Source organism: Lathamus discolor, chromosome 4 (assembly GCF_037157495.1).
Source record: "Lathamus discolor isolate bLatDis1 chromosome 4, bLatDis1.hap1, whole genome shotgun sequence".
Classification (NCBI taxonomy): Eukaryota; Metazoa; Chordata; class Aves; order Psittaciformes; family Psittacidae; genus Lathamus; species Lathamus discolor.
In genome coordinates, this window is record NC_088887.1 from 53,672,830 (window position 1) to 53,744,918 (window position 72,089).

A 72,089-nucleotide genomic window follows, 5' to 3' on the forward strand; every position below is an offset into this window, starting at 1 on the left:
AATGGACAGAAGGCAGGAATAAGAAACTACTGTTGATTAATATTTTTGCATTTGAAACACTTATTTAAATATGAAATACACTTATAATAAAAAAGGAGGGATTACTACCAAAAGCAATCAGATCGTGCAATAATATCATCACATACACTTAAGTTACAATTCATCATATTCTGATTAGTAATTTTCCTAAATACTAATAAATTACAACTTCAGAATTCTTAATCTAACAGCATGAAGCCTTACAGCTTCTGGAAGGTGGCATTTAATTTGCCATCATCAAAAGATTATAACATTTCTCTAATTCTCAGGTAGAGAGATTTTCATGCAATTAACTTCAGTGTCTTCATCCACCCCTAGAATTACCAAGCAAAACTCTTTACAAAAAGGGTAAACTGATGCATCCAATCATTAATAACAAATTTGTATTTTTTTATTAACATAAACCCCAATCATTCGATGGAAAAAGACAGACTTTTTCAAGGTGATTTGGACCTGTTAATAATCTTAATTTGATACCAAAGAAGAAAAGTTGTGAAAGTGAAGCTCAACAAAACACATGAATCCTGTTGCTTCAATGATGCATCCATATATTTGTAAAGAAGAGTAAATAATCTAGCTGCTAGGTTCCATTCCTTTTCACATACAGCTTAGCAAAGAAGAAGGCAAGATGCAGGATAGAATGGCAGATTTTGAAAATTAAATGAGAAAACTTTTCCAGAGTTGGCATGGAAGGTATAGCTTGAGGGAAAAAAATTATCCAGGTGGATTTTTTATATATTACATTGCTGAATCTGTCTATAATCTTCATGGTCTCAGAGGCTGCTAAACCCAGCAAAAAAATTAGAGACTCAAAAACCCAAGGTCAATGAGAAAAGTTGTTACATTTGACACCAAAGACTCAGACTGTGCCTTTGACTGTCTGACAATGAGATCAAAAAGGAGCACCTGTCCAACAAAAAACAGTTATTTAGCTGCTTGACAGCAAGATATATCAGGACAATATTTAATCCAGTTTTAGTATAGTGTATATATATTCAAAACAATACCTCCCTTAATTTACTCTTCTTAAATCATATTAGATAAGCTAAACTTGTGTTTTCTTTGCTTTGATAAAATACTCACTTTGCATTGTTTATTTGGTGGATTGCATTGTTTGGTTTGATCTGCAATGCTCTGTCAAGTCACTTCTGGTGATTTAATAATAATATTTAATAGTATTTTATTGTTATAGGCATGATGTGGATGGATTTTTAGCAAAGAATGGCCATGTTCCCAAGTCAGCAAGTGCCTACGTGGAGCTCAATGTGAACCGAGGATGAAGGAGGACATGGGTAAGGAAGCTAAAGTAACGGTGCATGCAAGATAATTAGAAACTGGAATGTGCTAAGATACAAAATAGTGAACTGTTGGCAAGTTTTAAAGGTTAGGTTCCCATGCTCTTATTTGACCAATTGTATACTAGTTGCTGTGTGGTACAAGAATATGCATCCAATCATAATACACAAAGTTATTGTAATCAGATGCAGACTATAGTATAAAAAAATAGGTGCTTTGTAATAAATGACTTTTGTCTGATCACACTGATCTTTGACTGAGTCCATTTCTGTGGCAGCACACAGACAAATTGTCAGGAAAAAGCGCACAGGCTTTATAAAAGATTTTTTTTTTTAATCTCTTTTAGTAGCTATAGCCTCAATGCTGGTAAAAATCACACATTAACTACAGTCAGAAACTGATAACAGATAACGGTAGACAAAACTAATTAATAAGCAAATAGCACAGTATTTATTCTCTAATAGAGATCTTTACAATAAATGCTTTAATATCTTAGGTAAACACACCAAACATTCTGTAGTCAATAAACAGGTACAGAAACTACCAGTGAACTCTCACGGGTACTCTTTTACATAGGGTTGTTACATGAAAGTCCAATATCACATCAAGTGACATGAATGCACCTTAGCAATGCAACCAATAAAATGCCAATACTTTTCTTTTCTGAACTCAATCATATTTTTCAATGAGACAAGAATTCCAGAGCAGAAGAGACCGTAATATTCAGATTTTGATCTCCATAATCCCATTCAAAGAAGTTATTTATTCTGATTTGTTCTTCCAAGAAATTCACCCTTAATCCACGCAAGAGCTCTCATTTTCTCTGTCAGAACACCTTGTACTCTGTAAATCATTTTTTAAGAATCTTAAAGATTCAAATTTCATCGCATACCAGTGCTTTTTAAAACACTAGCTTTTGTCTGTGGTTCAGAAGCACCACCTAAGTGTTGCTAGATTTCTTCCTCAAATATCTACACCACACTGATTAGCACGATTCATGTAGCACATCTTCCTACTGATCACAAACTGAATCTAGACATCTACTCACATAGGCAGGTAACTGTGCTGTGGATGTCTAGATTTGTGAGACAAATTCCTCCCTTGATGTCTGGCTTTGCATCAAATTTAATTAAATTAAAAAAGAAATATCTTTCATTGGAATTTGTCACTTGTTCAATATTGAAATCTTCTGCACATCTTTGATGTTGACAAAATCCCTGATATGTTTGAGAAATTCTTACCACCTCTGCCTGGTTCCTCAAATGGCAGGCCATTGAGAAGCTCAAGCTTCCAGTACATCCCTTCAAAAGTTCTCAGAAAGGGAGGATGTTAATAGCTTTCAAATTTCCCTTTCTTAGCTTCACATCCAGCACAGCTACAGCTGCTATTTGGGTTACTGGTTCTGAGGCAGTCAATAGTTCCTTGGAACCAGGAAGGCACTGGGAATTAACTTTAACTGGAAGCTTTGAAATATCTTGACTTTGTTCTGGATCAGAATAAATTTGTATTACAAAGATTGAATTTTTAGTCCTCTTAAAATGCAATTGCTAATCACATCAAAGCTCTATTTAAAATGCAATTTGTTCAGATGAGCTTACTTTAGAACATAATCAAATATGCTTGTATAACTAATCTACCCTCTTCTTTATATACTTCTCCAATATTTATATAAAATTTACCAGCAAATGTTTTATTATTTTTTTCAAAAGTATTGATAAAAATATTGACCCAGTTAGTCTGCAATATAAACATGAATCTGTGCAGAATCACAATAGATGTTCTCAAAACACAGTAATTTCTAAATGAAAGCTCTTGACCTATCATTAAACAAGCTTTATTTATTTTTAATGCATTTATTCTAGGCTACATTGATTTTGTGTAGCAATGTTCTTGTTACCAGAATTTTCAGGCTGGACTCAGTATGATGACTTACAGAATTAATTGTTTTATGGCAATGCCACTAACTGCACTATGGCAAGAACTGCAGAACTTAAGTTATACGTACAAAATTCAAGTTTGTTCTTGACTCATAACTGTGATGCTGCTGGCTGTGAAGGCTCTGCCTGTGTGTCCTTCTTTAAGCTATTAATTCCCCAGGTGGTCACAAAGTTATCTGATTTCTCATGGATGTTATCTGAAAATAGTTATCTGAATTCTCATGGATGAGACAATGCACTGGCTTGAAGCCAGATGACTGAAGTGACTGAACCTGTATACACCCACCTTCACAACAAAGTATTTGACTTATCAGTGCAGGAGTACTCTTTGTGGGATTTTTACTGTCCTGAAGATTCCTCCCAGTTAGCCTCTGCTGTGCCTAAACCACACAATATTCTTGAAATTGCTGATTGACATCCAGGGATCCAGGGTGGAGAATCTGGCCCACTGTAGGTTCCTTCTCTCAAGTGCTTCCTGCTGCAAATGAATGATATAATGGTGCACAGATAAGACATTTGTAAATGTCCATTAGAAACTCTTATTGCAGATGCAGAAATTGTCATGTTGGACAGTCTCATACTTTCCTAGGATAATTAAGAGACTTCTTGAATGTAAGTCAAGCTATATAACAGTAATGGGTCATGCATGTTCTAGAGTAGTAGGACTATAGTCCAGTTGTATTTTAAGGAAAGAGCAGGAGACTAAGTCCCAGGCAAATCTCACCTATTCTAGCTGAAGGTGTTGTTGTAAGGATGTTTACAGGAGTCTTGTCACCATGCATACAGTAATCAACCATCCTGTTCAAGAAATTTGATTTCCAACATGAGACTTACCCTATTCCAAGATACTAAATATTATTTCTTCTAAAAAATCCTCTTTCTGTGTCAGCACAAGAACATAAAAAAATCTCATGTAAAGAAAAAAAGAATGCTTCTCCAGATTTTAAATAAAAATTCTGCTTATGCATAGATATTAATTAACATATAGATGCATAATCATTAAGATTCCATTACACTCCTTAATTACTTGCTTGTTCTATCCTTTAGCCTTTCTGGGCATTTTTCCAGCAGGATTGTTGTTAAGTATGAGCACGTCTGAATTCCCTTTTTCCCCATTTTTACTAAACCAAATGATCGCAGACTACAGTTTGACCAAGTTTGGTCTAAAACAAATAATTTTCAAAATCCTAAGAGAGTAGCATTGCAGTTTACTATCAAGATTAATAGTCATAAGCCATGCAAACTACGGGGAAAATTAAAAAAAAGAGAAAAAAAGTTTCAAAACTTGTAAGCTGTCCCTTAAAATCAATCTCATCAATTACTACAATGTAGTGATGATCAGTTTTCAACACCAAAGAAAATTATCTCATCCATCTACAGTCTTAGTGGTTTATAATGAAAACGTGACTAGCCTAAGGCTAAATCCATTGTCCCAAATTCAAACCCTTGGTAGGGCTATTCCCATGACAAGTTAACAATGAATAACTCTCTCACTGGCTGTGGCATGTCCCATTATGCAGAGGACACACTGATCTTACTTTTAATGGCAGCTGCAAAATATATCATTCCAGTGTTGGTTGTCTCCTGAAATGTTCCCTTCTTAAATAAAATGCGTAAGTGTTGAGAAAATGATAAATGATACATAGAGTAAAATCTGCATTAAATACCGTGTTCATACCTCTCAAATCTTTGGTATATGCACAAATTTGTTTAATATGTTAATCATAGTTATTGAATTCCTCTCTGTGTTTCAAATTTAGGTCTCATTAAAATGGCATTTTTACATGGAGAAAAGCCGTATTCCACGTACTTGAATTTGTCTTTCTGAAAAGATTTTACTTTATGCTACTATAGACATAGTGATTGATGCAGTAAGGGAAGTTGCTAAGAGAGTTTAGGCATATCTCCTAGCTATCGTGACTCTATGAGACAAAAATGATCCTGGAAAAAAGAAATAAAAAAAAAAAAAGAAAAAAGAAAAGAAAAAGGATAAAACATGACTTGTACATGGATAACTTAGAGGAACTAACTACCCAAAAGCACAGCTCTCTGTAAACAACCAACTGACAGAGGATGAAAAGGAAGAAGAAACTGAGGAAAGTACATTTATTTCATTGTAAAATGAATTACAGGGATCTAGTATGTTTAGCAGAAGAAATCTATGGTGTGTATGGTGGAAAAATTAAAAAATACAATACAGGTGCATCAGAATTAAATTACTCAACTATGGGACAGGTGGATTTGTTACTATGCATAGTACCTTATTGTTTTTCCGAGGAGAAAAAAAAAGTTGAAATTCCTGAGTTTCAGTTTAGGCACTGCATTTAAAGCTCCAAGGAGAACCTGAGTAGTCTGAGTTTCACCACACACCACATCTCAAGTTCTTTAGATTTTACCAGGATCTAAGAGTGTTCAGCAGTGAAAACATTCAGCCCTGCAGAATACTTTATGCCCAAATGCCTCCATAAAATAGTTTCATTTCATTATTGTTTTTTAGACAAATTTAACAAAAGAAGTGTAACCTGATGATGTCAGAATATAAAACCACAAATTCTTTGAAATTTGAGAAAATCTGGGGCTGCAAACTATGCAGGATAAATAAACAGACAATCTTGGCACTGCCTATAGATGCAGGGCTTTATTTTCATTCTTAAAAAACAGAGTAATTTTCCCAGACACTGAGGACCTGTATCAAGCAAATTCACACTCCAAGGCATTTTAAAATTTCAGTTTGCATTATCGTCTGCACATTTTCTGTATGGACTACTTGGATCTAGTGATAAAAAAAGGACTTTAGCATCAGCCAAGACAAAAAGTAAGCCAGTTTTAACAAAGAACTGGATTATACCTCACTCACCTCATGAAAGCAAAAAGGATTTTTCATGAAGGGGAAAAAGGAGCTTCTTTATGTGTAAGTACCCGTGTGATATAACTGTCAGAATGAGTCAAACATCACGAATGCTACTGTTTTGCTGCCAAGAGAGAATCTGCCTTTGTGACAGAGCCTGGCTCAAAAAATTTAATATAAAGTTTTAATTAAAAAAAAAATAATAAAAACTCAGCTTCAGTTACCTGTACCTTGGTCAACAAAACCGTAACCTGAAACTGCCAAGGATGTATAACAATTGTTTCATTTTTAAAAATGTCGAGGATGAAGATATTCGACACAATCATTTTCATTTTGTGATCACCCCACAAAAGAAGGCCATATTGCCTAGTGTCCTATAATCCATCCGGTAACTCTAGTACAGCCAGGAGGCCCAAATCCGTAAGATCTAAGACCTTTCAAACTGGTGAAAAAGATGATGAGAGCTGGATGTACATAGTTCTGAAAGTGACAACTCCCTAAATTGAGTTTAGATCATAGAATCATAGAATACTTAGGGTTGGAAAGGACCTTAAGATCATCTAGTTCCAATCTCCCTGCCGTGGGCAGGGACACCTACCACTAAACCATGTCACCCAAACCTCAGATACCATGCTCCTAGAAAGCTCCAGAATTATTCTGTGTGCTAAACAAAGAAGCCTAAAACACTTACTATCCTGAGCTGTAAAGGTAAGTGGTCAGGGGGAATTGATGTACTGTGTTGTTTCACACATATAATATCTGCAGGGTTATAAAGTTCATCTTGTAAACAGGAGATGTTGTACACCCTCAGAGGCGGTCATAACCCATAGTTTCTACATTTTGATTGCTACAGTACTGAGAGGGAGGTTGTTCTTGTAACCTTCAAGAAGAAATAATTTTCTACTTTAAATCAAGAACAAGCAGCCTGCCAAGGGGGCTGCTTAGCTACCTAAACAAAAACAAGCCAAGAAATGAGCTCAAGGGCTCAGTCCCTTATAGCATGGGCTGCCAAAGACTTGACCATCTCTCTACCCACTTGGGCACATTCCATTTGGCTGTTCCCAGTTCAAATTAGAAGCTGCTCCTGAGGGATGAAACTGCTAGATTTAGCTCTCTCTGTAGTCTTCCACCTCAGTCCCAGACGCTTTTGCATTTCCAGCCATCCCACTGTGATCGCCATTCATGTCCCCAAATACATGACACATTCATGATTTAAAATAATTTATTTTCTATGTTGCACCTTATCTCTTTTAGTGTATTTGAAGATGGAAAATGGAAAACAATTATTCTGTCTCTATGCCACATGTAGATAACGTATAGTCGATAGTGAGGTGGTAATTAATGTAGATATGGCCAGTCTCCTTTAGATGGTGCTAGCCATAAGCAGTGTGGACATGAATTTAAACATGGTTAATTCCACTTGCCAATTTTACTTAGTAGTACAGATGTAAAAAAAGATCATATTTTTTCCTCTTTTGCAAGGTTTTTTCATTGTTTATTAATTTCCTTTTTTGCTCTAATAAAAATGCATCAGCACTACAGTTTACTAATTTGATTTTTTTCATAACCATCCATCAGATACTGCTCATTGTACTAGCAGTAGAACAGCTGAGTGACAAACAAAAGTGTCTAACTAAAAAAAGAGAGACAGAAAGAAAATGACCATTGTGGAGCAGCAGCTAGCACAGCTGCCATGAGGGTGAAACTCTGAGGAATGCAATACATGACTGGAAGAAGCTTAAATTAGACCTTGTAATTTTGGATGGTTTGTGAAATACTTAAAACAGTAAAAAAATACATGCAGAATCTTAGCCTCAAACTGAAGAAAGAATATTCTGATTCAAATCGTCTCCTGTTTGGACTTGATCGAAATGTAAGATTTTCTCAGAATGCAGAAAAGAATGAAACACGATGCTGGAAGAAAGACAACAATGTTGCAATAGACTTGATTAAATGAGAAAGCCATTAATTATGAAGAAGCAGTATTAGGAAGATTAAATATACCTGGACTTCCTGGAAAGTTCGGCTATGAGGAAGAGCTACAAAATTAGCATACTCCACCTAGAAAGTGCTTTTTCTAATAAGTGCAACTTGAGACATAACGTAAACTGGGGAAGGAATTCTCAGCTGGATGACTGATAGGAAAACATGCCCAATGAATCATTTTAAATTTGAGGTTAAAAGATCAAGATAAATTTTTCTTTCTATTTTTTTTTTTTATGCCTTCTGTCTGTGTTTAAAATTTGGTTGGTTTTTGTTTGTTTTTCTCATTGTAGGTGTAGCAAATGCATATTTTTATTTGCATTTCATCTTGGCTTTATTTGCTTTAAGGATATTTCAAGACAAGAGGCTGGTAAGAGTTCATTCCTTGGTATTCTGTTTACAAGCAAACAACGTATGGGAATAGAATACTTCAACAAATGCCAAACTCATAATAGGATTCCTCACAGCACTGCAAATATGGAGGTTGTGTCCCCCCAGTGGTTGTATGGCAATCAAGAGAAGCATTCTTTATGGACTGGCAATATACACAAGGACTTTCTGAAAGGCAATAAAATAACAAAAAGGACACCTGCAAAGTTTTTTAGAAATGCTGTAGTAAAAGACTGTTGGTAAGTTCATGGTACAATTAGAAAGGACGCAGGCTTGTGAGAGACCTGGCTAATTAGGGAAAAATGGAAGAGGCAATGAATGACACTGAAACAAGAGAAAGCCTCTGCTTCTGTTAACTGGGTAAAATGCAATACAATTTTTTCATGTGTTAATTTCTTACATAGACGTAAGTTTATTGTCAGATAAGCATGTTACGAGACCATCCCTGGAAGTGTTCAAGGGTGGGCCAGTCTTTGACCAACCTGATCTAGTGAAAGGTGTCCCTGCCCATGGCAGAGGGGTTGGAACTAGGTGGTCTTTAAGGTCCCTTCCAAATCAAACCATTCTGTAATTATAGGATATTTTTTTTCTTTTTTCCATTTTTAACACAAAAGACTTTGTCAAGGACACCTGAATAAGAGATTAGATACTTTTAATGTCATTTGAACCCTAAAGATGCTTTAAAATTATAAATGATTATAAAGAATTAAATTAATATCCATTATATGGTGACACAAATCTTCTTTTAGGACTAGCAAAACAATGTATGTTACAACTGATTTAACTCACAGTATAGTATAGGATCATAGAATTATAGAATATTTAGGGTTGGAAAGGACCTTAAGATCATCTAGTTCCAACTCCCCTGCTGTGGGCAGGAACACTTCACACTAACCATGTCACCCAAGGCTCTGCCCAACATGGCCTTGAACACCGCTAGGGATGGAGCATTCACAACTTCCTTGGGCAACCCATTCCAGTGATTTTTAGGAACCCACAAGCTAGACAGTGCTAGTTGGTGGGCAACCATAATTTCAATATTAGGCTTGAGGGGTTTTTTTATTATTTAATTCCAACTTTGTGGTACATCTCTTTACTTGTAGACACCTCTTTTTTTCTCATATGTAAAATAAAAAGAATAATACTGACCTCCTTTTTAAAGTATATTAGAAATCTGCTGAAGAAAAATGCAATTAAAAATAACACATAGCAATGACACCTGAGATTGCTTTTACACTAGTTAACGTTCTTCACATCAAATATATATTAATCATTGAAGTGAACACATACAAAGACATGTACACTTAGGCAGATTTATTATACATGCAATGACTTCTTGTCTGTTGTGCATTGATTTATGGCATCTGAAATAAATAAAAATTGAAAACTTAGGAACTACTTTGTGGTAAAAAGATGATAAAAAGAAAAAGAAAAAATGTTCAGCACAATAGAATTAAAAAATGAAAAGTAAAAAATGTCTGATTTACATGAAAACAAAACAAACTTTGCAATAGTTTCTGCTAGGGATACTAACACAAACTTCACCCATGTTGTCTGAAAAAGGACTACATAATATGCAAATATTTTTTCCTCATCTGTTTTCATTGATATGGCATGGTTTCAAGTAAGTTTGTCATTTAGCAATACCCTCCACTCTCAGCCCTACACACTCCTTTCAGCATAAATAGAAGTCATATTTGTGCAGAAGAAAAATGGCATGCATAAAACAATAACAACAACAAAACAACAAAAAGAAGCTATGCAGAAATTAAGTGACTATGAATTCTGACATTTTTGGTAAAGATCTCTCATTTATCAAGATTTTGCAGCCTGTTCACTACAAGAGGGAATTCTCTAGCTCTGCAGTTACTTACCTCTTTCTCTACAATTTAAAAAATAAACAGCCAGATGCATCAAAACAAGAAACATAAAGATTTTCTTCCCAGAGATGATACTGTCACCATCATCCAGCTGGAGTCAGACAACTTAGCTTATTCAGAAAGCATGCTCAGTCTGCAGCTATGGAAAGCTGTGATACTCATTAACATGGTATTTGTTGTTTGCTACTATCAAGTATGCATGAATATTCTCGTGATATGTTCTACCCATGCACCGTGATTAAGCAGACCAGACCTCATGCACTCCTGCATCCAGTTTCTGTACAGACAAAATACTGACTCGATCTCCCAGTTTCACAGAAACTCACTGCTTACCATGCAGCAATTCTACTTCTTCACATGTGCAGTTCCTGGTCTCCTCACTTCCAGCTGAAATTAAAGCCTTGAATGACACTTTCAGTGCTGTGCCATCCTGCCACTGTTTTTAAAGATGGAGCTTTCTGCATGGTTATCTCTAATCTGCAATTTATATCAGAAGTGGCAGTACAGAATTACAGGTTAATTCATGCAGGAAAGGACCTCAGGGTATCTCTAGTCCAGCTCCTGACTCATAGCAGGGCCATTTCTGGGGCTGCAGACCAGTCAGCTCATGGCTTGCTTGAAAGCTTGACTCCCCCCAAGGGCAAGGATGGCACTGCCTCTTGGAGCAACATCGATGAGCCAAGGCTGTAGGATTCTGTTAGATATCCCCAAATCTGCCTCTTCTACAGACTGAACCAGCTCAGCTCCCCCAGTCTTTCCTCAAGAGCAAGTGCACCAGCCCCATCACTATAGGATTCTTCCATAAGCTTCCTCTTTTTTTTTCTGTATCTTTGCTGTGCTGAGGCTTCAAACTGGGCGCAGTATTTAGATGTGGCCTGACAAGTATAACATGGAGGGCAACAATCCCTTCCCTCAGTTCATGGTCCATTCCCATGCTGCGGCAGCTCAGGAGGCTGCTGGCTGCTTTTGCTGTCAGGGCATACCATGGACTCAAGTTCAGTTCGCTGTACAGTACCTCCCTGAGGCTTTTCCCACAGAGCTGCTCCCTAGCCCCCCTGTCCTCAGCCTGTTCTATTGGAGGGATCTTGCCCTCTCTAGAACAGTGGTTGACATTTGCACTTGCTGACTTTCATGGGGTTCCTGTCAGCCCATTTCTACAGGTCCCCCTAGCCCTGCCCTACAGTGTGCTGAGTTGCATGGTAGTAGATTGTTATTGTGAAGAAGCCTATGGAAATGTAATCATACATATAAGAGTTCCCAGACTGACCTTATGAATCAATTCCAAAAGCAAAGGCTTATGAATAAACATTAGGAGTAGCCACAATGCAGTCAAACTCTTCGCCATAATAGTCTTATTGTAAAGGGCACCAAGGAATACAGAGAACAGCTGTGTATAGGCTTAAAAACTTGAAATAATTGCAAGGTTAGAGACCAGCATACTCCCCCATCACTTTCACAGATCTGATTAAAAAGGTTCTTAAAGAGGAAAAAAAGGAAGGAAAAAAATAAAAAAAGAAAGTCTAATGTACTCTGTTTATTTTAAAGAAAATTACTTTGGCTTCTCATAGGAAGATAATAATTAAGGAAGGAAAAAAAAAAAACAAAACAAAAAAAAACCCTGAAGATAGGCAGCATCTTCTTTGCATGTGTAAAGAATTGCTTCAAAGACTATAATCTTTTTTGTCCCTTGTGACATGTGCTTTGAAGGAGAAAGAAAGATTTGTAAGTAATGGCACTTCCACTCTCACCCCCAAAGATACCTACAAAATATAGACATTTGGTATATTCAAATGCTGTGTTGATAGCTACAGATCTTTGAGCAGTAGAAGGAAAAAAATAATGCCCTTGAAAGCTGTCTGGTTTGAAGCTTTTGCTAAAAATTGAAGCCGTTAATCGGTGGAGCTGTTAATGAAACAAAATGCTCACACAGATCTAGAAAAACAGTTTAGGGGCAGAAAGGCAAAATTCTGGAGCTCTGCATGCAAATGTGACAATGAAAGCAAAGAAAGAGTGGGATAACATTATTTTATTCATAACCTTTTGTTTGAAATGTTTAATTTCAGTTTTGATTGTTTAAAGTTTTCACATATTTTCTTTTCTGAATAACTTCAAGAAATGCATTAAGTAATTTACTGAATGTTATTACAAATAATTCATTCTCTGTATTTTAATTGCTGTGGAATATATACAAGAATCTTTATAGAGAGATAGATAAAGTTGCCTGACATATTAAAAATATAGTTAGATAAGAAGTCAATGGAATGTTTGAAGCTCAGCCTTTATGTATACAGTCATCTTCATTTCCAAAATATTCAGATGCATGAATATCAGATGAGCATCCATATATTACAGAATAATTACACTGAAATAACCTGCAGGAAAAGACTATGTCAGCTTTATAGGGGGTTATATCTTTAGTAGTTTTAAATAGTTTTACATAGCTTGACTTATAACTATGAATTATAGTAGCTCTGTGGGCTGAGAAAAGCAGTAGAGGTGTCATGCAATTGATTTTTATGTTCAAACATTTATAAAGTCAGATTTCATGGAAGCAGTGTAGAGTAATCTGGAAAGAGGGTGTTTCTATGGGTGTCCTTACACCTAGAGAAAAACTGTAATTTAAGCATGCACTCAAATAGTAGAGTATCCAGAGAAGCTTTCATCAATGACACTAATTCATTTCTCAAACAACAAAAAAGGTGCTACAGATTGATACATTTGTATTCTGTTTTCCAGTTTTCCCAATTGCAAGCAGTGGAAGAGAACTGAATAAATCAAAGACTGTTATTACAGCAATGATATATTATATGCTACTCTACATTACCAGGAGATAATGCAATAGCATTTTTGTGGATCACTACATGTCATAATTCCTGACAACTGTAAGCATGTCCACAAAAAAGGTCACAGTCATAGGATGCCACAGCCTGCTGAATAAAATGAAATGCAGTACTGTACTGTCATAAATACTTGTATTGAAAAGAGGTGTAACAATTTACTGAGTAGACTAACAATTTAAAAAAAAAAATCTACTGCTGCAAAAGCTATTTTAATACCAGATATAATCTTATGTAAGGCAGATGGGGATAAAACCATTTGAAGTAGAGGATTACACTATGAGAAAAGTAGCATATGGCTACACTTATGCTGCATGGGAGATGGAATTGCAATACCACTGCGCTGCAAGAAGCCAGAATCATGATGCAAATAAAATTTTGGCATACTTTATGGAGACTATGCAAGCCACCTTTGGCCATATGAAACTCCTGAGATTGCTAAATTCTAAGAAGATCTATGCCAGTAGTCTTCTGCTGTGTGGGTACAGCCTAGAAGATAGGCAGGGAGGGGAGGGCATTATCAGACCAACTGTCAGTATATAAATAATCTTCATGGCTATGCTATATTGCTTACTGAAGGGTGAAATGATATTATCTGATCTTCACAAAATTATTTCCTCCTAAATTACTACTCGGTATATGTTGATGTTTAAAGGATAGCAATGCTGTGGTTTGAGTTATGCACACAACTGGCTAACACTTACACACTGTTTTTAAATTTCTGTAATTTTTTTTTCATAGGACTAGCTGTAGCTGTAACAGTAACTGCCTCTAACTTGAGTATAAGTGTACATCTTGGTAAAACAAAGGCACACTCCTGAGGCTGCTACACCATGTTATTTGCATGGACAAAGGCAGCTTCTTATCTTGTTTTTCAGAAGTTGTGTGTGAGGGTACTAGTCATGTATTCATATGTAATCATGTAATCACAGAGCCAGGGAGCCGAAGAGTTTATTACTTTGAACTTTTTTTTCTACTTCTTCTAGGGGCTGTTATTACAGAAATGTTGCTAGTTCATAACTTGGCATATTATCTTAAACCACCCATCAATTTGCATTTACATTATTATTTTCAGGCTTTAGCTGCATTAGCTGAGGGCAAGACATGCTGCCTGATGAAGGAGTAGAGCAAATAGCTACAGCCTTAAAGCTTTGCAGTCCCCGGAGCTAAATCCAGCAAAGACTACAAGGCAACAGCTCTGGGGAGGGTGGAGACAAGGCAGAAGAGAAGGGCACCTGCAAGCCAGATGGGAACTTGCAGGTTCAATCATAAAAGCCCTGGTGGGTCGGCAGTGAGATCTTTTAGTTTAAATGTAAGCTGAAATGAGTTTGGCTTCACAAGCAAGAGAATGTTTTCCTTTGTTCGGGTAACAGAGTTTGGTCATTCTTCAGCAGTTTCTTTTTTGGAGGAAACTGGTTTACAGAATTCAAAATTTTGGTTTAATTGATTAGGTCAAATAAGAGTAACAGCTTAGACTGCAACCTTTCAGTATTAGGTTCATGTCCTGTACAGAAATCCAGTTTACCCTAGATTTCATGAGACAATTCAGCTTTTTCTTTATAGTCCACTGTGGTAAATTGGTAGGAAAATCTTGATTAATCTTCTTAAATCATCTTGCTGGTAAGAGCTACAGGTATGGACAGAATCCTCAACCAGTTGTGTGGGAAAATTACTTTGGCAGAGTTGGAGTTAGAGAAAACTGGCACTTAACAGAGGTTGTAGTATTAAGGAAAGTTTTTCAGGTGAAATACAGTTGCTGCTTCCAGGATGGTTGGCACGCACAGATTCTACTCCATCACAGATCCCCGGGCAACACAACCTGCCATTCTAGTACATGCTAAGAGGAGTAACGGAGGGTGGAGCAGAGTGGAGACACCATGGCCAGGCTCTGTTGCACTGCTTTGTTCTTTTTCTTTTCCAGAATTTTTAAAATACAGCATTATGGATCACAGTGTTTGCCATATTCCTCATCAGTTGTTTTTCTATTACAAATTTAGGTGTATTTGGTTATCAGTTCTGAATGCTTTTTTTATTTATTGGCATCCTGCTGTGGGACTAAGTCTGGAAAAGCTGGTGTTTATCTAGGTAGCTAATGATATAGCCCTTGTCACCATAATTTCATTCTCTCATCACAGTGTCATGTCATTAAGCTGTGTTAAACTTTGGTCTGTCTCAATGTTTCTTGATAATTGTAGAATGTATTACAGTCTCCTAGTGAAAAACCAAGTGCAATAATATCTAAAGGCAACACATTTTTATACTGGGAAATTAAAATAATAATAGCAATAATAATAATAATTCAGAAGTGTTGGCTCTTTGTTCAGATTCAGCTTTTGGAGAGCACCAAGCTTTGCTGATGCCAGTACCTCTTGTCTGTGACTTTTAAGAATAACTGGAGCATAAATTACATGAAAAACAAAAAATGTTATATTTATAACTATCAGATAATACTGGGTAACAGAAAATGCAATCATTTACATGCAAAAAGCTTTGAAGCTGTACTGACTCTAAAGATGTAATAGACTGCATTTATTAAGGTCATATTCCTTAGAGACTTTATACTTGAACATAAGGTCTATAATCTGTTTATGTCCATGCATGACTTCCTGACATCTATCTTACCTTTATTCCCATGATTTTTTCACTTTTCTGATGTTTTCCCTGTCTTTCATTAGTCTGTGTGTGTCGGTGTCTAACAACACTAATGAGCTGTGGCCTCAAAGCCTCAGGGGTCTACACATGTCACTTGAAATAAATGGCTTACTTTGATGCAAAGTTTAGGTTACTGAATCAGCCTGCAGATTATTACCTTTGCTACTCTCCTCTCCCCCCACCCTATTTTTATCTTTTTATGACTTCATTCATTTGAATTCCTCCACATGAAGAAATTCTGAGTACTGATGCTGAGTATTGTAAGAATCCAGAAGGTGAATAGAAATTCTGAGTACTGATACTGAGTATTGTAAGAATCCCGAACATTAATATTTTCAAGTCAAAATAAATCCAGTGATTTTTTCATAATACCACTGCTAGTATGTCAATGATAAATTGCAACAGATATGCTAATGGATGCAGCATGGGCTCCAGTCCTGTGTAACATCTTCATTAATGTCCTGGGTGATGGGGCAGAGTGTACCCTCAGCAAGTTTCTAAATGACACTAAACGTGGATGAGTAGCTGATATGCCAGTGGATCATGTCACCATCCAGAGAGACCTCAGCAGGCTAGAGAAAGGGGCTGGCAGGAGCCTCAGGAAGTTCAACAAGGAGAAATGCAAAATCCTGCAGCTAGGGGGGGAGCTACCCCATGCACTGATGTATGCTGGGTACTGCCTGGCTGAAAAGTTTGCAGAAAACGAACCGGGTGATGAGTTGAACATGAGCCATAAATATGGTCTTCCCGCAAAGAAGGCGAATGTTATTCTTGTCTACATTAGACAAAGTATTGCCATCAGGTCAGATATTAATAAAAGTTTTTGCCCTGTCTTTATGCTAAAAATCAGCAATATATCTGAGTGTTTGGGCCTCATTCTTCAAGAAATTGTAGTTGTTTCTAGTGTGTTGCTAAAACATATCAAGGTCATAGAAAAACAAAAGTTAGTCACCTGGTCTAATTCAGCCCCTGGGATACCCTTGTTTTCTTCATTAAGATTGTGCCAAGCATCCTAATTCCTTCAAAGCCAAGTTAGCTGAATATCCATGTAAGGGATAATCAGACTTTACAGTAAGCAACTGTGCCTTTTGATTTCAAGGGTCAAGAATTACTCCAGCACATCTCTGACACCTATTCACTTTAAGAAGAAAATAATTAATAGGCAAGTGAAGATAAGAATCACCTAGGCAGTTATTTCAACTTTAGGTTAAATTAAAAGAAAATATTACTTTTGGGAAGCCAGGAGCATATTAGCTGTACTTTTAATTCAATTCTCCTATGGAGCCATAAAATTCATAATAACACCCTTGGGGCTCTTTACTGACTAACATGGATGGCCATGTACTTTGCTACCAAACAATCCAGTATGCGAAACCTTTCTAGCAAATTCAGAAACTTCTCACTGATCAATGATGTTGCTAACAAAAATCTAAACTTCTTTACTTCTCTTTAGACTTTTATTTTCATTGTTACATGAAATACAACAAAAGTGATTTTCCAATTGCCTTCTATTTGCTTTTGTTCCTTTCTTGCAAAGAATCCTAGAAGGACATACATAAACATTTGCTGTTTTCCTGAATATTTGAAATGTTTTTGCACCTACATTTGGACCAATATTCACTCTCAAAAACAATGCTAGGAGAAAGAAAGTCTGGAGGAAAAAATGCTTACTTCAAAGCCTGCTTAAGTGCTTGTTGCATAATTATATTGATAGCTGACCTTGCAAACTGTGAGGCTGAATATGTTTGTTTCCTGAAAAACTGCACACAAGTTAGCCCTTGACATTGCACAAGTAGTCATCTTAGCAATCTAAGCCTGTACTTTAGACATTAGGACGTTTATTTGAGATCCTATGTTGTGGTAGAGGAAATAATATGTGCAGAACTGTCACAGTTTTTCTGTCAAGAAACTGCAGTGTAGAGGGCTATACGAAATGTATGAAATATTTCTCTAAATGCTGCAAATTTAGAAAGAACCTACTTCTTTCTGCATTTTTAATTTCTCATTGCATGAATATATTATGGATGTTAAGCATGCCAGTGGATCTCTAGCATTTTAAATGTTTCTATTTACTATTAGTAGCCCTGAGTACTTTCTATGGTGTTAGTGATTAATTGATATATTTCATTACAATATTTTGAACAAAATCTCAATTTCAGAAGACAGGTTTCCAAGCCTCTATAAAATTTGGTAACTGCCATGACTTAACCCCAGATGGCAACTAAGCACCACACAGCAGCTTGTTCATTCCACCTGCAATGAGATAGGGAAGAGAATTGAAAGAGTAAAACCACAAAAACTCATGGGTTGAGATAAAGGCAGTTTAATAGACAAAGCAGAAGCCACACACACAAGCAAAGGAAAACAAGGAATTCATTCACCACTTCCCATTGGCAGGCAGGTGTTCAGCCATCTGAAAAAAACTGGGCTGCATAACAGTTACTTGGGAAGACAAATGATATTCTGAATGTCCCCCCTTTTTTCTTCTTCCCCCAGCTTCATAGGCGGAGCATGACACCATATAGTATGGAATATCTCTTGGGTCCGTTGGGGTCAGCTGTCCTGACTGTGTCCCCTCCCAACTCCTTGCGCACCCCCAGTCTACTCGCTGGTGGGTGAGGAGCAGAAAATGCCTTGGCTCTGTGTAAGTTCTGCTCAGCAGGAGCTAAACATCCATCCAAAACAGGGTCCCATACTAGATACTATGAAGAAAATTAGCTCTACCTCAGCCAAAACCAGCACAGTAACTCAGTCCAATTGTAGCATCTGTAAGTGACTCACCCAATTTTCTTCTTAATATACGAACATTGTAAAATACTGAAGGCATTGTGAGCATGGTATTTTGCAAAACATTTTACAATCAGCTAAACATGCTGGATCTCACTTATCTGCTGAAACTTCTTTGACGAGTTATTTCTTTTCATGTTGCATTTTTTAATTCAGCAATGATCTACTGAAGCTAATATAAATGGCTTTTAAGCAGAAAACCTTTTACCAACCCTTACTTCAACATGTTGAAAAAGAGTTTTCACTAAAAGTGTGAGAATAATACATCCTTGTCTCTAAATTGGAGAGACATCAATTTGATAGGTGGACCACCCGGTGGATAAAGAACTGGCTGCATGGCAGCACACAAAGAGTTCTGGTCAATGGCTCAATGTCCAGCTGGAGACCAGTAACGAGTGGTGTCTCTCGGGAATCGGTGTTGGGACCGGTCTTGTTCAACATCTTTGTGCCTGACATGGACAGTGGGATTGAGTGCGCCCTCAGCAAGTTTGCCGATGACACCAAGCTGTGTGGTCAGGTTGATACACTGGAGGGAAGGGATGCCATCCAGAGGGACCTTGGCACGCTTGTAAGGTGGGCTGATGTTAGCCTTATGAAATTTAACCATGACAAGTGCAAGGTCCTACACCTGGGTCAGAGCAATCCCAGGCACAGCTACAGACTGGGCAAAGAAGAGATTCAGAGCGGCCCTGCAGAGAAGGACTTGGGGGTGCTGGTCGATGAGAAACTTAACATGAGCCGGCTTCAGTGTGCGCTCGCAGCCCAGAAAGCCAACCATGTCAAAAGGAGCATGACCAGCAGGTCGAAGGAGGTGATCCTACCCCGCCACTCTGATCTTGTGAGACCTCACCTGGAGTATTGTGTGCAGTTCTGGTGTCCTCAACATGAGAAGGACATGGAACTGCTGGAACAAGTTGAGAGGAGGGCCACAAGGATGATCAGGGGACTGGAGCACCTCCCATAAGAAGACAGGCTGAGGAAGTTGGGGCTGTTCAGCCTGGAGAAGAGAAGGCTGCGTGGGGACCTAATAGCAGCCTTCCAGTATCTGAAGGGGGCCTACAGGGATGCTGTGGAGGGACTATTCAATAGTGACTGTAGTGACAGGACAAGGGGTAACAGTTTAAAATTTAAACAGGGGAAGTTTAGATTGGATATAACGAAATTCTTTAGTGTTAGGGTGGTGAGGCACTGGAATGGGTTGTCCAGGGAGGTTGTGAATGCTCTATCCCTGTTGGCGTTCAAGGCCAGGTTGGACAGAGCCTTGTGTGGCGTGGTTTAGTGTGAGGTGTCCCTGCCCATGGCAGGGGGGTTGGAACTAGATGATCTTGAGGTCCTTTCCAACCCTAACTATTCTATGATTCTCTACGTATGTAAAAATTATATATGTCGGTTAAAGATTGTTAGATTAGAAAACAAAACCATATAAAATGTTTGATTGTTGTAAAAGTTTTAAGAATATCACCATTATTATTTTGTGGCCTAAAGTCCTCATTAAGGCTTTTGCTTGGACAATACAGGAATTGAGATCTACTCATTATTAAAATTCCTTGCTCTCTTAATTCTCTTGCAGATGTAGTTTGCTGGAAATATTTCATAATTGCTGGAAATAATTGATAAAGTTCAAATCTAGGGTGAGAGATATTTTCTTCCCACTAATACAATTTGTTTTGACACACTGGGTGGTTTTGTCTCTATTTCTGAAAGTAGTTCATCCAATTTATATGCAATTTGTGTCATAGAAGCTGCTTGACATTTTGCAGTGTTGAACTGGTTGATTAATGATTGAAGAAATGTAAACTACTAAACCAACCACTTCTTAATTTTGGGATGACATAGGAGGTATTTTTAAATTGAGGCACCCCTCTAGCTGATTAGTTCCTTCCCAAGATCTTTGCAGAGCATGTGAATACAAGTTGATGGTATTTACATGCTATTTCTTTTAGTGGACTAGTAATCATATCTATAATTTTTTTTGGAGAATGCTTATATTATCACATAGGTAGAAGAAGAAATCGTTGTTTTTTCTCTGGCTCCAGAACACTAAATACCTGAGAAAAAGGGTTGATGTCGATAGCCTCATTAAGTTGTCATTGTTATTCTGTCACCTTCTTACGTGCCAGATTTTGAATGTGAGAACGGTTTTTCAGAAGAACTTTATATGCAGATACTAAACTGCAAGTTGAAAGTAAAATTTGTGTATCATGAGCCCAGAGGCTGGCTTTGTTTGACCCTCCTTAGAGGTGGCCGCAAGTGTAAAGTCCAGTTTTAATCAAGGTATTCACAAATATAAATCTGATTCCACTTCAAATTAGGGCCAGAATGTTAACTAATGTAAATTAATGTTTATCTATTGAGTTAAACACTGATTGATATTTCTTGTAGCCTGGCTTCTTCTTCCTCTCACTTCACGTTCCTCCTTTGCTAACAGTAGCAAGAAAGAATACACTCATCTTTTTTACTCAGTGTCATTTCCATTCTATCCTATTCAAATTAAGCAAATAAATGTTATTCTCTTTAGCTACATTTTCACAGGGACTTTTTCCAGTACTCAGGTATATTCCTTTACTGTCCCAACCCATCCTTAGAGGAAACCTCCACCAAAACTTCCATGTTAGAAAATCAGGTTTTCCAGACAAGGATTTCAATTCACATGATGTATTGGCATTGTGTAATATTTTGTTGATTAAAACCTGATAAAACAACCCTAATATAACAAAAATAGGACAAGGGGGAATGGCTTTAAACTGAAAGAGTGTAGATTTATTAGATAAATAGTAGAAGTTCTTGCTGTGAGAGTGGCGAGACACTGAAACAAGTTTCCCAAAGAAATTCTGGGTGCCCCATCCCTGGCAGTGTTCAAGGCCAGGTTGGATGGGGCTTTGAGCAACCTGGTCTAGTGTGCTGCATCCCTGCCTATGTCAGGGAAGGTGGAACTAGATGATGTCTAAGGCCCATTCCAGCCTAAACTATTTATGGTTCTATTAAATCTTACTTCAAAATACAGACATTTGAATTTAAGGAAGTTTTTCTTTAACCTTAAATGCATTTTAAGTTATTATTGTTCTTTGAATATATTTATTGCATTTCTATACTCTTTTATGGTAATTAAAATTCATAAACCAAAGCTATGGTAGAGTGATTTTTTTTTTTTTTTTTTTTTTAACGAAGTGTGACATGTTGAATTGTCCAGCAAAAGAGAAAACAAATGTACATTATATGGCATTATTATGCTTTGATGAAAAACAATCTGACTGGCTAAAAATGATAATGTTACTATTTCATAAATTCAGAAGTACTCGATAGTGGGATCTTCGTTTGGCACATAAGGTTACATATGGCATTGTTTGTTTTTTACAGTAGAAGTAGTCTGTGGGAAACAATTAACTCATCAGCATATACCAGAAACAAATAAATATAAACATTTTATAGTGGTGATTTTGTCTGAACCTGTTTAATTGATGAATGAGACTGATCTGGGAACTTAGTGTCGAAAGCTCAGTTGACACAATCTGCCACAGTTTAAGCAATGCCAGTGAAACCTTCTGATTTGAATCCCCCATCCCCACTCCTGTGAACCGTTCATCTATCTAGAGCCTAATTTACTGTCTACTGAAAATCATAGGGGAAGGAAATGAGTAAATAAGTATCTCCCATGATAACTTTAAAGATGTGGGTCTCAAGGTCATTCTTTGGACCAACTTTATCATTTTCACACTTGTACTGAGACCCTTGTGCTGAAGACATGCTCATAGAGCACTTCAAAACTGCAGGGAAGGTGTAAAATGGTCACCTTTCTACTTCCTGATTTGTATGCAGAGTCTTTGATAGATAAATTCCAGAGAACTTCATGGTCTCTATCTTACTTCCAAGTAGTTTACAGTGTAGGTATATACAGCTCAAACTAATGACATGTATAGTAGTCTCTCCCTTCATAATTTCATTGGATTGCTATGTTAGGGAAGTCAGGATGAGACCAAGATTTTCTTCAGGGAAGTTTTCCTACTCCATAGTTCATGAAGCCATTTAACCAATAGGGACAGAAGGATCTGGATATACTAGAGGGTGTTTTCAGAGCTTTTGGGACTCAAAATCTGGAGGTTGAAACAGGCTGATGGGTAGTGAAATCCTTGTCTTTGAAGTCTGCATGCTTCAATTAAGAAAATGTTGATCAAAGCATCATAAATCATGAACAAATAAAATACAAAATAACAAACAGATTTAATTTAAAAAGTTCACATAATTTTAGCTTTATAATTCAAGTTGGAGGATCTTATAAACTAAGGAATTGAACTTTGAGAAAAACATACATCTGACACATTTTAAGAATAACATTAATTTACAATAACTCAGGAGACATCGTTAGATATTAAGATATGTAAAACTGTTAGTCACTTTTAAAAGAATTTTTGGGTGTGTCGTTTTAAGGCTGTTTTTAATGGCAGAATATGCTCTTTTTAGTAGCAAAATACTTTCCAGTACCCTGATCCCATGGTACTAGAAAGATAAGTCCTTTTTAGCTAATGAACATGTCTAATTATCATTCCTTATAAAATCTTAGTTCTGCAACCTCTTTCAGTCTTTGTTTCCCAGGCTCCTTACTGACAATTACATATCTGATTTCCTGGCATCATCAATACAACAATATTGTCTTGGAAGAAAATGAAAAATCTGAAACAGTTCCTAAATAGCAATCTTCTCACAGTGTTCAAAACATCAAAATTAGCACTTTTCACTTACTTTAATAATATAATTAATAAATTGGTGTTATTAATTAATGCTATTTCTTTGGATTTTGACTGTATCATTAAATTAGAAACTTGGTGAATAATCACCTGCCACAAGGAACCTCAGATCATTCTTCAGCTGTTTTGTATAAAAGCAGCTTGGAGGAATGCACCATTATCCTTCTAGAAGGGACCTGACAAAAATGGTGATGATTTTGCATGGCTCAGTATAAGATTTGACCTTCAAGTATGTGCTGTTGACATAGGTATTATCTGAAAAAAATGTACCACAGGGATACTAAATTCAGAATTCATCTTCTGTTACTGCAGGATGATTTATTTCATTTATTTCCATTATTACTGTAATCAATTCATTAGCTACTTTAGACACCAAAATTGATAAAAGATCCCCTCATGATAAATGTGAGTGCTGTATTCTTACCTGAGATAAATACAATTATACATACAACTAAATTATTATCCTTTGGTAGCTAGACTCTGATAAACACAGTGTTGATTTTTCTAAGATGAGTTATTTTTATTCTTGCTGTACAATTGAAAAGTCAGTTGCTTCTTTGGGAAAAATATTATAGTTTTAAAGGTCAGAGAGTGGAAAATCCCATTCTCAAATTACATTAGAAAAGCAGTGTTTAGATCTGAAAGAGTACACTCTGCTGATGTCATTCAAACAGGTTGATTGCAGAAAACTCTGAATGTAAGCCCATTCAGTCAGGTTACATGAATAGCAGAAGTGGAGAAAAGCTAACAGAGGTGCTGGTACTGCTTCTGTCAGTATGACCACCTGTCCTGCTCTCTCCAAGAAGCCCACATCAGCAGGCACTAACTAGTGCAGAGCAATACTGATAAATATGTAGAAGAAATCAGACTTGGTGCTGAGGCCTCAGTCTCTGCACTGGAGAGCTTTCTTTTGGAATAGCCTTTGATCCAACAGACATCTAGCTTGCGTGTTTTGCTTTTTAACATGAACCAAGAAGCAGAAAGTGGGGAGAAGCAAGAAATTCATTTCAAAAATTGAGATTTGACCTGAACGCAACTCCACAACACAAGAGGGGGCTTCAGCTCTCCCTACAGCAAGGATCAAATTCAATATTTCTCACCTATTTTGCACACACAAGACTGGCTATTCTATGAAAGAAGATATACTTAATAAGGGACTTTGCTGCTGTACCAAAATATAGAAAAAAGTCATGTAACTGTCCAGACAATGAGAGAGTCACCCAGGGCACTAAGTAGGGAGGAAGAAAATGAAAAAAGGAAGTCTGATGTCCAGTCCCTGCTCCTATATTCTTTATGCATTTTGCATATATAAGTTTGAGGATAAAATACACGTGAACCCCTAAAAATGGAAGTCAGGGTGTCCTGAGTTTGGTAGCTAAGTGGGTAAAAGGAGAAGTAGAGCATGTTTTTCATTCCCACCTTACAAGGGAATGATCAGTAGAGGAGAGGCCACACATGCCTACATTCAGAAAGATGTATCCAACCCATGTAAGGAATAACTACCTTGCACCTCTTCTCAGATCACGGAGCAGTGAGGAGTCTGTGGCTTCAAGCTTCCGCCCTGTCCATGGCATCTTCTGTTGGCGCAGCATAGCAGGTCTACTCTAAGGCTGTTGCGCCTACACTTGAATGTAGGAGCCTTAATTCTATTATCTGAACAACAATTTCAGAAAAAAAAAAAAAAGCTGCAAAACCCACTGACACAGTACCCACATCATTCTTGGAGTTAGCTAGCCCTATGAGGAGTCTGGCATTCTGAAAAAGGAATGATATATAAGCCCTAGAGCTGGAATGTGGTGTGCAGAGGAGGTTGTCACCCTGCTACTTAAAAATTCACTGAGAAATATATGCCTGGCTCCCTGTGGGCCCTTTCAGAGTTCTGACTTATTTTTATAAGTGCTTATCAAATATCACATCTCTGGAGACATCTTTGTTAGACCTGAAAACACTGGCAATCAATCACACTACAATAAAAATACTGTCATGGGCCTTTATCCCTAAGGATTAAATAGAAATTTTAACCCACTATCACCCTAGTAGGAAAAGACATGGAAGAAAGAAACAATCTCAACTTCCTTTTTAAAATTAAAATTAACTTCACTGTGCAAAAAAAGTAACAGTCTATCATTTAAATTACCATGTAAAACCACAGAGTTATTTTCCCATTTTTATTGATGCTGTCCTTGATATTCTCAACAAGCAAAAGCTGAACCCTTCAGAATTAGAATAGGACATGTTAAGAGAATATTTTTTGGGATGTCTGAGGTGAGAAGTTTCTGGATGTGTTGTTAAGCCAGTATGGCATGTTACATACAATGTATACACGACTTCAGAGGAAATTGCATGAAGGCAAGCTGATTACAACTTTCATACTGCATACAGTATCAAAGTCATACAAATGCCAGAGGAGAAAACAATGAGACTGCTCAGTATTGCAAACCTTTGGCTGATATATGACACGTAATGTTAGCTGTCTTAATGGAAAATTAGTGCACTGTGAATGCTGTGACACAGATGGCTAAAACTGCCTTGTAGAAAAAATGGTGATTACTGGACTACCGGAACATATTTATTCACTCTTCCATTTATGTGGTAGGTTTTATTTTTTTATTGTTATTGTTGCTATGGCTAAAGTTTAATGTAAAATCTCAACGAGTACATTTTGAAAAAAGTAAACATCAAAAGAGGATGAAGTTTCAGGCAGGAGAATGGGCAGCAACAATGAGGTCCCCCCAGTTCACTCACTTGTTAAATATAAAGACCTTAGAGATGACAGGGTGACCCGTGGGCATCAAGATTAAGAAGCCTAAAATTTCCCTGGGCTATTGTCACAGGATATTCTCTGCCTATCATTTCACATAATTGTTAGACATTCCCTCTCTAATGTTTTTTCCTTTTCTTTTTTTCCCCCTTACATTGAATACTTTATCTCCAGCTGAGAAAAAAGTATTAGCTTATGTCTCACCAACCATATTAAAATCACAAATCATGTTTTGAGACCAGATGTACAGGCAGATTGAACATGGTGGGGAATCACATATTTCAGAAATCTACACAAAGTGGTTTTGGAATCTGGATACTTCTACTTTAGATTGTCACTTTTACCACCATCACATCAATATTTTTCCCAAAGGATAAAGGTTATTTGGTTTGGGGGAAGAGGTGGGTTGTGTTTGTTTTTTTTTTGGTTTGGTTTGAGTTTTGGTTTGTTCCTTTTTTTAATATATTTTAGCAATGCATTTTATTTTTCCATTTACAAAACCTTCGGTAGAATGCTGTGCCTTAAACAAGATCTGTTTCCATTCACAGTCTCGTTGAGGGGTTTGTATCATCTAAAAATCATCATCCATCTGACTGAGGCCATGTATGATCCCCCAGGGACTTCCAACCCCAGTTGCCTAGCAAGTGCGAGGGACCTACAAAAAAGAGAAAGGCTACATTTGTTTCTGATTATATCCAGTGACTTCAGTCAGATTGTCTGCAGATTTTGGCCTCAGGAATCCAGTTAATGTCTAACATTATTTACTTACCAATAGTCTAAAAGCCATTAACTTAAATTACTCTCCCTCTCATGTTGACTTCTCCAGAATCAACGATGAGCATAAATGGTAGCATATATCCAGCTCCTGTATGTACTTCTGGTGTTTGAATGAAATATTTACTATGTCTTTTCTTGCTGTTAAACTATTAAGTAGTCATGTGAATAAAACTTGCAAGAGTAATGAAGTTTAAAAATCCCCTGCTATATTGTTATAATATAAATATATATACATCATGTGTACATATTTTATACATCTCTGAGTATACACATATATGATGTATTAATGGTCAATAATACCTCTTTCTAGGTTATATTGTGGTATAATAATTTTGGGCAGTAAAAACTCCTGTTTCATGCTGTCATATCTCTCCATTTATACGATATAATATTTATGAAGGAACTGAGCTATTTGAAAAAATAGTGTCAATTTAGAATTGCATTTCACCTATAAGAATATCAGTATGACATGAAGCAATTTTTTTCTCATTTTCTCCTCCTTCACTCTGAACAGAAAGATTCTGTATGTGCTTTTGCATGTGGAATTAAACTAGGTACTAGAAATCTCCATACTGTGGGAGAAGTGGAGGAGGAAAACCACCCTTGCCTTTCACTCACACACAAGCCAAACCCATGTCCTTTGCTGTCCTGAAGTCCTCTTTGGGGTGAAGATTTCCTGATGTATTCTATGCTTTGTAGAGTTGATGGTATATGGGAACCCCTGAAAGTGCTCGTATGGAATTTAGAAAGCTCCTGTGAATACCCATGCTTGCCTCTGTGTGATTGCACAGATGTTATTGTCAGTCTAAGCTCCCATGAGTTCCCTAGAGAAACATAAAAGAAATAAAAACATGAAAAGGAGCTAGGCTTATATAATGCCTTGATAAAATGTGTTTCATTTTTATATCTGCACTTAAAGAAGGGGTAGCTACTAATTTCCACACTCCATTCAGGAGAACTAAAGCACAGAAATGCTAAATGGTTTGCCCAGCATTACCTTTTATAGCTAAAGTGACTGGATGCAAAGCTCAGTCACCTTATTGCAGCTTTCTGGTATATACCCTGAGCTTAATGGGTTATTTCCAAAAAAACACAGTACAAAAGGCTTAATAAGAGAAATGTACACTTCAAATAATGAAAAACCCCCACCACATTTCATTTAATTATTTAACTAGTCATTATTATCTTGCAAAAGTATTTTTTCACTACCTGTGACAGAGAGGATGAGAGACAAAAGTAGGACTGCCTTACATGTAATCTTGAAGTAGAATTTACACTGACAGAGGCAATTGTCACTTGATGGTGCTGTGGCTCCATGACTGTCTTTTCCCAGCTTTTCCATATTACCATATCTAAGATGCAGAGTGTAAATCTTCCCCAACAAACACAGATCTCAGAAGTTCAAATAAAGACCATAATATCAAAAGTACCGTTAGCATGGAGCCAACCAGCAGCAAAGCACTTAGGCCTGAGAAGAAGATATGCTTGTCTGTCAGTGTACTGTGGATGCTTGATGGGCTACTTGCAGAATAGGTAAAGTTAGGTTCCAAGTGTTAAATGTAAAGAAGAAATATAAAAACATCATGAAACAAGTAATGTGAAACCAGGAACTGAAAATTTATAGTGTAACCAACATTTTCACTGCAATTTTACCTTACATTTTCTTGTGTTTTGACATTGACTTTGGACACAAGTGGCAAACCTATAAAGCTGGACAGTCAGCTTGTAAAAGTGAAGGAAATGCTCACTCTTAGGAATGCACATAGCTGTCAAATAATTACACCTACAGAGAGAACATTAGCATAATTAGAATAACTCAACATCACTTTTAGAGGCATTTTGGAAAAAAGATTGAAGTTTTCAGGGAAAATAGTTGCCTAAAAGTAAGTTTATGGTTTGCATTAACCCCCTCAAACAAAGTCCAAAACCCATAAACTTTTACCAAAAATCAATTTGCTGTTTCCTTGAACATTTTTATTTGGAGATGGAAAAGAAGAGGCAGCTGGACAAAATAAATATAGAATGCTTAATTAGTAACATTGCCCATCACTTCCATTTTTAAGACCCTGAATTCATTTGTTTATAAGTTTGCCAAACTTCAGCCATCTGGACTGAAATTTTCTAGCCTGTAGGCTGATTAAAAGGAAAAGGAAAAGAAAAAGAAAAGAAAAAAAAATCTATCCAAACATATTTAGGGACAATAATACAGGAAAATACTTTGTTCCACCATTGTAAAAGAAAATACTTTGTTCCACCATTGTAAAAGAAAAAATGGCAACATTTTCCTTAAAAATTCTGGTCTTGTTTTGCCTGTAATGAAAGGACTTGAAATGTAAAAGAGAGAGCCCATATAGGAAATGTGACTCTTTTGTCTACGTTACACAAATCTGTATAAGTAGGTCAAATTTAAAGACTTTAATTTTTTAATATTGCAGTTCACATATGCTCTTTGAAGACTTGCTTTAAAATTCTGAAATCTTCAAAAATTTCAGTCCCGCTAGTCATGGTTCAATCTGCGGGCAGAGAATCCTTGAATCTATAGCTGGGTTCCTGTAGGCCACACAAAGTGCCTGCACAGATTGTGCAGACCAGACATTTGAACATTGTAGTTGTCTTTATCTTTTCCTCAGTGAAAACAAATATAAATAAAATGCAACAAAATTAGTAGAAACTGAAATAAAAACCTGATAAACTGAGGCTTGTAATGACTAAAACAAAAAAATGAGGAGGCCAGATGAAGAACTGAGAAGAAAGGATCAGAAGGGTTAAAGGTTTTAGGAAATGAAGGGATAGGCCTATGAACACCAGTGTGTAGTTCTCCTCAGAACCTGAAATGGTACCAAAAGTTTTTCAGTCCCATTGTGTCTCTGCTTTCAGTACATGTCTGTAAAAGTCAAAGGCCAAGTTTTCTCTCTTTAATCATAGTCTGCACAGGTGAGCACAATCTAAACCTGTTGTTCTATTAATTCAAGTGTTAAAGATGTGTTTAGTGAACCTTATCCTTATTGATGGCACCTTTATTATAGCATTAAGAAAGACTTTTCAAGTGTGTGTTTCTATGTCTGATTTAACCAAGGAAATTTTACTTTATAAACTCACCTATTCTTGATGTTGCAGAAGACAGTTTAAAATAACTCAATATCATCTACATAATTAATAACTATATTATATTAAATCATGCACAAGAGGAGTTTTACACTAACGTGCATAATGCTGATCTTTCGTGGGGCTTTTTTGAGCCCTTAACATTGCAATTCAAATAATACACTTTTTATGAGCAGTTTTAAGTAAAATCTGTGCTATTTTCAATGTCAAGAGCCATGAATTCTTTTGAGAAGATTGACAAGTTTGTCAGAGACATGTGCAGTTTGCTGTATGCTTCCCATGCAACACAGGGAAAGCGTTCTGTTATTTTTAAAGTATACTCATTTTTTATACAGAAAAGATTCTGTTTTGATGAGATATTGTATGGTATTTTCAAATTAGGTTTTATACCTCAAGATGCTTTCTATAGGCTTTACAGGACTACTGTCTAGAAGGGCTTTCTTAACAGGAAAAAATCTGAGGATATGTACAATAAACAGATCTTGTTTAACTTTCTGCCTCTGCTATAATCTGTGAAGTTGAGCAGCATATTGAAGTATTTAAAAAAAATGCATGTATTTAAAATTAACTTTGACTTCAACATATACTTAAATATTTGTCAGATAGTGGCAAAATGGAGTCTTGACTGTTTTACAGTCTCCCTATATTAGATAGGGATAGAATTTTCCAGAGTATCCCTTCCTGGTTTTCTGCAGATTATTTAGATTATAGAAACATTTCACTTCCTTGTTGTACAATACCATCAACCACTCATAAAGCTTTGCATACTTCTGTAGCATAAGAACACGTACTTAATGCCTTAAGCACGCATTTAATATCTTACACAGCAGATTAAGCAGTCAACATTTTGCATAAAAATAACTGTCATGTGACTTTTGGTAATGCTTTAGTGAAAATCAAAATAATGTATGAAGGATGAACCACAAAGAACAGGCAGATATGTCCAGAATACTTGCTGTGAGAAATGCAAAACTGATAGCAGATGCTTGTAAGAGTAATCAAACAGCAGACTTATGAGAGCAAGCATACCACCATTGTTATAATGCATATAATGAATAGAAAGGTATAAGATACCCTTGATGTATAATGAGGAATATAAACAACAACAGCAAAAAAAAAAAAAAAAAAAAAGAAAAAAGGCTTAAAGCATGAATTTGCAAGCAGTAGCACAGCAAAATTAAGGGTATAAAAAAGCTGCTGGAAGTTGGCAGTTTAGAAGGGAAGAGATATTAACCTCAGGGTGATTTCCATCTGCTATTCCTAACTAATTTGAAGCCAGGCAATGTAATGTAAGTATGTGTCTAACAGATACAATTATAACTTTCACTCATTTACCTGTAAAATACATTATAAAATAGATTTTATTTTACCCAGGAGGGAAAAAAAAACTTTTTGCTTTGGCTCTTTCTTTTGTCTTCCATACCAACAGCTATGTGTGTCAAATATATTTAGCCATTAAGAAACTGATGCCCTAATGAACTTACATTACTGTTGCAATAAATTATAATTAAAAATCAGTGTGTAACAATCATCTTTCCATTCTGATCTTGGGTGTAGCTTCTAATTGTTCCTGTAAAACAGATTAGTGTAATGACATATCTTAAAATGAAAAAAGCAATCCTCTTGGGTTTTAGCAGAGTTAGTTTTCTTTTTTCTTGAACTCACTTCTGACTCTATTTTGTTCTTCAGTAAACAAGAATAGAGATGAGTGCCTTTCAGAAAATGCACAGTAACTATCCTGTACTACTGTGTCAACATTTGAAGGTGTTGATGTATCTGTGCTAAGAGCAAGAAACTGCATCCACACTTCCAAGCTTAGGTCCTACTTACCCATACTCCCAGGGCCCTGTATTTAGGAGTGGGAGTACCATTTATTTTATAAACAAAACTTTTTCTACATTATGAAAGCCAAATATAGCAGTTTTAGTTCTGTATCTATGGCTTTGGAAATGTGTACAAAGTAACTCAGTAAACAGTATTTTTAATAATTCCAAAACATTTTGTGTGTCAGGATCATTTATTTATATGTATTTGTGTATATTTATACAGCCTGTGTTACAAAATCCATGAGAATTACCTAATGAATCTAAATTATAAACATTTTCTTTTCACTGGGAAGGGAGGCACATGGATATATGCTGCCAGAAGTCCTAACTAGCCTATTTGTCATTTGGGTCTACCAGCTCCAGAGGCCTTTGTTCTGAGGGCAGAAGAGAGAAATAACACCTGGACATGCTCAGCATGAGGTGTTGAGGGCCTTCTAATATAGCATTTGCTCTGTGCTTTATAGTACCAAACTCGCAATATTTATCTGAAGGCAGAAGTGCACACATTCACGCACTGAACACAACATAAAAACACTTAAGCAGTCAGATATTTATTGTTCTTTGCCCCACAAAAGACAGAGATAAGTGGCTGTTTCTCCTAAAGCTGTTTTTAGAGCCAGCTTGACAGAAGTTGCAGTAAACTGTAACAGCAGTACCCTCAGTAACCCTTTATCCAACTGCTGGATCTGGTAGGGATAAAGTTATCACATAGCAGCAAACTGTCAGTGTAATTTGTACCATCTTCAGCATCTATAAAGATCTGACATGTATTGGTTGATGATTTATGCTTACCTACCACAACCAGCACAGTCTAAGTTTTATTGGACTTCAAGGCTAGGCTTTTCCATCTATGTCCTGTAATAAGCTCTATGCTCTTCTAGTCAGCAGCCACCTTCAGCCTGCAAGGCTTTCTGGGGAGAATTGGTTGGCAACTTCAAGATCCATCCGCAGGGGCCCCAAGGTCCAACCACAAGTTCTCATCATCCTTCTTGATTCAGCAATTAATTACAAGTCCTAGAACTTAATAAGAATTAAAAAGCAGCTTAATAAGAATTAAATTGAAACTGTATTAATTTTTAAATCTTGAAGAGAAGAAACTGAAGGAAAAAGGTAAGATATAAGAAAGTAAGGTAAGATATAAGAGAGTAAGACAGTCATTAATCAAAATGGATATAAACCTTTCAGTAGTGAAGAGATTTAAGAGTCATATTTGCAGCCATCTTCTCATCCTGCCATATTGTTTGGCCAGAGTTTATAATGAAGGCAAGCACCCATGTTACTGTTGTTACCTACAGGTTTCTGAATATTCATAGCTTTCCTTCCAGCTGATACTTCAGCAAATACAAAAATGAATACAAAATAACACTTTTCTTCATGCATTGTGTTGTTTTAATGCTCTATGAAAATTATTTCTATTACAAAGTGGATATTATCATTATGTTGACTAATGGCATATAGCACAATATAAAACTATTGTGATGTAAGTGTTCTCAGAGGTTTCACATCAGCATAGATTATTAATTAATGCTATCTCAGTACGCTCAGTGGGGTGAAATGGATGAACAATATACAGCAATAAAAAACAGCAATAGTTCTGGTGGCCTATATTCATATCTCATGATGGGTCATTGCAAAAGACAGTCTTTCTTGTTATGAATGAGCTGGAATTTTATGATGGAATGTTATAAATTTGGGCTGGAGCACTGAAAATGTCCAGATATAATGTGAAACATTGTTTTCTGATTTCAAAACTCACTGTAGAACTGTAGAAACGGATGTACATTTTTCATGCCAATCTAGGGGACCAGGAAAGGTGGGAGAAAATTTTTATCTCAACCAGGTAACTCAGGATTTTCGAGTTATGGGATATTTTATGGTAGTATTTTGTGAAGAAAATTGAGAAAGCATATTGGTGGTGAATATATATGCTGAAAAATTAGTCATATCACCTAGGAATAGTTACTTTTCTGCTTTGGTGTACAAACTTTTCCTAAACCATAGAACTGTTGAGTAGTTTTAGTCATAAAATCATAGAATAGTTTGGGTTGGAAGGGTCCTTTAAAGGCCATCTAGACAAACTCTCCTGCAATAAGCAAGGACACCTTCAACTAGAACAGTTCTCACAGCCCTGTCTAACCTGGTCTTGAATGTTTCCAGAGATGGGGCATCTAGGCATCTACAGCATCTCTGGGCAACGTGTTCCAGCCTGTTCCTGTCAGTGCTCCACCACCTTCATCACAAAAATATTTTCCTTACATCTCATCTGAATCTACCCTACTTTATTTTAAAACCATTAACCATTGTTCTATTGCTACAGACCCTAATAAAAAGTCTGTCTCCTTCTTTGTTGTAAGCCCCATTTAGCTACCGAAAGGCTGCTCTAAGGTCTCCTGAGACCCTTCTCTTCTCCAGGGTGAAGAATACAAACTTTCTCAGTCTTTTCTCACAGGAGAGGTGTTCCATCCCTCTGATCATTTTTGTGGCCCTCCTCTGGAGCCATTCCAAGAGCTTCATTTCTTTTCTGCACTGAGGACTCCAGAACTGGATGAAGTACTCCAAGTGGGGTATCACCAGGGTGGAACAGAGGGGCAGAATCACCTCCATTGACCTGATGGCATTGCTTCTTTTGATACAGCCCAGGCTGCATCAAATATTGGCTTTTTGGGTTTCAGACATACATTGCTGTCTCATGTTCAGCTTCTCATCCGCCAGTACCACCAAGTCATTCTCTGCAAGGCTGCCCTAGTATTGATACTATAGGTTGCCCTGATCCTGGTGCAGGATCTTGCACTCAGCCTTGTTGAACCTCATGATGTAAATATGGGTCTACTTCTCTAGTTTGTCCAAGTCCCTATGATAGCAACCCACCCTTCACACATACTAAAAGCCCCACTCAGCTTGGTGTCATCTTCAGATTATCTGAGGGTGCACTCTATCCCACTATGTCATTGATGAAGATATTAAACCATTGTGGTCCCAATACAGACCACTGAGGAACAGCACTTGCTGCTGATCTCCATCTGGATATTGACCACTACCCTCTGGATGTTACCACTTAACCAGTTCATAATCCACCAAACAGTCCTGCCACCAAATCAGCACCTCTCCAAATCAGATAGAAGGATGTTGTAAGGGACCTTGGCAAAGGGACTTAGAGAGTTCCAGATAGATTACATTGTAGCTCTTCCTTTGTCCACTGATGTAGTCACTCCACCACAGAAGGACACTAGGTTGGTCAGGCAAGACTTTCTCTTGGTGGTGCCCTGCTGGCTGCCTCAAATCACTGCCCTGTCCTCAATGTACCACAGCTTTCTCCTCATCTGCTGTTACCAGTTTGCTAGTTGTATTCACTGGGGTAGGTAGGCTTTCTTTGACCCAGTACCTTTACAATAAGTCTGTATCCAAATAAGAATAATCAAACCTTATCTATTCTTGTTAGCAGAAAAGTAAAACCATCATCCTGCTATTAGAGTGACAAAGTACTGTAAAGCACTGATACAGCAACAGATTAATATTCCCAAACTTCCGTTCTTCTCTTCTTCATAAAATTTTATGACAGACAAAAACAATGTTGGCTTTATTTTTAATAGAGTATGCATTCATTTCAGTTGGACTGTTTTCCATTTGTACAAAAAAAAAAAAAACCCAGAATTCTATTAAACATTTCCAGTAAAGTATTTTATTTTAAAATGTAGCTTCTGGATTGTATGTAATAGTGAACCAGAAATAAGAAAGAAAACCAACCCTCCACATTAAACAGCTACATAAAACAGAAATTAGAAACTGCTGTGAAATTGTATCTAATGCAACAACTGTCCATGAATGCTTGTCGCAGAAAGGAGTATTAGGTTCACAGATTTACTCTTCTGTCTCCTTAGAAGGCTGTGGGCACAGAAAGAAGTAGTCTCAGTGTTGTATTTGCTCTAAGGCATAAATCACTGTGAAAAGAACATCTTACTTTTGTTTGTTTTGTAAACCTCTTGTTTAATTGCATTTTAGTTTCCATTTAGATAAGAGTTTCAGGTAATGAGATAAGAGATACCCAGATTTGTCATTAATCGAGTGCATTGGTGACCTGTCATAATGAAGTTACTTCAGGAGAAAGGAGTGAGGAAAGCCAGGTATATGCGGGACCCCACAACAACAGAGTGTGTTTGTCATGTTTAATCCATTCTCTATTGTATGCATACACAATGTGTATATATATGTACATATTATTGATATATTAAAATATATATATAAAATGAGCTATATTCAAGTGCTACGTTTCTCATGGTTTATAGCAGATATTACTTTGAAAGTGTGGTCTATAGTACCTTGCATGCATGGTATATTCTGTGCTGTACAATTGTGAAGTACAATTTTTGCATAGTTGTTAACCTGTTAATAGAGACTTTTGTTTGTGTATAACATTAAAAGAGCATTCCTGATGGCTCTGGAAAGAATATTTACACTCATATGATACATGTTTGAGCATTTGAGGTCTGTTTTGAAATTTTATTCTTACATTAGCTAGTAAAATTCATTTTAGAAAATTGCTTATTGCTGCATAGCAAATTCTTAGAGGAAAACTGCCTGCGTTCAGCAAACCTGAATGATGCTGGCTGATTAACAAAGATACTGTGCAACAGGAAGTTTACTTTTAAAAAACTGCAAATTACTGTAAATAGCTGTTACTAAGCTACTTTCAGATTGTTTTTCTTTCCTGTGTTGTGTGTAGTCTGCCTTCCTCATTAACACACACATCCTCGGATGCCTGAGACAGCCGTAATCCAAGATGCAAAATTAGTTACAGAAATACTACACTACCTGGGCAATGGATCTACTCCTTTCAGCTGCTTCTGTGCTCCTTTTTTTTTAACCTTAAATATGATAAAATTCAGATCCTGAGTTTGAATTTAACCCCCAATTCCTCTTGATAACTGTCACATCTCTAACCAATCATTTTTGCATCTGTTCAGAGTTGTACATTACTGTTTGTATTTGAGGCACAGCAGACAAGAACATAGCATTATTGCTTTGTGATTTAAGTGGCTATATGTTCTAAATATTGAACAATGAAATAAATCCAAGAAATTGGTTACCTTTATTCAGTTAAGGGAGATGAAGCACTTTCTGTTATTCTAATATCCTAAAGAATGAAGTACTGGAATAGATCTATTCCATCAAGTTTCAGCATCTTGTCTGCAGACAAGCTGTTTATATTGACCAAAACTAAAGTGAATCATAGGTAATGAAATCTTTTACCCCTTAGTCAATACTGGGGTCACCTGCTTCCATGAAGATCTCTTTTCAGTTTCCTGTAAATATCAGACTAGGATTTCAGACATAAGATTTTGTCTGATTCCAATATTTCTTCTGCTTGGGCTAATTTATAAAGTGAACACACACAATTTTCCTTATAAAGGTTTTAATTTTGTGTTTTTTGTTTTTTTTTTTTTTTTAATTTTGATACATTTATAATTAAGCTGTACCTGTGCATCCTTTTTTGGCTCCAACTACTCCATGAAAGAAGTTTATCAGCCCTAGCCATCACTTGTTAATTGCACCTAACAGTGAATGGATGACCATCACCTCAAATTTGACAGCTGATATACTCCTTGGATTGTTTGATTGTTTCCTAGTCAACTTCAGGGAAAATAAACCAGGTGAGTTTAAAACATTTAGATAGGGCCACTGCCACATTATTTATGTTTATTGAAAGTTTATGGAACAGATCAACTGGCAGACTGGAGAGGCCATATCCCAGAAGATGGGACATGGATGGCAAAATGATGGAAACTGGAACCAATACCTCTCTGATAAGACACAAGAACCCTAGGAAGTCATGTATCTGTGTGGTTAGTTTTAATGAGATTTTCTGTTCTGTTCCTTGACATGATATTTTTATTTGCAATCTATGATGAAAGGAGACCTGTGGGCTCTCCATCCCTCTAGCTACTGGAGTTATTGATTTCCATACTTACATTGTAGAGTTTGAAATGGCAAATTACAGAGTTACTCCATATTCACCCACTGCTTCTTTCAACAGGGAAGGTAAGTTCCCATTTTCTTGGTGTTGAAGGAACAGTATCACTGCCATTTTGTCAGCAATTTTTTTCTGCCTGGTGAATCAGTGCAAATATATTAGTAGTCTGCAACAGCAAGACCAGAGTGTTTTTCAGCTGGGTAACCATGCCCATTTCATCAGAGTTCTCTCTTTTAGTTGCTCAGCTGGTAGCAGAGCATTAACAGCAATTTACATTTCATCTCTTCACTGATCGATCCGATTCACCCGGTTAACACCTCCGTCACAGAACAATGGAGATATTCTCTAAAATATTGTTCTTGGCTCAATAGGATTGATTAAATATAAATGCCTGTTACTGTTCTGTGTTTCAATGTGTCTGGCTGCTGCTACTCCTCAAACTGCCTGAATTTTTTTAGTGCACTGTCATATTCCTTTTACCCGAAAGTGAAAAATTTGGAAATCAAAAGAAGAAACAAACTTTATTTTATATTACTAGCAATTGTTGCTATATGGCTGATTTTAATAATGGCACTAATTTGTATTCTGGGGATTCATGGTGGTATTATTCAAATATGCTTTGATTTTAAACCAATAGAGGTTTGACAGAGGTCTCCTGCTCTTGACCTTATCTGTCAGAAATCAGCCAACCTGAACAGCAGCCACCTTGCCTCCCATTCTTCTGTAAGCTAGTTGTGAGTTACTTATACATAGGCTTGCACCATAGAAAAATTAACGCAAAATTATTCATCTGTTTTGAGGGGGTATTATAAAGTTTAAATGATAATATGTTAGCTACAATTCATAAGTCACTGCTCAGTGCCAGAAATATATTTATTTCAATGACCTTATGACAACATCAGCTAAAACTATGCCTTAAGAAGCCTTGGACTATTTCTTGAACAGCCAGTCTTCAGTTTTGTATTTAGCATTTTAAAGCCAGGGGAAATAATACCATTACCATTACCATGCCTAGCTGCCAGTATGGAAAGCAATATATCAAAGTAAAGTGTCACTCCTTCACAGTTCAGTCCACATGGACAGCCAGGAACTGCAGAAGGAATTCCACAGAGGCCAAATACTAGGTTTTTAAGGAACTTTCAGCTGAATAGCAAAATTTCTAGGGAGAAGCACCTTCTGAATAGTGGGTCACATCTGGCTTTTTGGATCTTGCCTTAACAGGTAGGAATGGTAAAGTTTCCTAAGTCCTGGAATTAGGTTTTAATGTTTCTGGCAACCTCACAGCAGAAGTCCACAAAATCTTTGTTTAAGTTCCTCCTAGTCATGTAATAGTATAAAACTTTCAGGCATACATGACTTCACCAGTGAAAGCACCTGGAGTTATTTTCAGTGTTGTTTGAATGGTGTCTTTTGAAAGTAACTCTACTAGGACAGCTAATGTGATCCAGAGGCTATAGGATCATTTTTCTATTCTCATCCACACAAGCTCCTCTGTAGGAGCACAGAGATCTCATAGTTGTGAGAATATCACTTCCAGACAGTGCTTTAAGCAAAGCAGAGTTGGAGAATACGCAGCTGACATATTCAGTAGCTCAGTGCTCAGATGTAGGACATTTAATTCTAGTTCCATTCCTTGCTAGTGTGGGAAGCAAATCAGTGAGCCAAAGGTGAAGGAGAAGCTCTGCCTTGTGTCTTTCCAAACAGAGGATGTGGCTGGAATAGTACCTGCCTTCTCATTCCACACACACTGCAAGCTGCACAGAAAGTGTTACTAATGTTTGCCATCATCACTGTTATTCATCTCACGTTTATCGTTAAGTTTCAAAGCAAAGAAAGACCTCATCTGTCTTATGGAGCTCTGCTTTGGTCTACCTAACCTGACATTTGTGCTGAGACTTGGTACAGTTGCACAGTGTAATTGACAGACCTGCTTATATCTGAGTATCTTGCACTGAACAAATACTCTCATTTTTTTTACATTTTAATCAGCCAATAGACTTTCTAGCTGGGGTTGCTGGTATGATCATAACAGATATTAGCTAATTGTTCTGTAAAGCTCATGATTCATGAAACCTGGGGTCTGGTGGCTTTCTACAGGGAATACTTATGATGTAGTAATGCAGAAGACACACCCATTAACATGCAACTTGAGTAATATCTGAGGAATTTTGTCTTTTCCTGAATACAAACACTTCCTACAGTATTTGTATAACATCAAATTATTTTGAAAGTCTTTCATGTAGGGGAAGACATGCTTTTTTTCATACATTTTGATACTGCTTACCATTTTTTATTCAAGAGGCCATTTTGCAGAGACAGAAAATAGCTGAAACCTCCAGATGCTGCATTTTAGAGAAACGATTGTTACATGAGAGTACAGAAAGTTATTCTAAAGACTGACACTTTGAGTACATAAAACCCAAAATTCATTTTGGGATTTTTTTTTTTTTTTTCATTTTGGTGGTGTTTTCTTTAGTTGTTTTTTTGTTGGCTTGGTTTCTTCCCTGTTGGACCACTACGAGTTGTTCTGGTATCACTCATTCTAAGCCATCTATTTGCTGCTGAAAATATTAATGGACAACTTAGGGAGTTAAAAACACATTATTAAGTCTGATTGTAGCTAGAACCACATAGATAAGGTTTAATTGCTAAAACATAAATTGATTCAATTGTCTAATCACTACTGTGCATATCTGTGGCACTGAGAAGTTCTTCCAGACTGGCAGCCCAATAAACTTGTGAAATTTTTATCAACTAGTATTGTACATAAACCCATAAATGTGTGTATTTGTTATTACTAGCAATAATATAGATAAACATTTATTCTACCTGAATTGTCAGCTTTGGCTTATGTCTAAAATATATTGGTCAAGTAACAATGACAATAAGCATTCATTATCTAATTGTCTTATTTCACAAACCTCTCATTTCAGGAAGTCATGGTAGAGACACAGCCCAGGTCTAAATATGAACAATTTCCTCTTTTGATATGACAGTTCTCTTAAGAATGTTATAATTTGCAGTATGGAAATACAGCAATGAGAAGTTGAGGAGAATCAGTAATACGTTTGACCATTTAATGCTTGTAGGATAATACACATTTTTACTTGTTAGACCTGGTTTGGAAGTTTCAGGGATTTTTTTTATATTCTGCATAGTGTTTGGAACAATGAGGGGAATGACCTAACCTGAGATCTGTAAACAATATTGAAAAGCAGCTAATTCTATTAGGCAGCCATAAGAAGGGAAAATGAATGAGATATCTTCACAGAGACTAAAAGATACACAATCCAGAAAATGTACTAGCCAAGAAAGATTTTCTCTCAGGAAGTTCCTTTTTACATGAAATATAACTGCCTTTTTTTTTTTTTGTTTTGTAGCTATACACATATGAATGTATTAGCAGAATTATTAAAAAAATCTTTTGTGTTTACATAGAACACTATTTGTATGCCCCTTCTTATATACAAAACCACAGTTGTCCCCCTTCCTGTGTCCTTGCACTTCCAATGTCAGGGATAAACTTTAAAGCAGCCATGACAGTTTTAATGCATGGGAGCACAAAAGAAGGAACTAAAAGGAATGGAGAAAATGGAAGCTAGGGGAATTCTCTACATAGTATGCAACATCTCTAGATCATATGGACCATTCTTGTAGTTTTATAGAACAGATAGGAAAAACCTCACATTTGCAGGCTCTCATCCTTGTGAGGGACTTAAGCTACACTAATATTCACTGGAAAATAGAGGGACGTAGGCAATCCAGGAGGTTCCTGCATTGGTGATAAGTTCCTCCTCCAAGTCATAGAAGAGCCAACAAGAAGAAGTGCTGGGCTGGGCCTCATACCACCACCAGTAGGTTCAGTGAGGATGTGAAGATCAAAGGCAGCCTTGGCTGCAGATGGTGGAATTCAGACTTTGGCCTCTTCAAAGATCTTCTTAGAAGACTCCCATGGGATAAGACACTGGAAGGAAGAGGGGCCCAAGAAAGTTGGTTAATATTTAAGGATCACCTTCTCCAACCTCGAGAGCAGTTCATCCCAACAAAGTGGAAGTCAGGCAGAAATGTCAGTAGGCTTGAATGGATTAACATGTTGTTCCTAGACATATTCAAACACAATAAGGAAGCATACCAAAAATAGAAACAAGGAGAAGTAACTTGAGATGAATAGAGAAACACTGCCAAAGTATCCAGAGGTGAAGTTAGGAAAACTAAAGCCCAAATGGAATTGGATCTGGAGAGATACATCAAGGACAAGAAGGACTTCTGTAAGTACAATAGGAGACATAAGGAAGACTAAGGAAAATGTGGGCCAAATCCTCAATGGGATAGAGGCCCTGTTTACAGAAGACATGGAAAAGGCTAAGGTAATGAATGACTTCTTTGCCTTAGTCCCTACCAGCAAGACCAGCCTTCAGGAATGCCATGTCCCAGAGACCAGCAGGAAAGGTTGAAGGAGGGAAGATGCACCCCTGCATAGAAAAGGATCAGGTTAGGGAATACATAAGTGAAATTGACATAAATAAATCCATGGGACCTGATGTACCTCAAACAAACAGACAGATGTCGCTTCAAAGCCACTCTCCATAGTCTTTGGTCCATTATGGTGGTTGGGAGAAGTTGCATAAAACTGGAGGAAAACAAATGTCAAAATATTTTCAGGTCAAAATACATCCATGTTTTTTCATACTGCCACTTCTGGTATGTCAATGATAAATTGCAACAGATATGCTAATGGACGCAGTATTGGCTCCAGTCCTGTGTAACATCTTCACTACTAATCTGGGTGATAGGGCAGAGTGTACCCTCAGCAAGTTTCTAAATGACACTAAACAGGGAGGAATGGCTGACATGCCAATGGAACACGCTGCCATCCAGAGGGACCTCAACAGGCTGGAGAAAGGGGTTGACAGGCGCCTCATGGAGTTTAACGAGGAGAAGTGCTGGGAGCATGGGGGGAGCAATGGGCACAAACTTAAACGTAGGAGATTTCTTCTGAACATCAGGAAATACACTTTTGTAGAGAGAGTGACCAAGTGGTCACTCGAAGTGACACAAGGTGCCAAGTGGCACAGGTTGTGTCTCTCCCCTTGGAAATGTTCAAAAGCCATCTGGAGATCTTCCTGGGCAATGAGCTTTAGGCGGCCCTGCTTGACCAGTAGGACTGGACAAGATGACCTTCAGAGATCACTTTCAACCTCAATCATTTTGTGATTCTGTGTCAGTCTGTGGTTATTTTATTTTTTTTTTAGTCACTAAAGTGTTTGTCACAGCAAATGTGGCCATCCGCATTAGCAATTGTAGTAAGCTGAAGCACAAACACATTTCACTGGCTGAAGATTTTAAAGCAGCCCCTCTTCACCCCCCAAAATGCTTAGAAGTATAAAAGCTCCTACTTTCTTACAGTAAACTGAATAACAGGAATTATTTGTTTCAGACAGAAAAAAAAAATCCAAAGTGAATTAAAATTCAATAACAGAATTTGATCAGCCAATTTGCTTTTAAACCCTCCCATCTGTGCTACCAATAATCACAACTGGTACAATTATCCAATTGTTGTTCAGTATGTAGCAATCTTACTACTGTAAACAAAACACTGTGTTAACATTAATCACTTTTTAATGATGTCTTTTGTGCAATGGCTGCAAAACATCTATACTAAAATTAACAATGTGGAAATTAATGTTCTGTGTACCTTAGTTCCACCCACTCCTTCCACCTGGCTGGTGGAGAAGTACAGAGCACATCTGTGGCCTTTCAGTCCTCATAAATTTTCTAAAATCTTTATCTATTTGTAGTTTCTCTCCTCCCTGTATGAACTAGAAATATGATATTTCATCACTCTTTCAATATGTCTATTTTATCACTTTTGTATCATTATTTCAGTCAAATTTTCCTGACATTGACTGTCCATGTATCAATAAATTTTTTACTGTCTCTTTCATTAACACTTTGCAGCATCCGTATCTAACCCTTGCAATGTTTGTGGTTTTGTTTGATTTGTTTTTCAGTCCTTTTGACTGACACCAGAACTAGTTCATTTGTTAGTGTAGGTACTGGCTGTTCTTTCAAGGGGACAAAAAAAAAAAAACAAACCAAAACAAACCAAACAAAAAAAAAAAAATTCAAAACCATAATTTTCAGTCCTGCTGTGTATTTTCTGTACATTAGCTCATTATCCTTCCCTCCTTCCCATCGCTTGCATTTTATATCTTCCTTTCTCTCACTTCCTTTAAGCTCTTTCAAATTGCCAATAACAATGACACTCTGAACTGGAAACAATATAAGTAAATAGGCCTAATCTTTTGCTAACTATTCAACCCCATTGTGCTAAGGATAACAGTTAATAGTAGGACTTTGGTTCTGGAAAGTACTTATTCAAGCTGGTAATTTAAAGGTACTTTGCTAGTTTATAGACCATGAATGTTTTGTACTTAAATAAAAACCTGGTTCACTGATCATCTTAGAGATGGTATTTTCTTCTAGAAAAGAAGAAAAAACACATGGACCCTACTCATGCTATCTGAAGACTAGAGGTGGCAGAACTTTGTAGAAATTCATGGAAGGTGAATGCAAATATTTGTTTCATATGTCAAAAATGTTTCTTTCATCTTATCATTTATGTATTTTTGAGCATAACAGTCATTTTTAGATCTGTTTGACTGGAATCAACATGAAAATTAGAAATAGTTTTATGGTTGCTTGAAGTGTTATTTTACAAAAAGGACTTGCTTCCTGTTCATTGCAGCATTACCACAATTGCCCATTTAACCCTTTACTGTAGTTCAGATAGATACGCATACAACAAACCACTGCTTTTCCCCAAACTCTTTATTCAAGGCAATATAAAGCTAACATTTTCCTAGTCTGTTTAATTACTTATCTTTTCACAATGTTGTGGAAATGTTTGGCTTCCTGTCTCCATTGTTCCCAATTGACTTTAAATACTTAATTGTGTCACTTATACTATACACCCTAACCTGAGGTTCATTTCACAAGCACTGCAGAGGAGGTCCCTTCAGCGGAGATCTTCACTGAGCCGTAGGAGTGCCAACTGCCTACCATATGTTGTAGGTAGGAATGTTTTTTCTGTTTATGATGTCATTCATCAAAAGGTCTGAAGCCCAATTAGACCATTTTGATGCCAGAATGTAAAATCAAAACCAAACACAGAGTTAACATTGTGATTACTTTAGCTAGCCACAGTAGGGAAAGGAAAGAATATTACTTTCCTACATAAATGCATTACTTCAAAATTCAACATTCTCTAAAAGTTACTTTTAGTGTTGAGAATTTCCCTAAATTTATCTAGTAAATTGAGACAACTGAGGTTCCCTAAAGAGTGGGATGAAACTATTATAAAATGCATATATACCCTCAGGAAGTGTTCAGAGAACTGAGAGACTTTAATTTCTTTTCTTTTCCTTTTTTTTTTTTTTTTTTTTTTTTGTGGAAATACCTCTCTTAACCTCATTTTGCTGTATGCTGAGGGTTGTAATTCTGACTTTTCCAGTGAATCTGAATCTGAAATTGTAATTTTGGCTTTGTTTTGATTTTTTCTTTAATTAGAAAATAGTAAAAATTCAAAATAACAAGTAACACATTTAATTTTTATTGATAAATTGAAAAAAAATAAAAATAATCCTGGATTAAAAGAAATCCAAACTATACATACTAATGGACTATTTCAATTCCTTTTAGTTGCTGCATAACATTAGAGAAAAAAAACCCAAAACTTTTTCCGGAAATTTTCGACCAGTTTTACTAATTTAAATAAGTTTTACTGATTACTGTCATGCATATATAGATTTAAAGAAGCCTTCCAAAGACAAGTACTGACACTGCCTTTGGAATATACTTCAGTATAGTTCTAAAATCCACCTTTAAGGTATGGGAAACATGATCACGTTTGGTTAATTCATGGTTGGAGTTTACACATAATCAGACATTGCATTTCGTGTGAAAGGAAAGAGGCACTTTTGAGCCAGACAGGTAACAATAATGGTTATCACTGATAAGTGCTAAATATGAACCATTTGGAAGATGGGGAAAAACTTAAAACTGTTTCTAATTCAGAATTCTAAATGAGAAGAACAGTAAGTAAATCAATAAGCAGAAAGTTCACCCCAAACCTTTTTTGAAGTCACTATTAAGAGGATCTAAATGAAAAATGCTGTGTTTTTAACTTTCAGTTACAACTCCAGAAAGAAAGTCATGCCTGTGAAACATATGTCACCAATAGAAGGCACTGCTTCAAAGAAAAGCTTTAAAGATCCTGAGTTTTCTGGAGCAACTGTAAAAAAATGTCACCAGGGCTCCTGGAGTGTCAACCACTTCATTTCAACTTGCAAAATTTAGCAACAGGAGATATACAGAACACAACCTGGCATTATTTCTGAGCTATAGGTCATATTGGACATTCTGTATTTTTAATCATATAGAATATATTATCATGCTTGAACATGTTCCTTTCATATTTAATAAAGCAAAGCTATACTGTATGTTTGGTCCCAGAATGATATAACACATTACATTAGTCAGATCATGGTAGTTTTTGTTGGGATTACTTACTGATTTACTGCAAACAGTACAGAGCCTGTGACTGTTCTATACAGTCAAAGAAATACAGTAAACCACAGATTTTTTCCTTAAGTGGTATGAATTTTTAGGTTCAGTCAATTCTGAATAAATAACTGGCTTTTGCTGAGTTTAAAACTGTGGTGAAAAATTGATGTAGTCAGCTAACCTGAGTTTTACCACACAACATTCTGATTAAAGGAATTAGTCCTATTCAAAATCAATGTAACATCTGATCAATAGATGACAAAGTGATAACTGATGGATATCAAAGTGTAATCACTAATAGCAGATCACAGAATGAATATATAGCCTCAAGAATTAATCCTCAATCCAATGCAACTCAATGTCTTTGCCAAAGATGTGAAGAAAATATAAACAATCCTCCACAAGGTTTACAGACAACCAAAGACTGGTGAAGTGATAGATAATAACAGGGGTCATTTTTAAACTGAGCCAAACCACTTTAAGAGGGTCACAGTCAAAGAGGAATAATGTCTCTGTCAGCTACCATTTTTTTCTGGAGTCAGATAAAAAGACATAAATATGAAGGGACAAAAGATTATTGAATGGGAACTGCGTCCTGCGAAGAAGTAATGACCTTGAAAAAGATTTAGTGTTTGGCCATGCTGCAGAACCATCTGAACATGAATTTCCAAAAGTATTAAAAAATTCAATGGCTAAAATTGAAGGTAGACAAATTCAGAAGGGAAGAAAGACATATTTTAGTAGTGATTAACCTTTTGAAAAGCTTCCCTGGAGAAATGGTGGAGGCACCTTCATAAAAGTTTTTGGTCTAAGACAATCTTTGTAAAATCTGTACTTATTCATCCAAAAATTATTGGATTCAATAAAGGTATTGCAAGGTGAAATTTTATAGTTGATATTACATAGGAGCTTCAAATAGAAGTTCATTAAGGCTCATTCTAGCTTTAAAATTGGTGGAAAGAGAAAAAAAAAATGGGACTAACATTATAATCTGGATTTAGAATTTCTGTAGAAGCTGCTTTTCAGATTAAAACCAAGCTTTAGATCAGGCAGGGTTCCTTCCCTCTCCCTCAAAATACTGGCTCTATTTTACATGCTTTTTGCAAAAACAAACAAAAAATACCAAAATACAAGTGGATGCTATTTTAGAGAATCATTTTTCATGTTAGTTTTATAGGAAAACATCTTCTTCTCAGGATAGTGAAAATGTAAGTGACTGTGTTCAAGACTACTCTAAGAAAGCCACAAGACCAAAGCATATACATAAAGATAATGCAGTAAATATATCAGGACAGAGAAAATGACACAAGAATGGGGATAATACAGCCAAAAGAAAGGTAATGTAATAAACAGAAATTAATGAGAGCAGACTTCAGTGTCAGTGCTTCCTTATGTTCATTTACCCCCTCCTCAGTGAGTCATATCCACTCTAGAGAGTAGTAAATACAAACATAGCAAGACACTCTGCCTCTTTATTCAGCCTGTATTACAGGAAGCCTTGCTGCTCAAATAGACAACTTTTTAGAGTACAGTTTGTGAATGTAGGTCAATAAATGGACTAGCCAAATTAATACTTTTGTCTACAGACAAAAGGAGTACAGGGAGAGTAACAACCTCCTCCCATTTTTGTAGTCTCTTTTCTTGGTTATACCCATTCTCTTTTGGTGTTATTCATTAGCTACAAAAATCCACTTTTTTCCTTCAGCATGACTTTCAGATTTACAGATAGACCATTTTAGATCCCCGCTTTTATAAGATACATGGTTCATTAATCCCTAACACTTCTGTGGAATTAATCCACATTAAAAAATTCTTATGAAAAATATGCACACTTTTGTTATGTATATTTTATAGTATCTTCTTTTCCAGTAGCAAAACAAGACCAAGGAATCCTGATTTCAAAAAGCCAAATGAATTTTTAAGATAAGCTTCAGAATATCATAGGTGAAACCCTGGCCACACTGAAATCTATATGCATTTGCTACTGGCTTATGGGGGACAGGCTTTCAAAACAGAACTTCCAAAATGGTTCTATAGTTATAAAATTTCTGCAAGACTTTTTAGTTTCAGCTGAGAAATTATGTATAAGTTACATTTATATGAAAAAAACTTCAGATCAATAATAAGGAAGGCAGTTTCGACATTTTGTATCTATCTCCTGTCCTAATTCTCTAACATTCTGTAAAGTAGCTTGACTTCTTTATTAGTAAACAGAAGAAAAACACAACAGATGACACTTTCAAGTTATACATAGTATACGAATCACCAAAAGAACTGAGCATGGAATGCCTGTATACACAATAATGAGACTAATACCTAATCACATAATTACATTTGTGCATGTAGATTGCATGGTATACAAATGCCGCAGCTGAGAGATTTGTCTCAGTAGGAAATCTCCGGTACGTCAGTGGCTGTGTTTATTGCTGCACTGTAAAAAACAAACTATGTGCTGCATATCTGTGTCAGAGTAACAGCTTTAACTGATCATCTTTCTGAAACAGTAGAATACAAAAACATGTCAAGCACATACTGTACTAGACAAACACGTTTTCTTCTTTCTACTAAAATTTTGTTTCTAGGTAAAAGAATCTGCATGGGTAAAATAAAAAAAATAAAACGCTCAAGTATGACAGCAAGACGTACAACTTCCTTAGTGAACAGCCATACGTAAGAGAGGAATTAAATAAAAGGCAATAAATAAATAAGGTACAAAAAACCTTACAACAGGTTACAGTTATAGTAGCCTTGATTCTTAATTTTGTGAAGCATTGCTGTAGATGGAGGATGAGGTGAGAACGCAAGGAGGTAAGAGAAAAATTTCCCAGAATGGCTTAGTAAAATTATTTAGCAACTAAATTATTACTTCATATGTATGTGCAGTTACCTACATGACATTTATGGAATTTTATATTATGATACATTGATGCCAAAACACTTAGAAGTATTAATATTACATGTTCAGCAAGGGAGGCAAAGGAGTTTCCTTTAAGAAGATATTAGTTAAAATCAGAACAAAAAATATAATATAAATAACAATACTCAGAAATTATGATTGATGATACTGCTACTTTAAAACCTGTCACTATTTTTAATAAGATGATCCCACTAAATGTGGAAGAGTAAGGAGCTTTAAAAATCATAATAATAAGAAGAGTGGGGAATGAATTGTTAAAAACTATCTGGAGAGAAAGGTTGACAGAGAGAGTGACTCCAGGAGTCTCAGTAGGGGTTTTTCAGGAGGCAATAAACCTTAGGGAAGAGTGAATAGATGTATACAGCCTAGATTGTTGTTGTTTGCATGACTGCTTCGAGAGTCCAAAGCCCTTTGTTTCACATAAACTTTTATTTCCTTTAGGAGACTGCACTGTCAAGAGACCTCACTGCTGCTTCCCAGCAGGAAAAGAATCATATCACTGAAGCTAAGGCAGACTATGGAGCTATGGCTGCAAAGCTGAACACCAGTATTATCCTGGCAGCTGATACTCAGGAAACAAACATAAAGACCTGAAGGACTACAGCTTAATCTTCCATCAGAGGTGGTGACTCAGAACCTGAAATCATGAGAGCATCATATTTGAAGCTCCCAAAGAAGCTAATTAAAAACATTTTTCCAAGATAGCTTGCACATGTATGTAAAAATAATACAGGGAATGATACCTTCAGTTTCAGCAGTCATCATTTAAAAGGTTGGGGTCTTTTGAGCAAGGTGAGTAATCAAGTGGTGTGTTTTCTGAAGATCTCATCTGAAGGATTTTCCTGTCTTCATTAAAGAGCAGCAATGAGAAATGCATATGCTGGCTAGGACTATTTGGTAATTTGAAAAAGTAACTTGAGTATCATCCTTTGATTAAGGACAATAGATTCTTTAGATAATTGACTATGTAAGGTGCATCTGTATTTTGTAAGCATTATTGACGCTGTGCTGTTATTACTCTCCTTTGCTTTGATTTAGTGCTCATCTTGAAACCAGCCAAGTCTATTTTGAGTGACAGTATCTTGTGAACAATGATCAAAGTGTAAATTTATGCAAATTCATTACTTCACCTTAATTACCTTGATGGTGCTTGTCAGTAGCCTTTTCCATGCTTTCACTGATTAGCAAGCTATCACAAATAATTATTATTTCATCTGCAATTACAATGATGTTGTGCATTGGCTTACTGCCCAGGTACTGTATTGCATCCTACACCTCAGCCTGATCTTCTGGAGTTATGCCACACTGCATATCATGAATTAGCATCCTTATTTTATTCAGCCTATCACCATAAACTCCTGAACTTTTGATCCCATAAGGCAAGTTCTCTCTTAACTTCTACAAGTAGAATTACTGCATAAAATTGTTAAATATAACCTGGAGAATTGGAAGGGCAAGAAAGGGGTGTTTTCTCTACGATAATTTTTCATGATCCACTTTCTCTTCAAAAAAACTTTCACTTCTCCACTCCCCTTTTTTCCTTCATAGCACATTATTTTAGCAAATCAAATGTCGCTGCTCTTGACAGCTGAAATATGAAATTTAGAGGTCAACAGATTGGTTCCAGGCAGCCCAAGGTTATCGCTGTAAAGTGGGCTCTTCAGCATGGAAATAAATTTGGTTCCATTATGTTACAGATTCTGAGTAAACCCCAATAGTAGGTTCACCCATTTCAAGGAAACTTTGTCATTACACCTGATATGCTTGCATATATTGAGAAGGGCGTGAATAATGTGGGGGACTGAACAGCCGGCTGTTTTTCTTTGCAAATCCTTATACATCATCTTAAATCACTAACTATGGCTAACAAGCAAAAAGAAAGCAAATATAAAAGCAAAAAAAGCAATTAAGTAGCAACATATGGTCAAATGTATAATTTCTTAAAGCAGGAATGAAAAAGCAAAATATTGGAAGAGAAGCCTGAAGCAATGTTTCCACACTTTAACTAGAAAACAGTGTTTATTGACTTTTCAAGGTCAGAAGAAAAATACCTGAAACATAAACAAATGCTCTAGCTGCATAAACCTGTTCTAAGAAAGCTGAGAGTGATACAGCGAAACTGGCATTAATAGCAGTCTTCAGCAATAAAATCATAAATGGCAACTAACTGTGAAGCCTAAACCCAACTTTCTATAAAAGAGAAGATACACTTTTAAGTAGACCCTGAAACATGACACAGGAACTCAAGCAATACCCTAGAATTACTAACTTTATAATGATCAGACCAAAGGAATGAACTTTAATTAAACCTGACATAAAGTAAAGGAGAAATATTTCAACTTAAACCTGAAACTTCTTTAAGATATTGAACCACATTGTTTACTAACATACATTCTAAAAATACAAATCAATGTCCCAGAATGACAAATTAAATCACAGGATAGAAAAGCCAGCATCAATTTAATAAACAAAAAAAAAAAGTTGCAAAGAACACAAAGCTGATAAAAATATGCAAAGCCAGGTATTTGAGCTAATTAAGTAGGGATAGGGTATTTCCAAGAGACATACAAATGAAAACAGTATCCAATTTCAGCAGATTCATATCAAAGCTGGAAAAGCAAGTCAGCCAGATTAAGAATTCTGCTTATTAGTTTGCAACAAATAGACATTAAAAGCAATGTCAAGTCAAGAGGGCAGGTATATTTGATGAAAATTTCCCATTTAAAAATATGAAAACAAAAAGGGTTTGCAAGCCAGCTCCCCTAGTATAACATAAAACAAAATAGTACTACTTTCTGGTTTCATCTGTGCTCAACTGAATCCAGTGGACTCAAGAGAGCTACACAGTTGAAATGTAAGTATCTACAGAAAGATGAGTTAAATAACTGTCAGTAATCCAATGACTGTATTTACCAGATCTCTGATGGGCATGTTGGAAATTCTACCTCACATACAGGGATCTAGAATGGAACATATGGGTCTAGTGCCAACCAAGAAGCCTGCACAGTATGACAAATGCAACACAAGACCTATAGGAGACTTCTTCTTTCTGGTTTGGTACCTATAGGCCATGTGGGATACCCAATATGATCTTAAAAAAGAGTACATGGTATCTAGGCTTAAGTAATTGACTCACACTCTGTGTAGTAAACTCTTAAATATCAATGTCCTAAATGACATGTTGAATCCTTTGCCAAAAGTCCATTGCATTAAGTAATGAATCAAATTCTAATGGATAGATATATGTATTTGCTGCTCTCACAGTCCAATTCAATAAAGGTTCAAAGCAGCAAGAGTCTCAGATGTTAACCGAAATTATAAGCAGAAATAGATACAAGCTCCCACATATACAATCCTACTTAAGTAGTAATTGCATATCTAGGTAAGCCCAGAAAAGACTGGAACAAAAGGAATCATCATACTCTAATTTCTAGAAGTCCTTTTATGTAGCAGTGATATTCTTTTAAACTATCAGCTTGTAGGAGGCCACTAGATGTTACGCACCCATACCTCCAACAAAAGAGAACTGTAGCAAAACAAACTGCTGTCACATTATGAACTGAAAAAAATAATAAGCAAAGATTATCATCCCAAATATGTTTTATTGCTTCATCTTTGTAAAGTCAGTTTCAGTTATTATTTGAAGAGCTTTCTCTTACACCTTGGAAATTTCCTGGAGTCATACCAGAAAGTATTTATTAGTATTTGTGGAATTGCAGAAGAGTAAAAAGAATGAACTGGAAATCCATTTATTCTCTTACTATTAGGAAAAGTTGATAGGATTTCCCTTTACTGATAGGCAGTGGAATATTTTCTAATATTAAATTGTTCCTGAATTAGTAAGCAGAACTAAAATGCATCAGTACTTAACACTTGTTTTGCATAATGGAAAATACAGCTATGCATGTTTGAAATGCTTTATTAAAAAGATCTGTAACCTTACTTCATATCCTAAACCTGTAGAAATTTGAAATAGAAAAGATTTGTATGATCCAATTAAACTAATTCTGAAGTTTTCTCAGTTGTGCGTTAGCCAGGACTTTGGTCAGCTATTTGTGCTTTAGTTATGTCATCTCACTTCTTCACTGCCAAGAAATTAAACACGAGGGTGCTGAGTATTGCTATAATGCAGTAAGCTTGTGTGGTATTTGTTACTGCAGTTTTTTCATCGCCCTTGCCAGACCGAAATGCTTGCAACTCAGCTGTTGCATGTGAGTGATTTTACATTATGGAGTGAGACACATGCTGCTCAACTGTTTTTACCCTACCAGGTTTGATTTGTAAACCATCACTACTGACTGATATTTCTTCCAATCTGTAATACTATACCTTTGGAGAAGAATTTTTATTAACAAGAAAATGTAGATGAAAGCCTGGTGCAGAGTATCTTAATGGTATAACATTTTTGCACATAATAAATGTGAGTGAGCTCTTGCTAGTGGAATAATTTGTTCTACTGGTGAAAGAATGCTTCTGACTAAATCTATTCTGTATAAATCTGTTTACTACATCTACTTTTGACTGTCATTTGCTCATTGTCCAAGTGCAGAAATCCTATCATTAAAAACCTAGGAGTAAATTTATCCTTTCTGTCACATATTTATACTAATGGGGTTTTACCTGTGGTTCACCTACAGCTTGACATGGTACTATATAAATCAATTTTCTATTCTGCAGTCTTCACCTTTAACTGAAAACTACAGTATCAATACATTATGTGTGAATTTACTGCTGCATTTGTCTTTGACCTACTGTTTTTATCTTTCCTCATGTGAAGAATTTTTCTTACTAATTAATTTTTACCTGAAATTAACTCTGAAGTAATATTCAACTTGCTTCGAAGAGAAAAAAAATTAGAAATTAAACTGAATAAACATAAACATCCTGCTGTATAAAACTCATACAAATAAACACTCCATGGAAACCTAAAAACAAAATGAAGAAGTATCCTTCCATCACAGCTGTAAAGTTTTGTCCACCTCTTGCTCACTTTATCACAAGGCATTCAGAATCCTTCGTCAGAAGCATTCAGTGATTTTTATTAACTCAGTCCTCTGCCTCACTGGCTAGCTTTAAAATCCATTATTAGAACAATATTTGACCAATGTAGCTAATTAAAAAAAATAATAATTCCCTTGTATACCCTGTACAGACTGCAAGGTTACATCTATTCTACGACACTGTCTTGGACGTGAATGCAATAGCTGCTGTGTGATGAAGGCCAATCCACTGACCACATGCACTGCACATCTATCTCTGAACCTGGACCAAGTGTGAAGCAAAGGAGCCAGCTGCACAGGAGGGGACCTAGAGGAGAGTATTGTTGATGAGTCAGAGGAAAGACTCATACACAGCACATGCTTCTATCAGCAGAGTTTTCTGGAGCCATCCTTCTGTCCAAAATAAAGCTTGAATTTAAGCCAGTATATCAAAGGCAGACAAAGCCTCAGTCAACTCTTTCTCATCATCCCTCTATAGAACGTTATGTCTTCAGTTTTGGGTGTTCCAGCAGCAGTTTCAAATCAGTTTTCAAAGGCTTTAATTCAGACCAGTCAGTCTGTACATAGGATCATCTGAGAAGATTTTCCATGTTCCCCTTGCAAGCTGCTTCACTAGAAACACAGTGTAAAAAAGTTCAGAAAAAACCCACACCCTCCTCCTCCTTTCAGAATCGTAAAACAGATATGTAGAAATAGTGACCTGTTACATACAGAAACAGTTCACAAGATTTCTTGTGAAACCTTAACAGACCAACATATAGCTTAGGATGATTTTGCTGTGTGATTCACCTATTTTGCAGATTGATTATTTTGCAGATTGCGGCTCTGTCATAGGTGGCATTATTAAAATGCAGTGAGTGTCCTTACAGGGAAATCTGAGCAAAGATGATAGATAGAAAGGAGCTGAATCAGGATGAGCTGCATTCCAGCATCAGGTCCCATGCTATTGAAGCAGAAGGATAACAGGTAAATTCAGTTTGTGGGATATGGCAATTTATACTTTAGCTTGGCAAGGTTCCACAAAGGTTATATGCATGTTTGCATCTGTTCTTTCTGATACACTTTTGTTAAGATGGTAATCTCAGAAGTGAAAGAAGCAATTTCCTGCAATGCTCTTTTAATACTACTATAAATTGGTTCTTTTCATCTTACAGAATGATGTTTCTAAATATGTATGTTTGTGCTATTTAACACAATGGAGTCCTAGCCTCCATAAATGTTAGTGAAATACGAACACAAATACCAGTAAGAGTATACGGATGAAAAAAAAAAATCTTTCTTTAATACAGTCTACTTAGTCAACAATTATAGTAATTTATACCTAGTGTTCTTAGTATTATTTTTTCATGTCCTTCAAAAACTCAGAATAAAAAAAAAATCCATCTGATAAGAGCAGTGTCATTCCCAGTAGAATGTACCAAATCCAATTCTAAACAAACGTTCTTATCATTCATCAAATTGAAAATGTTTAACTGAGACTATTCAAATTCAATAAGCTCTAAGGAGTTGTTGACATAGATTTTTCAGTCTTCAAAGACCCTAGCCAATGTTTAGACTTTCATTTCAGAAGCTATATTGAAAGGAGTGTAATTCTTCCCCTTCCGCTAGAATGAAGGCTTTTGAGAAACAAAAGTCCTTCTCTCTCTTCCTTTAAAATAAAAAGCTCCTGACTTGGTGAAGTTGGAAAACCCTATTTAATGAAAACGAAGAAATAATACAGGCCAAAAGCCTCCTGTGGTGTGTAAGAATCCTGTTTTTCATTTTCATTCTGTTTTTAAGTTACTTGGCCACTTCTTTTTTTAAAGAAAAGCCTCAAACTTTGGGTAAGAATACGGCATATTTCTCAAGTAGCATGAAACAGTAGCTCTGAGAAACAATGTACACTGTGCCAGTTCTGGGGCGCTTCACCTTTCCAGGTTCTTTGTCCTGGATTAGGCAGTGCTTTGTGAGACTAGATATCCCAGGGATGCGCAGATAAGCTCAAGTAACTGGTTTATTTATTTAGTTTTCTAGTTTCTGTAGTTACCTGTCACCCTGACAGCTAAGTGCTCTGATTATGGAAAATTAAAACACAAAATGAGAACCAAGCAAAGCCAGTTAATCAAATGCTAAAGAAAATAAATGGGTCTTGCCTACTGCCCTGAATTCATTCAAATTAATCATTGATTAAAGTTATAACAAAACATAAACTATTCTATTCCATTGCCACCTGCTTGTCAGTTAATAAGGCAATCCTTAGTAATTTTAAATATTCAAGTTCCCATACCTAGGCACGAGTTGCTCTTGACAATAGAAAACAATTTATACAGCACCATTATCTCTCTTAAAACAAATTTATTAAAGATACTTTTGAGTAACTTACCTTATTTTCCCTTTCTTTTTTATTCAGGCTTCCAAAGAGAGTGATGTTTATGTATGTGATGAGGAAAAGCCAGCATTGCAGGGGAAGAGGGGGGAAGTTGATGCATCTTTGAGTATGCCAACTGTTGAGCCTGACAGTATCCAAACAAATTCAACAGAAGCTTCATATTGGGAATTACACTGAGAAACATCTAGTGAAATAGGCAGCCACGCTGAGAAAATGCATCTCCTCTGCTTGCTCTGAGGGAGATGTTACTGTGGAAACTCTCATGTTGTTGAAGAGCTCAGTGAGTTCACATAGAGAGATCTTACAGATGGCCCAGCCATAAGAAAGTCCAAAACCCAAATGAAAAAATCTGTAGGAATTTTAATTGAATTCTTTCTCACTTCCATAAGGGCACTCACACATTAGTGTTCTGGTGTTTCAAAGGCTCAGAGAATGGTGCAGGACCTCTGGAGGTCATCAAATCTCTCAATGTGAGAAAAAAGCTGCTGTCTGTGGATAACTTCCAGAGGAAACTGGGCTGTGATACACTGGACTTTGTAGGAGTCTTATATGCTAGTTTTGTAAAAAGTGCCATGGAGAAGGCAGGGGTCTGCTTTTGTAATATTTAAAACTGACTCTATGGTGAAGAGCATGCTGAGGAATTTTGATAAATATAAAAGGGAGAAACCAAACCGGAATTGAAATTTAGTTGAAGTTTATTATGAAAACACTGTTCCATGCATGACAAGCAGAAACTAAAAAGTTCTGGTTTAGCATGCTGCAATTTGTAAGTGACTGTTCCTACAGGAGTTTGAAAGACTCTTCAAGTATATTCGTGTGCTTATTAATTATACTGCAAGGGTAATCTGCGTTGAACATAAACTCATTGCATTCTAACTATTATAACCATCATTAAAACACCATTAATAAAGCATCTGTAGTGCATTTTTGTCAATAGAACAAGCAGTAAAAAGTGTGTCTCATGCAGTTTTGCAGTTGTGAAGTGCCAATGAACAATTTGTTCTAAACTCCAAAATTCAGAGATGGCAGTAAAAATACTTTAACATAAGTAACTTTCAACCACTGGAACACTGGTCATATTAAAACTTTTTATTAGACAAAAAAAAAGAATACATAAAGATCAACAGGTAAGGTAGATGCTAAATTTGTCTTTACTAACCTTTAAAGTAGAACTCTTTAAAGATGAACACAAATGTACAAAATCTCCAACACTGCAATCCTATCTACCATTAAAATGGTCTTTTGGACTGAGACATCACTGCTAACTCTATCTTCATCACCTGAATGCATTAACACGCTGGAGACTTTATAACTTTAGCCTACTGTATTCAGGATTCTTTTTCCCTTACAGTATAAAAGAACATTTTTCTTTTTTTTTTTCCTTCCAATGTATAGCTTTAGCCTTCAGACTTTTTGTCTTTGGAGTTTACCATGTAATTTGGAAAAGATTTTGTGGATAAATGAAATAAATTTAAGTGAGTGTAGTTAAGCAGAAAGAAATATCAAGATTTCAGCCTGTAAATACTACATTAAGAACCCGCAGACAATAAAGACTCTACAGAATATATTTGTCCTCAAATGCACTGAGATACTTTATTTTCTACTCATACTTTTAGAGTCTGTAATAGAAAATATGCCCATATGACCCTGTTTTATTTGATGTAGTTGCACAAGTGAGAATGAGAGAAGAATTTAAAGATAATGGGGCTCAACAGCTTGTCTGTAACTTGGATTGAACCATGATCCTGTAATAATATTAAGTTTATGACAGAGTTTTCGTTTCTTTTTGTTTAAACCAACTAAGAGCTAGTTCTTGAAAATAAACTTATTTAGAATACCACTTGTCTGTTTTATTTTTGTGGGGTTATTTTCTTTACTGAAAAAAAGTAACCAAAAGACCCATCTGTGAAAACATTCCATTATGCAATGGCCACATAGGAAAGTGCATTTTGCAATCCTGGAGATTTCTAACACTTGCAATTTCTTTATGCTACTGTTCACACAAAAGCATGCTCATCTCATGAATATAATTAAATGTAATTTTTGACTGAATTTTAAAAGTTTTCAATGGCATTTTCACTCTTTCTCTCCTTCACTTCTCTCCCAGCTGATGTAAAAGGCTCAGGCAGGAAGGGGAACTTGAGACATTTTACAGTAGTTGGGAGTATGCTCTTTAAGGTTATTGTAGACTCTAATGTTTTCAAAATGCTTACTATCTTTAAAAAACTACATCTACATTTTTTATTCTTAAAACAAGCAAAAGGCCTAAAACCCACAGTCACTCAATGTGGATACTTAAGGGAAAGGGGATGTAAGCTGTTGATGGTAGATTTTTCACTTTTTGCTTAATCTTAACACAGTGACATCATATGCTCTTTGGGCAGATATTCATGGCGTGTTACTCAAGAGCTAAAGCTGGAGTGCTTGAAAGGATTTCTGGACAGCCATAGCTGCTTATAGCACTGAAATTATCTATCTCCATGGCATGGAGAGACTTGACTTGGTGAACTGATAAACAGGGTAGAGCTGCAGCTCTAAGAGCTGCAGTTCTAACATTGGAAAGGGAACGTGGCACACAGCAGATGAAATGGGATAGAAAACAAGTAATTAAGTCTGCAAGTTGCTCTGCAAAAGTCCTGGTATGTCTTCACATCCAGAGACCAAAACTGGTGATTAAGATTAGATTTTCCACAGACACTGTCAAAACAGTTTAGCAAGTGTCTTACAACTAGCCTTAAGGACCACAGGAGCACAACAGATAAGTGCTGCTTGCTTGCAGTGGGTAATAAAAGGCATTTCTTGCATTACAGTCTTCAGTATTTCTGTTGTATAAAACAGAATCACATATATACGATTGCCTGTACTTTAAGTTGGCTTGCATGTCATCTTATAGCCAATACAACTTAAAAGAAAATAATTCATATTGGTAAGTCATTTTGCACTAGACAGCACACTTAGTCTGGGTGCTAAAAAAGAAAACAGCAATAAACACATTGCTATAGAAAAAAGTTAATCATAACAACCTTAAATCATAAATCACTTCAGGAGGTGAATGCAAATAATTTCTAGCCAATCATATGCTACCTAATTTTCAATACGGAGGGTGACACCCCCTCCTGTCTCCCAAGCCTGTGGTTCCTGAAGAGCCTGTATCCTTCAAAGTACCTACACAAAGTTTTAATATCTTCACAAAGCTCAGAAGAGAGTTCTTGATTTTTTATTTAATTAGGAACGCAGGGCCAGGGGGTGCCATCCTAAGCCAGTGACTGCAGTCTTCTGTGATCCCTGACCACAGGTTGGTAGGGTATTGGGTATGACTTGCTGTGGTATGGTATACCTCTTTGGCAAGTTTGGGTCAGGTGTCCTGCCTCTCCTTCCTCCCGGCTTCTCCTCCTCCCTGGCAGAGCATGAAGCTCAGAAAGTCCTTGGTCAGACTAAACAGTTGAGTAGTAACTAAAAACATCGGTGTTATCAGCACTGTCCCCAGGCCAAAAGTCAAAAACACAGCATTGCACCAGCTACTAAGAAGGAGAAAAATATCTGCTACTGCTGAACCCAGGACACCACTTCGCACACCTTGGGCCAGGGAGCTCCTCACCTCCTGTAGTAAACAAAAGTCCTACCACAAAAGAGCAGAAGGCAAAGCCAAAATGTGCCTCGAAAAAGAGAATATGAGAGTCTGAAGCCAGGTCCTAAGATGGTTCTAGAAAATGTATCACTTAAAAAAAGGCAGACTTCAGAAAAATAATTCCTGCAGGCTTTGTCATTCTGATCCGAGAGAAACATCTCTCTGCCTCACATCTGGAGAATGGATAAGCAACTGGCAAAGATTATCTTGAAGTGAGGTAGTATTTAATCATGCTTAATTAATTCTTATTTATCTTTTTTTCGGTGAAGGACAAGGATACATCTTAAAAGTTGAGAAACAAAAATGTCTCTTCACCAGCTGCCTCTTTTAAGAAGTAGTGACACTTCATCAATGTAACTGTATTCTAAATGGTGGCTGGAGACATGGCATTAGCATTCAAAGGCTGTGTCACATAGGGTTAGACTACTTCTTAACAATCTTATATCTGGAAATATTTTTATATTTAAAATCAGAGATTTCATGACTGCATCAGTGGTAGTGGTCAGATTTCTAGAAGCAGACATCAGCTTTCCAGTACTAAGTTCGAACTATTAAATAAGAGATTACTTTCAGCAGGCTGTTTCATGCTTCAGGTTGAAATGCAGTGATCTCAGCCTGGTTTCTAGTGGCCCAAATTTCAACAACAGAAAATGAATAAAACATGAAAGAAAATACTATAACAGTTTGCACTTGCTAACAACTTGGTTGGCTTTCTCAGTACAAAAGGAAAAGAAGACAGAATGGGACTGAAGAACAATTTGCTATCATCCTTCACCTCATCATCTGAGCAAATCATGTCAGTAGGTCAGATTCAAGAATTTTATTTCTGTTTACTACTCATGAGATTTTATAAAAAAAAAAAAAGAAAAGGAAGTCCATATGTTCCAATCTGGCTGCTTTCGCAGAGAGTGTAATTTAAAAACATAAAGTAAAAATAAGACTATATGAGCAATTTAGATTTCCATAAAAATGGCACAGAGAGAGGTCTCAGAAAATTACCAAGGACAATGGCAATGTTAATATTCCTGTGCCACAGAACTGCACAAGTTATTTACACCCTTAAACTCCTAGTTTAACACAAAGTTGTCTATTAAAGAATTCTTGAATGAGATAATCAAGCAGCTTGATGTATTTTCTAACAAGGAGATTTACACTGCTTTAGTAAAACCTAAATAATAAAGCTATACTTTATTTTGTCATGCCAAACGTGTAAGAGAGGCTGAGAGGAAGAAAACATTTTTACATGAGTCTTTAGGGAAAGTTAATGAACTGCCAGAGTTTAAATCATGTTGTCTGTTTGCATGCTGAATCAAACTAAACCCAAAACCATTTATTGACTTCTCTGAGAGTACCCTAAGAAATCTTCTGTTACAGAACCCAAAGCAGAATGCCACAAAGAAGGGTAATGAACCTTCATTTATCCATATGATATACACACAGGCACACACACATATATAGCCACATACTTACATATGCTGTGAGCATGACAAAGGTCTGAATTTCCTAAGCATTTTCATCTTATCAGAACTTCTTCAGCCCATGCATCAGTGTTCTGCATAGATTCAGTACAAAAGTGCCTGAACCAGCATTTTTTTCTCTTGACAGAGAAAAGTGAGAGAAGTGTTGCTGGTTGTTCTGAGTACCAGCTTACAAGTTTTGTGAATCATTGATTTCTCTTTATTGGGCCTGGAAAACTTAATGTAGTGTTGTTATATACAAGGAATACGTGGAATCTTGAGGAATGCTTCATGCATGTTTAATTTTTACCAGTCCTCTGGGGTACCTTGCAACTGTGTTCCATTACTGTTCATAAAATTCAACTTTTCCTTTGCAAGATTAATATTAATGAAAGGTCATTGGAATATATTCTAATAGCTATAATGACAGTGCAAAGACAGTTTTACTGTAAAGATATAGCCAACTTGTTTCAAATCCAAAAGCTAATTTAACAGAATAGAAGTTATATAAGGCTATCTTTTAGGCCTTACCAGGTTAAACTTGCAAACCAAAACTACTTTTGGAAGTAACAGACTCAGAATCTTTTTGCTCATAAAGCTTTCTGTGGCAGGCTAAACCTATAAAGCTGAAAAAGTTGTGAAGCAAAAGGGATGTGCTAAATACTAAATCAACAATATTATTGTTATATTATAAAGAGGTCTTTAATCTCAACAACACATTGTAATATTATAATATTATCAACAATTTGCAATTTTATTTAAATTGCAATATCAGCTATTTTATCTTACTGATATTTTTTGAGATGTAGTTTGTGAATTGTCATGAGACTAGGAAAAATTTCTCAACGCAAATCATAACGCAGGAAGGGAAAAGTCATGTAATATGGTAATTCAATAGATTGCTTAAACAGCAAAGCAAAGCTGAGCATAGAAATATGGAACATATTTCAATATTAGTGTATTGAATCTTTGTGTAATTCTGAAAGGACTTGAAATTGTGTTTTAACTTGGATTCTTGTAAGCAGCAGAGATAATCAAATAACTAACATGGTGAAGTGGCCACTGCGTATTACTGGGGTCAGAAGAGAGCTAGAAGTGGTGGAGATCTCCAGGAACCTCTCTCAAGATTTGTTTGCACACAGTGACATCACAACAATGTTAAAGTGGGACAGAGTGAGAGAAGAAAGCCTAAACACTTGTCCTACCTATCTGTGAGAGCAACACTGTATGCTATCACTGAGCTGTCTTGGGTTGAGAAAAGTGTCCCAGAGAAATCTTAAGAGTTGAGAGAGATTTGGTTCAGGTATGTCGCATGCCCCTTAGATGCTTGTTTTGTAACAGTCTTTCTAATCTTGCCATCAGGAAGTTAATTTTTTCTTATGTTTGTTTCCATATTGAGCTTTCCTCATGTTTAAGATTTACGCAGAGATATTTAAGAGGATATTCATTACTTCTTATTTCTTTGTATAAGGAAATCTGTGTCAAGCCATGCTGATAGAAAGATCTTGCTACCCGGAGTTTCAAAGGTTAATATATTTCTCAGGCTCCCTAATTTCATAAAAGAGCAATGACAAATAACATTTTCAAGAGAACAGGTTAACTTCGATGAAAAAAAGTAAGCAATATTGGCAACACTCTTGCAGTTTTTCTTCTCGTTTGCTATTTAAAAAACTTTAACGAAGTTAATGAAAAATGGGTGCAGTTAAGTAGCTGGTAAATTAGAAGCAGAACATTAAATGTTGGCAATGTAATTATATCTTTCCTGATCTTCCACCAGTGGACAAAAATAAAAAAAGTATCAAAGGAATTTTCATCTGAATTTAAGCAGCGGCAGGCTGAATAATGTCAGACTTGAGCTAAAACTGGTTATAAGGAGTTATGGGAAGCTAGAGGCAACTTTTTAAACATATATAGATTATGGCAATAAAGATCTTTGACACGCATTTTCTTAGATAACCTGAGTGAAAAACTAGAACCTATACCTTATGGGCACTCAATATGAATTACTCTGAAGGACTTTTTTTTCCCTCCTGATGCATATGGAAGAGTAGCAAAGGTCCTGAGGTCTGCTGGCAGATGATAAAGCACATATTTCATTTGCTGGGTAGGATACACTTGGTAAGAGTTGCCAGTTTCTTAAGGCTGACAGCCAAAAGGATGTAAACTAAATGGAAATGCTCCTGATGTTAGATGATTTTTTCAAGGGAGGAAGGGAGGGTAAAAATGCAGTTTTAACCTGTGGTGCAATATAATAACCATCAGCTAGCCACTGGCAGCAAGGAAGATTGAGTTATAGCAGCTTCTGAATGGTGTTACATTTTCAAATTACGACACTTCGAGCTTTAAATCTGCGTATCTGGGTGCCAAAGAAAAATCCCTCTTTTATCTTTTTTGTTGTATTAATTGTATTACATTGAATTATATTGTTGTATTGAAGAGTTTGATTTTGGATTCAACATCTAATGACAGGATTTGAGTGGATGACAAATGGCTATTCTGTCTGTGGGAATGCAAGCAACGATTTGTCCAAAAATAACTACACCTGTATAGATGCAGTTTTCTCTTTTCTTATTATTTTATATTTTTAATTTTCTCAAAATATACTGCAATTATTTCCTTTTTTTTTTTTTTTTTTTTTTACTAACATGCTACGGTAGAAATTCAGCTATGGCAATAAACAGCAGTGTCTGGGGTTTATGATGCTTATTTTGTTTTGCAGGAAAGTAATCTAAGCCATAATAATGTTTTCTTCTGTTGAGTACATTAGCTATCAGATGTGAAGAGTGCCTGGCACTTAAGAAGGCAAAAGTATCTAATAATAGAAGGAGGGGGATGGAGGCTGGCTGCCAAAATAAAGGTGGAATAGCTGGCAGCTGTGATGGATGACCTAGTAACAAAGATGAAGAAGTCTTAGCAGGAGTGCACAGATAGAGAATAAAACATATGGTAAAAAAAGAAGAGACAAAAGGAAGAAAATGGATCTGAAGTGGCAAAAGGCATTGTTTAAAGGAATAAGTGAAAAAAAGTATCACTTTATTTGCCACAAATCAAAGGAGAGGAGAGAAAACTTGTCTTAGGAAAATTGTTTTAGTATTATTTTTCATTGGAAAAGAAAATGAAGACAGTAATTACAGAATTTAAATTAACAACTGAACAAAATCCATTAATGAGAAATAAAATCAGTCTAGTTCACAAATCACAGACTGTGTCTGACAGGCACATTGTTCTTTTGAGAGTCTTAAAAAGGCGGAAGATGTGCACCAATTATATTCAATTTAGCAGGATAGTGCATCTAACTCTTATATGTGACTACACAAAAAAAAAAAAAAAAAAAGCTGGATTCTACTATTCTCATGGAAAAAAATAAAAAAGTAAAACCCAGGAAGCTGTGACTGAAAATGAGCTGTACTTTCAAGGAGTAGGAAGTACTGAATTAAAGCATTATCCTTAAGAAGCAATTTCTATAGGTGAGAATTTTTCTTATCTTTACAAATAATAGAGGATGGATTAACTAGGAATGCTTTCAAAATAAGAGAGTTAGTTTTATATATATTATATATATATTTTATATATAATATATATATATACATATACATACACTTAGCCATTATGGGAAAAAAAAAAAAAAAGACTAATTGAATGAAACACTCCCACCCCCCCCAAAAAAAACCCTAAACAAACAGTTATGTATGCAATACAGTGATGTTTAGCAATATCCAATGTAATACAAAAGAAGTGGTAAAGTTTTATTAAATGAGCATTTTGCCCCAGGCTACTTCCACTCAGAAGGAGGCTTTCATATACAGTACTGAATGAAAGAAGCAAAAGAGTTTCATCCTCTATCCTCCAACTACTTTCCCACTGTCCAATGCATCACACAGATCTGTGATGCAAATTTGTGATACAGATTTGTATCACATTGTCCTGCTTGGTCATGTGCCTGCTCATCCCTGCATATGAGGATGGAGTCCACTGCTGAGGCACCTTTACACAGTTTACTGTCATGATCACTCATTGTGTTCTATAGATTTGTTTAACATTAATTTGCTCTCTCTTCCTTTCTGTTACTTTTGACCTTCTTCAGAATGATACTAACAAAAGCGTATAAGTCTGTTAAGTGATGAGAATTCCCTCACATTAGTATCTGAAGCCTTCACAAACCCTAAATTGTCTTCTTACCTAGAGAAGTAGACTCAAATTACTCTCTCCACTATCTAGAGGAATCTAAAGGTAGTGACTTGACCAAGACCATGTAAAAAATCTGTGATATAGGAAGGCACTAAAATCCAGGCCCATGAACCTTAGGCCACTGAGTATACTGCAGTATGTAATTTCCAGCAGCAGATGAAAACTAAGCAACAGAAATAAATTTGTGAGTGGAGAGATGTGAGCTGACTTTGTATACAAATCGTAATAACTGAGTCCATGGGTTGTTTTACAAAATACTTGTTTAGTCCAGGCAGATAGATGCTTATACTATGCAGTTACCACAGTGCTTCCTGCAGTGCTAAATCCTGATACAGTGGGTAAACATACAGTAAACATACAGCGGGTATGTTTAGTAAGGCTCAGCCATGCAGTAATGCATCCACACCACTTCCAGTCAGCTCAGAATTTAAGTAGGTAGGACTGGCTCCTATGCACCTGCAAAAGCCTGCCTAAAAATACATAAAGATAAATGATGATCCTCTAGAGGCAGTTCACAGGAGTTGTATGAACCTTTTCCACAAGAGCTATTCTCAGCTCTTTTCTCAGTCCTGAAGAGATGCAATCAGCCATGTGGCCTGTGAACTCCAAACGCAGAGAACAAAGATGCTAAAAACCCCACATGCAACAGTTACCATATCTAAACATAATTATTTCTCTAGTCCAGAAGTAAAATGATTGCCACATTTATCAAGAGGAAAATGGATGAATTGGAGCCAACAACAAGCACATGAATGTGCAGGCTATGAGATTTACTGAAGGGAGAACTAAAACAAGGGTTATCCCAGTCCTGAGGACTGCAGTTGAGCAAGTGTGATATAACCTTCAGACAGTGAATTTTGCTACAGCACAGCTGCCAAACACAAACTTAAAATTCAAGGCATCTTCCACAGATTGATAGTGGGGTGTCTTTTTAAAATCCAGGTTTTGGGGACATTTTGATGAAGGCTAAACTCTCTCTTTTAGATAAATGTTAAGATTCTCATAAGGCTGTTGGTCAAGGTTTAAGAAGCATGCCTGAGTTTGAAGAAATTCATAGGAAAATGTGAATAACTAACAGGACTGTAACAGGTTGATGTTTTAAAGTCCTGGTGAGTTTTATAGTGTTAGGTGCCATATTTTATTGGACCAGCTGATATGCCTAGAAAAATTGGCAAGCTTTTAAACTCTGTATCTTTCTATCATCACAAAAAGCTGAATTTGGAACATACAATGTTACTCTTATTAAATACCAGTTTTGATTATACGCATTTATTATACACATTGGTTGAGTTCATAAGCCTCAGTGAAACTGAAAGAGAAAAATTTATTAGGACTTTTGTCATGGGAAGGTATCATCAGGAAATTGTAATGGGCTGTAAGAAAATTCACCTATTATGTAAGTGATTTTCATATTCGTTGGAGTTATGGATTTTAGTCTATAGGCTCACCTTTAAGAATTATCTCAGGTACGAAAAATCTGAAGCAGAATGGTTATTTCTAATGGTAAATGTTTCTGCATTTCGTTGCATTAATTCATTCTTGTGCATACTGATTATTTTGTTCCAGTCAGCCTTCTTCTCTTTCAAAATCTTTGTGAGAACATTTAAGAAAGGGAAAAACACACAGCTTCTTCCGCAATTAATCCACCTCAGGATCCTTCTACAGGATGGCCACAATCAACAAGCAGAGAAACTTTGGCAGACCCATTGCGTCTAAAACCAGAATCTTCCTCAATAGGTATCAGAACTGAAGTGGTGACAGGAGCATCCTCAAAAGCCTCATTGCTTGGAATATGCTTTTTTTTGAAACACAACAAACATTTCCTGGAAAAAACAGACACCGAACGACCTTCCTTCTTATGCTATGGACATCACTGGGGGATTTACTAGCCTATAGACCAGCATCTCATTCATTCCCTGGCACCTGTATTGGCTCTCTTTGTTAAGGAGTAGCTGAATACAGAGCTGTTCAGGAACCTGTGGGTTCCTTCCTCCTGGCCCAGGAGAAAGGAACCTGGTGTACTTGCAGACCTGGAGGTCTTGCCCATGCCAGTTTGATGTGTGCTGTTCCACTCCCCCTTGCAAGTCCCATCTGACGCTGAAGATGAACTCCAGGAGGTAGATACACACAACTCACGCAATACACAGAGGACACTAACACAGCCATCTACACAGACCAGCGTAGGTAGCTTTACTGAAGCTGCACAAAACCCCACAGCATTCCCAAAACCACAGAAAACCCAGTCTTGGTCCTTCTCTCTGGCTGAGGTTCACCATTGACATGTGAACATATCTGTGTTCTCTGAGACTGCAACACTCACAGATTCATGGGGCCCATACATATGAGCTCACTCTCCATGAGCTCACTCATGGAGATCCATCAGATCTCCATGCCTGGATCCTGGCCCTCTCTCCTAGTCACTGGTTCTTACCTTTGCCATTCCAGATGAGGGCCTCACTAGTTAGTCCACCCTGAAATTCACTACCTAGCTGCAGAAACCCCCATGCCCAAAGGACTGGGTTTCAGGAGACCAGAGAGCCCTACCCCCCTGTTATTGGCACCCAGATCTACAGGCTGCTGCAATACTCTTTGAACACCAGGGCTGAAATCCTGGGCTTCCTCAAGGACTTATGCAGCTTGAGCATAATCAGGTATAAACCTTGTTCTGAGATTCCTCCACTTCATCTTTGAAATAAAAACAGGCTTTTCCTCTGGCCAGTAATTTAAGGAGAGACTCTCTTAGAACAAAAGGAAAAAACTCATAGCTATGTTTATACATGTTCTGCTGTGAACTGTAACTTTGTACAAGGAAGCAAGAAAAGAGTGACTGTATTAGAAGCTGAAGTATTTTATGCATGTTTACATTTGTCTCCATCTGTTTTTAAAGTCAGATACCTTTGTCTTAATATAGCCTGTGATGAGACTATGCAATGAGACCTGTGGCGAGAACTATTTCTTTCTGGGATCATGTAGGCTCAGAGGAATTAATTATTTATCTCCTTGCAATGCAAAGATTTATTTATTTTTTTTTCTTATGGGATATTTGCCATAGTTTGCCAGGACCTCATTATCTGACTTTCGTTTTACTCCCTACTATCCTTACATTTCATATCAGATTGCTTTTCTTTTCCTTCTATGCACTGTATTTTTGCCCGGTAAGATCAAGCTTTTAGACAATGCTTATTGTTTGGACAAAAGTGTGAAAGCTTTTGGTAAATAAGATTTGTGGGGCTCTGTGGGAGACAAGTACGTGCTTGAACATAACATATTATTTAGATGTCACATTCTTAGATATGTCATAGAATCACAGAATCTTGTCTCATAAGTTCTGTAACAGAAGACTGTATATATGTATCAGGTTTTGAAAAACAGGGTTAAATCTCCAGGGATTTAACCAAGGCACTTAAGTTAGAAACCAACTTCTCCAATCTGCCTAAATAACAGAGAGTGAGAGACTATAGAAACCTGTGAAAGGTGATTCATATCTCCTAAGTTCTGTGCCTAAAAATGGGTATCAATTTGATTACATCTGTGGTTTTCCATCTTGCTTAAGGAAACTAAGAAATGTTGTTTATACATACAAGGTATATCAAAGTAGAGATTTTTCAGCCATCACCCTCTTAAAATGTCAAGATATTACAATCTGTTAAAATATATCAGAATTGAGGTTTTCTTTACATGGTCTTCCTTGACATGATCTCATGCAATTTTTCCATTTATTTTTCATTTTTCTTCACTGGGTTCAAAGACTAGATCTCCTGTGATAAAAAGTCAGCATTATGTGGTAAAGAAGGCTGTTGATTGCAGATTCTTGCTTGTTGCTGAATTTAGAAAATGTACTGGGTGACTAATGTGATTGCTAGCAATGAGAAAAGATCTCATTAGTCAAAGCAATTGAATGATTCTATGGAAAATTCCTGTGTCAAGTCAGTTAATCTGTCCCTTCACAGATGGCTACTATTATGCATTTCTTATTTTCTGAATGCTCAGCTTGATGACCTGATATTTAATTGATGGACATGCTACTCAGTCAGTTATAAACAGCAGTGAGGGGAAGCTGTTTTGGACATAAGATGTGCCATTCAGTGCTAAGTGTTCTGCAAAGAACAGATACTAAAACTGTCAAATTAGGAACCTGATCTTGCAGAACATTTTCACACTAATCGTACCTGGTTTTGTCTTCCAGTGGCAAAATGGAACATCTTTATTGACAGAAAAGTTAGGGTAATACACTATAAATGTTTTTCATTCTCAAATCCAGTAGTGATGGGTGGTGCAGGAAAATCCAGAAAAAAAAATCTTATTAAGGTTACCATAGAATAAGGGATGGAAACATAGTTGGATATAGAGGAAGGAAAATAAAGACATGCCGCTCCAAACACGTCATATGATCATGTCAATACAACCTTTTCACAGTACAGGAGCATCATTACATAGGCATTACCTAGCTTTGATTTTCTTATCTCAGTGGTTTTAAACAGTGGAATCTAAGCATGAGGGACAGATTTCAGCATACAATTCATTTTGTTCTAAAAGAGACAATTTTTAAACATTTTCTTTACATAAAATGCTTTACAAATACTTTACATAAAATGCTATTTAGATTCCTATATACTTGGTGTGAGGAGCCAGCATCTTTTACTACTTTGTGTGTAATGAACATTTCTTGAAAACTAAAACTCATTCTGAAGAGTCTAAACATGAATTTTGTGTCCTAACTTCAAGATCTTGTTATATCAGACCTTAACTGTTGCAGATAAAGATGCAAACCACAAAATGCAGATGTACATACCAGCATACTAAAACTGTATAAAAACATTTGATTTAAAAAAAAACCCCACATTTTCATGATGACACAAAACATTCCCACATGTGCTTTCAGAATGCACATCTACGTTTGCATCTCATTTTCACAATAACTTTCTGCAAATATTTGAGTACAATTACATCTTGTGTTCAAATACTCAAGTTCTTTCCTCAGAAGTGATATGTTTTTCCCTGAATCAGACAGCTAGAGTAAGGTAAAAGGGTCTCCAATTTTCCTTACCCTCACCTTGTCACAAAACAATTCAGTGAAGTAGACAATGATCATAGATCAAACAACAAAATGGTTGGGTTGGAAGGGATCTTAAATATAATCTAGTTCCAACCTCCCTGTCATGAGCAGGGACACCTTCCACTAGACCAGGTTGCTCAAAGCCCCTTCCAACCTGGTCTTTAACACTTCGAGGGAACCTGTCTGGGCAACCTGTTCTAGTGCCTCACCACCCTCATAGTGAAGAGCTGTTTCACTGTGTGGGTGGTGAGATTTATTTCCACTCTTCACAAGCCTGATCTTCAGTAAACAGAAAGGATGATACAAAAAAAGCAGTTGAGTGTAATTCTTTCACTGTGACTCTGTCTCTCTCCACACTTGCAATCACACACATTATACGTATATATAATATTACTATTTATAAATATATTTTCAGGCAAATATCCTTTTGCATTCTCTGCAGTTAAAATTTCAAAACATTTAATTGGGTTAACCAGTTGACTTTACTTCATCATCCCAGTACTGAGTAAGATTCATTAATCTTGATGACCTACATTTCCCTCTCTCCATACCCAGGTTCTTAAGTCACTCAAAACCTCTATCAGAAAGAAGTTAAGGATAAGGAGTTGGCTGGATGGCTAAAGAGTTTCAGTCAACACCTCAGTGTCAAAACAGAGATCAGTAAGAAGTGACATCCTTCAGGGAGCTGCACTGGTAGTGGTACTGTTCAGTATTTTTATTAATGACAGAGAGTGGGATTGAGTGCACCCTCAGAGAGTTTGTAGATGGCACCAAGCTGAGTGCTGCAGCTGATACACTTGAAGAATGGGACACAGTCCAAAGGGAGCTTGACAGGCTTGAGGAGTGGGCCCATGTGTAATTCATTAAGTTCAAGACAAACTGTAAGCACCTACACCTGATTTGGTCAGTCCCTGAAATCGATACAGGCTGGGGGTGAATTGGTTGGGATCAGCTCTACAGAGAAGGACTTGGGGATATTAGTGGACAAAAAAAGCTGTATTTGAGACAGCAATTTTTATTGGCTGGTAGCCATAAAACCAATTGTATCCTGGGCTTCATATAAAGAAGTGTGGCTAGCAGGT